The 57,002-nt window shown below is 54.1% G+C and overlaps 5 protein-coding genes across 5 annotated transcripts; 3 read left to right on the top strand and 2 right to left on the bottom strand.

Moving 5' to 3' along the window:
* The first annotated feature begins 3,360 nt into the window (after positions 1 to 3,360).
* LOC142076222 (olfactory receptor 14C36-like) lies at positions 3,361 to 13,123 on the top strand. The gene is made up of 2 exons (XM_075138601.1): positions 3,361 to 4,103; positions 13,072 to 13,123. The coding sequence occupies exons 1-2, from the start codon at positions 3,361 to 3,363 to the stop codon at positions 13,121 to 13,123; spliced, it is 795 nt and encodes a 264-aa protein (XP_074994702.1).
* Positions 13,124 to 21,800: 8,677 nt separating this feature from the next.
* Positions 21,801 to 22,847, top strand: LOC142076235 (olfactory receptor 14C36-like). The gene has a single exon (XM_075138613.1). The coding sequence runs from the start codon at positions 21,801 to 21,803 to the stop codon at positions 22,845 to 22,847; it is 1,047 nt and encodes a 348-aa protein (XP_074994714.1).
* A 6,387-nt stretch (positions 22,848 to 29,234) lies between these two features.
* LOC142076238 (olfactory receptor 14A16-like) lies at positions 29,235 to 30,578 on the bottom strand. Its single transcript, XM_075138616.1, has 2 exons — positions 30,570 to 30,578; positions 29,235 to 30,191 (listed from the first exon to the last, which is right to left on the bottom strand). The coding sequence occupies exons 1-2, from the start codon at positions 30,576 to 30,578 to the stop codon at positions 29,235 to 29,237; spliced, it is 966 nt and encodes a 321-aa protein (XP_074994717.1).
* An 11,912-nt stretch (positions 30,579 to 42,490) lies between these two features.
* LOC142076234 (olfactory receptor 14C36-like) lies at positions 42,491 to 43,656 on the top strand. The gene has a single exon (XM_075138612.1). The coding sequence runs from the start codon at positions 42,502 to 42,504 to the stop codon at positions 43,654 to 43,656; it is 1,155 nt and encodes a 384-aa protein (XP_074994713.1). The 5' UTR covers positions 42,491 to 42,501.
* A 6,389-nt stretch (positions 43,657 to 50,045) lies between these two features.
* On the bottom strand, positions 50,046 to 51,002 carry LOC142076231 (olfactory receptor 14J1-like). The gene has a single exon (XM_075138608.1). The coding sequence runs from the start codon at positions 51,000 to 51,002 to the stop codon at positions 50,046 to 50,048; it is 957 nt and encodes a 318-aa protein (XP_074994709.1).
* Between the last annotated feature and the right edge of the window lie 6,000 nt (positions 51,003 to 57,002).

The raw sequence follows: 57,002 nt of genomic DNA, 5'->3' as shown, positions 1-57,002 counted from the left end.
ACGGACCTTGCCACGCTGCAGGGGTGGCAATCAGTTTCTGGCCCAAAGGCACTGGATCTGTCGCAATGCTGCCTGGGTGTCTGTCACACCCTCGCTCTGCATGGAGATGGCTTTCCTGTGTAGGACCATCGCTGTCCCTGCCAACTGCATGTCGCTGTGTGTGAGAGCCTTGGCACCTCACCTACCATTACAGGCCTGTAACTGGCCTTACATGGAATAACTGCCCTGAAGTGGATTGGGCAATGCGAGAATGTTCAGGACACCACCGCCATTAGAGTCAATGGAGATCTAGTCAACCTGGCGGATGGGAAAGACAGAGAGGAACTGAGCTCTCCCTGTGGTACATGACTCCATCAGATGAATCCCTGCGTAGGCTGCCCAGAACATAAAGAAGAGAGACAGGCTCCATCATCCTAAATGTGGGCATCTGATGCCATTTCCACTGGCCAGAGAGATTCACCTCCAGCCTCCAAGAAGATGCCCCCAGATGCTGCCCTGTCTCTCAGCATTGCTCCACTAGAGCTTGCAGCTAGCTCCAGGTATCTTGGACCACCTCTGGCACTCCAAATGTCCCCAGGTCTTTGCATGTGACCACGTCAGCCCTGGCCTCCATCTCCATTAATTAGCAGGGAGCTGAGAGAAGGAGCTGACATGCAGGTGTCTGCTGTGTGCACACCTGAGCTGAGGCCAGAGGAATCCCACCTCCTGTGGGCTTGTGCTGTGCGTGGGGGGCAGCTGAGCCCACTTCTAGCCCCAGGGCCACAACCATGGAATGGGGGCTGAATCCCTTCCCTCGGCAGTGCTAAATGAGATCCTTGCCTGTCCCTGTCCGGGTGTCCTGTCTACAGATGGGCCAATGAAAAGGTGATTCCTGGAGCTGACTCTTCTTCAGATGGGAGAAATGCCCCTGCTGGAAAGAAGTGTCTCTCCACAGCTGAGGGAGGGACCATGAGTGATGGCTTCAGGCTGTTCCCAGCAGGTTCCCTGGAGGCGCAGGGACACGTGGAGGGAGCCCCGAGGGGGCAGAGCAAGTGGTGCCTTGGGCTGGTCCTCTGCTGCTGAGCTGGGCTGGGCTCCTGGGATGGAGGGAGCTCCTGGCAAGCGGGCAGCGCTGCAGAGAGACAGCTCTGCCCAGGAGCAGGGCTGGGGGCACTGCCTGCAGGCACCGAGGGGAGAGGAGCGAGGCAGAGAGAGGTTAGAGGCAGTCTGGGCTGGGAGGATGCTGAGAATGAACGGGAGGAGAAACCTTCACAGCCCTTGACACGGTAAGTCTCCGGGTGCAGGGCAAAGAAGCTGCAGTGCCTGGAGAGGTCTCCAAAAGCTGGCACATGCCACAGCCTGTGGGACATTTCAGGAGGTGTCTCCCACCTTCTCTGGTGTGGAGGAGGAGGACGTGCTGCAGAGCAGGGCTTCCCTGCTGCACCGTCAGAGGGAGAGGGCATGAGGGCTGCCTTCTGCTGGGGGGGACTGCAGGGGTGTGCAGGCAGGGGTGCCCAGGGCTGTCCTTGCGAGCAGGGTCCCTGCACCCCAGGGGCTGTGTGCTGGGGCAGGGACTCTGCCGCCTGCCAGGGTCAGCACTCAGCCTGCCCGGGGAGCTCCCCACGGCGCTGTGGGGAGAAGCTGTGGGTGGAAGGAGCGAGCCCCAGCAGGGCAGGGTCCTTCTGCTGTCGAGAGGCTGCTGCCGGGGTCAGAGCTGCTCACATCTTCAGATCACTACAGGACTTTCCCAGAAGACTTTTAAAGAAGAATAGAAAGGCCGGGGCTACCGGAAAATCAAGTGTCCTGTTCTTTCTATCTTCTACTCTGGGGTTTCTGGGTGGGCAATGGGACATAGAAATTAATGTCTCATGTCAAGAAGAGGCACTGAATTTCCAAATCTGTTACTCTTGGAGGTGAATAAAATAGGGAGTATGAGAAATCAACACACCGTGGCTTACAGACAGCATCAGTACAACTTCTCCAGGCTCATCAGGTTTGGTCTGATGATCCCATCAGAGCCTGCATGGACAGAGAAGACATTGTGCAGTGCCCTGCTGCTGGGAGGGGTCTGCAGGGCAGAGCTGAGCACACAGCGGGTGGGATGGGGTCTGTGAGCACCGACAGGGAGGAGAGGTGGGGACAGGGAACCAGCTCTCGGCAGGGACAGCTCCAGGCAGCAGAGACCTGGGCAGGGGGTGGGAGGAAGCTGCAAACAAGCACAGGGGTAGGCTCCGTTAAGGCAGCTCTCATTCGGTCCTTCACTGTAGATGTCTTCTGGGCGTTGTCTGCTGGGCAATGAGCTGACTCTCCCTTTAGGACATCCCATCTTCAGGACCCCTGACCCTCCGCTTTGCCTGTCCTGCTGGGCTTGCGAGCTGCCCTCCAGAAAGGCACAGCTCTCCTGCAGGATCCCAGGGAGGGCTGAGCTTTCCCTTGGAGGTCAGTACTCTCCGCTCAGAGTCCTTTGCTTCTCTTGTGAGGGACGGTGTCCTTCTCCATCACAACTCCACCTCTGGGGTGGGGAAGAGAAGAGTGTGCAGACCTGCCCTCTGCAACAGTGCTCCCCTGCTTTCATCAGAGCCCAGTGGTTTGGTTTGGTTTCTTTTAATGAGTAATTTGTGTGTGAAGTCATCTTTGAGGCAGCACAAGGGAAAGAGCAGGGCAGCTGGGTAACAGACTGATGGACACTGCAGCTCACCTGACTGCACTAAGCCACAGAGAGCTGAGCCCTTTTGCCTCTCCTGTCTCAAGACTCTTCACATTTTCAGTCATAGAAATGAGCATTTCTACCCCTAAAAAGAACACTCACCAGATGTGATAGTGGAAAATAAAAAACAGAGAGAAAAATTCTTATAAGGACACGCTAAGCCTCTCTTCTGCAGCCCATGCTCTTGAGAGTCATGAGTGCAGATACTGATCTTTTCCATTAAGGGCGGATGACATCTGACATCCCTTGGAAACATCGGAGCTGTCACAAACCAGCTGCCAGGTACCCACTGCAGCAGAGAAAAGCTGGCTCCTTGGCCATGGACAGAGGTCCTGCTCCTCACAGCACACTCAGTCAGCACAAACCAGAGAAGGAAATGCGTTTCAATTTTGGGGCGGGGGGTGAATTTCAATGAAAAAAGGAGTGGCTTTGCTCGGAGAAGTCTGTCATACTTTTTCCTTGTCTTTTCCAGTTTTGAACAGTACCCCTATGCCAAGAAACAGCAAATGTCCAACGGCAGCTCCATCACCCAGTTCCTCCTCCTGGCCTTCGCAGACACGCGGGAGCTGCAGCTCTTGCACTTCTGGCTCTTCCTGGGCATCTACCTGGCTGCCCTCCTGGGCAACGGCCTCATCATCACCGCCATAGCCTGCGACCACCGCCTGCACACCCCCATGTACTTCTTCCTCCTCAACCTCTCCCTCCTCGACCTGGGCTCCATCTCCACCACTCTCCCCAAAGCCATGGCCAATTCCCTCTGGGACACCAGGGACATCTCCTACGCAGGATGTGCTGCACAGCTCTTTCTGTTTGTCTTTTTCATCTCAGCAGAGTATTTTCTCCTCACTGTCATGGCCTACGACCGCTACGTTGCCATCTGCCAACCCCTGCACTACGGGACCCTCCTGGGCAGCAGAGCTTGTGTCCACATGGCAGCAGCTGCCTGGGCCAGTGGGTTTCTCACTTCTCTCCTGCACGCGGCCAATACATTTTCACTACCCCTCTGCCACGGCAATGCTGTGGACCAGTTCTTCTGTGAAATCCCCCAGATCCTCAAGCTCTCCTGCTTAGATGCCTACCTCAGGGAGGTTGGGCTCATCACATTTAGTGCTTTCGTATTTTTGGGATGTTTTGTTTTCATTGTGGTGTCCTATGTGCAGATTTTCAGGGCCGTGCTGAGGATCGCCTCTGAGCAGGGACGGCACAAAGCCTTTTCCACGTGCCTCCCTCACCTGGCCGTGGTCTCCCTCTTTATCAGCACTGGCATGTTTGCCTACCTGAAGCCCCCCTCCGTGTCCTCCCCATCCCTGGATCTGGTGGTGGCAGTGCTGTACTCGGTGGTGCCTCCAGCAGTGAACCCCCTCATCTACAGCATGAGGAACCAGGAGCTCAAGGATGCCCTATGGAAACTGGCCCAGTGGACGCTGTTTCACCGACAATAACCTGCCTCCCCTTCTCTGCACATTCCCCAGAGTTTATCTGAGGCCATGGCTCTGCTTTTTTCTCTTGTGAGAATCCTGCTTATATATAATTTTCTGGGGTTATACTCCTTGTCTTGCGGCTTGATCCTGTGACTCTTGCCCAACACTGTGTCAGATGTGGCATGCCCGATAGCAGCTCTTCAATAAAAGGGGATCTCCCAGGTGCAGCACCTGAAGGCTGGGCTCTTCCTCGAGAGTTGCTTCCAAATAAATATCCAAGGAATTGATATTTTTAAAAGTCTGTTCTCCTTTTTATTCTCAGTGTTTTGGGGTTAAGCTCACGGTACTATTGGGTTCCACTGGACCAAACGGTCTGGATTTAAGAGCTCTCCTCTTGGTGTCCAATGGCAGGGGAGATGGTCCATGACCTCCCATTATCTTCTCACATTTCTTCATGGATGACAAGATTAATGGCACATACCAGAGTTTCTGGAAATAAATTTGGAGGGGTCAGGAGAGGATGCCCTGGGGTTGCAATGAATGGAGACTCAGAAGGTGAAACACCCTCCAAGGTGAAGTCCCCCAAAAGGAAAGCACCAGATCTACGTATCCATGAACAAGGACTCTGCAGTGCCATGGGAGTGAGTGGGGAGCCAGCAGGCAGAGGGAGGGGAGACTGGAGAGATGCAGGAGGTGCCGGAGGAGGCCCAGGGCCAGGACTGTCGTGCTGTCGTGGGGAGTGGGGCTGGTGGGAGAGAGGAGGGGGCAAATTCAGTGAGGGCTGGGCATCACCTGCAATATGAATTCAGGAGAGGCAGCGATTGAGTAGCCTCCATTTCCTCGTGGCCTTGGGGCCAGCAGCATCCCTGGGGCTAATGGGGAGGCTGAGCTCCCTGTGTGCCCCCCAGCAGCTGCTGTGCCCCTCAGAGGGGCTGGGGCCATGGGGTGAGTGCCCAGAGCTCTGCAGCACCCTGTGGTGGGCACTGCCGTGGGACCAGCCCAGGCTGGGCTGCTCTGCTGGGCTGGGCTGGGGAGAGGGCAGGGGTGGTGGGGAGAGGTGGGGAGGGGCTGGGCTGGGCTGGGAAGTGCCCGGGAGAGGAAAGCAGCAGTGTAGAGCTCAGCTGTGTGAGTGTGCAGGGTGGGGGCCCACAGCAGGGTGCTCACAGTGCAGAGTCAGGCGTCATGGAGAAGGAAGCAAGGCGCCAAAGGTGCCTGGACACCCGGGCGACACTCCCCTGGGAAAACCATCCCAGAGAAGTCCCACACACCGGCCATTTCCATCTCTGGTTGGACACCCCAGCCCTGAGGAGGGACCTTTGCTGCAGTCCCTTAAAGCAGCTTTGTGGCCCTTGGCTGGACTTGCTTTAGTAGGTCAACAACTGTCTTGCACTCGGCAGCCCAGCACAGGACACAGCACTGCAGATGGGGCCTCACCAGTGCTGAGGAGAGGGGAAGGGTCACCTCCCTCCACCTGCCAGCAATGCTTCTCCTAATGCAGCCCAGGAGGCTGTTGGCCTTGGCCGCGGGGGTGCACTGCTGGCTCCTGCTCAGCTGCTTGTCCTCTGGGACCCCAAGGTCCTTCTCTGCAGAGCTGCTGTCTAGCTGGTTGGCCCCCAGCACGATGTCCACAGTGTGGCTGGATCAAAGGCTGTCCTCCCCCAGGGACATTCTCAGCAGCACCTTGTCCATCGTGGAGATCAGTCCCATCTCTGGCACAGGCCCCACGGTGCTGCAGAGTCACTTGGGACAGCAAACCCCTCTCCTGACGGGGCTGCACAGCCCTTGCCTCTTTCTCTCTGGCCTTGGGCACTGCAGCTTTTGCTCTCGCTGTGGCAACCTCATCCACCATTCTGTTGCCACCTGCCACCCACTCCAGCATGCCTCTGCTGGGAAGCAAAGCCTTTCCACACACGGGGTCCCATCTCTGGGGACCAGGTTTGCATGGGACAAGTCTGCCCTTGGCCCTGGTGCCCCATCGGAGGGGCTGCAGCCCAAATGGGCACCAAAGCCCACAGCCTGGGCCACAGAGAGCAGGAGCCCCGGGTGCCATCACAGAGCTGTGACTTCAGTGGGACAAGAGCTGAGGTGGGGAAGGACAGCTCCCATGGCTTTTGTGGTAATGGAGATAGAACATCTTTAGGAGAGACCGATGGGGAAGATGAGGAGTGGGGGCTGCCTTGTGTGGTGTCAGGGCAGCTCAGATATATGGAGGGTCTCTATGGGACACGTAACAGGTTAGATGGTGGCTTGGTGTGGGTCAGCTTCTGAATGGGCCACCCAGTCTTCTCCTCACCTGGACCTGGTACTGCCAAAGGAGGAAGAGCTGGTCAGGGATGTGAAGACCAGTGTCAGCCTTGGCCATAGTGACCATGAAATTGTGGTCTGCCAGATACCCAGGGACATGGGAAGGAGAGTAGCAGAGAGCAGACCCTGCACATCAGGGAATGAGAATTTGGCCTAGTGAGGGCAGTGGCAGGTGGGGTCCAATATGGCAGTGTCAGGGCCCTGAGAGCATCCATAGGCCTTCATGGCCCTGAGCAGCATCACCTGGGGCCTCCACCTGCATCTCTGCCCATGGGCCCAGGAGACCACTGAAGTCCAGGCCTGAGGTTCAGCCCCAGCTCCATCTAAGCTGTAGGTGTTCGGGTCTCCAGACACAGCCAGAGACACAGCCTTGCCTGGCCATGGACCTTGTTGATTGGGACTTGCAGAGGCACTCCCCAGCTTGAGTCTTTATGGGGTGTCCAATGAAATGACACCATCGCCCTCCAGGTGCCAGACCCCGGCTGATTCACAGAGGCCTAGGGCCTTTCTGCTGCCTTTCCTCCCATCACTTGGTCAGGTTTTGGGAGGAGAGGACGGAAAAGCAGGGGAGGTTTGTGGGTGCCAATGACTGAGATGGGGGAGTAGAGCCCTCACATGTGAAACGATCTAAAGGCTATGCTAGTTCACAAGTGTTCTCTTCAGCTCCTTTCTCGGAGGCCTTAAATCTTCAGCAGGAACCTGTAAATGCTGAGGTCCCTCCACCTCCCTCTCTTCTATTAATTAACTTGATAGAACCCAAGTCAGAGGCTTTGTTTCAATTCTGTTTAGAGCCTAAAGCACTGTCTTGGCAAGGCTCCTCTTTACACACTCCAGGACACTGCTGGCCACCTTTGCCACCATCTAACACTACTGGGTTTTGTTTTGCCTTCTATCCCCAGCACCACCAGGGCCTTTTCTGCAGAGCTGCTCCCCAGCCAGGCAGTCCCCTTCCCCTGCTACTGCAGGCTGTCAGTCTATCCCAGGTGCAGGACCTGGCCTTTGTCCACTGTCTATCTCATGAAGTTCCTGACAGGACAGTTCTCCCACCCGTCAGGTTTCCCCTGAAAGGCGTCCCTAAGGCACAGGAATGGTCCTCCCAAGTTGGTATCATTGAAAAATGTGGTGAGAGTTGCGTCCTCCTCCAGGTCGTGGATGCAGGTGTTAAACTGCACAGGGCTCAGCAGAGTCCCCTGTGCCGCCTCACCAAACCCCAGTACGTCCCCTGGCCCCCAGGTAGAGCATGGCCCCTTCACCCTGCACTCTCAGCCTCATCATCCAACTGGTGTTTTGCTCATCTGTTTGTCCCCCTGTCCAGACTGGAATGGCCTAACTTGGGTACAAGAATATTGAGGGAGACCACGCCAAAAGTCTTGCTGAAATGGAGGTCAATGACATCAACTGTTGTCCCCTCATGCTCAAATGCAGCTCCTTCATCATGAAGGCAACCCGGTTGGCGAGGCATGATTTACCCTTGGTAAGTCCATGGCCATGCTCTTCTCTTTTAGGTGCCCAGAAGTGTCACCCACGAGCACTCATTCAATGGCTCAGCCCCCCACCAAAGTGAGCTTGTGCAGCCTGTGGTTCCCTGGGTTGCACTTTTGGCCACTTTCAAAGATGAGTGCAACTCTTGCTTGTCCTCACTCACAAGAGACCTCTACCAATCCAATGACCTTTCAAAAGGGATATTCCAAAGAAATATCGATCTTGCCCTGTAACTTCATTACCACTGTTCTTCCTGTTATACGGTGTATTCAGTTTCTCTAATCTTTCATATAATTTCACCTGTCCTCATACAATGACCATTTCTGATGTCGCTTTTGCAGATGCAGACTCTCTAGACAAAGTCCCATTCCATCAGTCTCTACTTTTCTCCGGACGTTATTCTTTGTTCATTCAGATAACTCTCACCTACTCAGTTGCTGCTTTGATCTTCAGGGAGTTAAAAGCTTGCCTGTCTTTCAGTAGTCTCATTGGCTCTTTAGCCAATTCTTTAATTATGGTTATATCTAACTTTTTGTATCTATCTCAAACATTTCTCATAAGATTATCCCTTGTAGAAAGACAACCTCATTAGAGACAGCTTGTACTTAGCATATGGTTGAGGAGTGTGTTTTATTGTTTATGAAACTTTATCATGCTTGGCTTTTCTTTGTTTGCAAATAGGAAAAGTTTTTATGTGGCCTGTGTGCAGCCAGTTCTCTGAGGAGAGCAGGTGGGAGATGGTGCCATGGAGCTGTAACACCCAGCTGCAGAGATCAGTGGAGAAGTCTGATGCAAGGAAGAGTGATGTAAGTCCCAGATGGCCAATGAGAGAAATGGTGAGGTTTGGGAGGTGAGGAGCAAAGTTCTCCATACAGAGTCAGACCTCAAGGGACTGCTTCTCCTACCTGTCCAGACCTCCTGAGGAGACACCCTGGATCACTATCACTTGGAGAAGGCTTCCATCACCTCTTCTCTAAACTGAAAAGTAATAAAATAGAAACTTTAAATTAAAAAATAACTTTCATTTGGTGCACTTTGAAATCTTCCTCTTTAACTACACTGTGAAATGACTCCAATTAGCTGTACAAGCTTGGAAGACCTAAAGAAAACTACAGGAAGAGAAAGAGCTCCTTAAGGCTTTCTGTATTTTAATGAGACCCATGGTGTATTTGGTGCTGAGTCCTTGAAGCTCCCATGATGAGAGGGGAAAGAACAAACCTCTCAAGAATTCAAAGTCAGAAGCAAAACTCAAAGTACCTTGAAGTATTAATGGGTCCCACTGAGGACCATTACTGACAAAGCCTCCCCATGGCCTCGTTAGAGCAGATCATTGGAGGCCATGATTGCAGGTAGGCAAAGGCACTGTGCAGGTGGCTGTAATGCTGAGAAAACCCTTGGTTTATTTGAGGAAGCAGAAAGGCCAAGCCCTCACCCCCAGGCCCTGGGAAGGCAGACCCTGTCCCTCACGCGTGGCTCAGGGCTCTTCTTGGGGGCAGTTGGATGTGAGGGTGAGCAATGCCAAGGGTAGGAAAATTCTATGGTACCTCCTGGCCTCCCAAAGAAGGGGCAAGAAGGAGGAAATGAAGTCCAGAGCCTCAAAAGAAAGTTCCTCCTTGTAGGCCTCGGTGGCAGAGGCAACTGCCTTAGCCAAGGGGACAAAGACCTCGCTTTTGATGGGCCTGTCAGCCTTGCCAGAGGCCTAGGCCATCTCTACTGCAGGCTGTCCTACACTGTCCCATGCCTGCACCTCTTGCCCTTCAGGCTGTAGACACCCTTCTTGCTTTCCCACCTAGCTCTCACCCCAGCATTTCTAGACCTTCACTGATGTCTCTCCACCCTCACTGACTTTTCCTTGAAACACAAAGCCATGGGCTGATCCAGACTCCCTCTGGGTGACCACTTACACCACAAGGCTACCCTTTGAGTGAGAGTTCTTTTTCCTCACATCCAGTCTGAACCTTCCAAGCTGCACTTTGTGGAGGTTTCCTTCTCTTCCCACTACCAAGGTTGCCTTCCCTCTGCACTGCCAAGAAAAGCTCCATCATCTCGGAAACCCCCCTTCAAGTAGTTGACGGCCACTACTAGAGAGCCCTGAGCCTCTACTTCACCAGGCTAAAGAACCCCAGGTCTCTCAGCCTCTCCACAGAGGCCCCAAACCACATCCTGGCAGATGTCCTCTGGGGCCATTCCAATTCGTCCCTATTCCTCCAGACCAGGGAGGCCCTGGTTTTCCATTTCTTCTATCTAGGAAAGAATTCTGTTCTATTCTATTCTATTCTATTCTATTCTATTCTATTCTATTCTATTCTATTCTATTCCATTCCATTCCATTCCATTCCATTCCATTCTGTTTTCCTCTCTCCCAGAAGATATGGGAAGGCTGTCATTAGGTCTCCCCAAAGCCTTCTCCTCTCCTGCCTTTGCACCTTGGCAGCAAAGGCAGACAACGGCACCCTGCCCTGCATTAGGCAGAGCACTGCCAGCAGGTGGGTGGAGGTGATCCTTCCTCTCCACTCAGCCCTGCTACAAGTTGTCTTGCTGACTTCCCTCAAGGGTTTCTACATCCCCACCTCACTCCCACTGCAGCCAAAGCTGCCCTCCACATCTTCCACCAGCTTCTTGTGAGAAACAAGTCCAGGAGAGCATCCCCCCATGGCAGATCAGGGATCACCTTCCACCTTCCCTCTGACTGAGGCCTTCTAGCAGAGGTCCACGGCCTTCAAAGTCCCCAGTGACTACCAAGTCCTTTGTGTCCCTTCCTCCAGCTTCTAAAGGAGCCCTCACCCACTTCCTAATCTTCCTCAGGCGGTTCGGTGATCCCGACCATAAGAGCATTGTACATGGAGGAGTTAGTGATCCCCCTAACAGTAAACCTGAAAAGACCCTGGCCTGCATGTGCCGCGCTGTGCTGGGCTCCACGTACAGCTTGGTCTTCAGGCTGTGCTGTGCTGAGCATATCCCTGGGTCACAGGAGAAACTTGACTGCAACAGAGGAATCTGCAGGAAGCTCCCACCTGGTACTGGTGATGAGGCCAACTGCACGTCCTTACCTTTACCAGACACTGCAGCAACAAATTTGCATGTGAACATCACTTCTTAGGGCAGGAGAAATGACAACTAGAGTTTGTTTCCCTGTTTGTCGCAAATGAGAGGTTTTGCGGCCGCTTGAAGAATCACTGGCAAAGATATCAGCAAAAGAGATTTTAACAGAAATGTATAAAAGCGCGACTTAACAGAATTCGATGGCAAGGTTCACTCTATTACTTATTACATGGATTAAGTATAAACAGGGAAAATCTTGTCAGAATTGAGTCGGAATGATTTATAGAAAGACCGAGGAAAAAAGGGTAAGGAGACCCTCCCGTTGAGTCACGAGGTTCAGAGAAGACCCGGCTGGATCCAATCTTAGTCTCAGACTTGGACAACGGTTTGTGTCTAATACAAAAGGGATAAGGAGACCCTCCCGTTGAGTCACGAGGTTCAGAGTAGACCCCCTTGCTTTCTAAACTCCTTCTCAGAGAGGAGTCTAGGTGCGGCTGGATCTACCCCTAGTCTCAGACTTGGTCAACGGTTTATGCCTAAGGGGTTATATGTGTTTAGAGCAATTTGAAGTTCATTTACAGTTTTAAGGTAGATCAGAAGGTTTTGACAGCACTGAATCATTGACTAATTTAACAGTTACAAAGTGAAGTAATCACTACTTCTGCTAAAGTGACTTGATTACAGATTATGCTTATTACTGGTTATCTAAATCAATACACACAAACACACACACAGAGAAAAGCTCTAGATCAATTCACATAGAAGGGCCCAAAACTGAATAAATTTATAAAGGTCTAAACCTAGATAAAGGTACCTGTTAAACATTCCCCTCGAGTCAGTGAAATACTCATGTTAAATGTCTTGGCATTTCTCAACGGATGAAGGGTTGAGCCCCGAGGACTGTCTCGGCCGAGGAGTGTTTCAGCCCAGGTCCCGGTGGTCCTCCGAATATCACAAACTCGAGAGTTTGCAAAACCTGCGAGGCGTCCAACTCGGAGGGAGACTCTGGGCGCAGCCTGCTGCGGTCCTGGAGAGCTCAAAGGGTCTCACTTAGGACCACTGTTTATAGGTTTGCACGGCTTTAGTCATCCGTGAAAGTTCTCAGGATTTCGGCAACAATGGTGCCGTTCCACTTGAGTTAAGACTCAGATAGGGGCATCAGGGAATGACGAATTGTCCCCAGTTTTGACCCCCACCTTGCTTAGGTAACAGGAGTTCTGGTACGGTCAGGGCCGTTCCACCACTTCAGCCATGCAAGAGTTCTGGGAACAGTCAAGAGATGCTTCACCGCCCAACTCATTACACAAAGGCCAAAGTTTATCGGGAGTTCCTGAGGTACAGAGTGACCCAGGGAAAAAAAGGTGTGGGGGGAGGAATGCACCACCACAGACTGGCAACGTAAGGGTGAATTATTTATAGCCCAGTGGGCCCATGACATCTCAGGCCATCAAGAAAGAGACACAACATATAGATGGGCTCGTGATCGAGGGGTGGACTTGACCATGGACACTATTGCACAGGTTATTCATGAATGTGAAACATGCGCTGCAATCAAGCAAGCCAAGCGAGTAAAGCCTCTCTGGTATGGAGGACGATGGCTGAAATATAAATATGGGGAGGCCTGGCAGATTGATTATATCACGCTCCCACAAACCTCCCAAGGCTACAGTAGAGCGATTTATGTTTGATGATGCTTTAGTCCTTAAAAAGAGAAGCACACAATATTTGAACTTTTTGAAAAATCATGCTTGGTAGCAAAATTAACCTGAATTAAATCGGACGTATTAGGACAAAATTCAGCTGTGTCTGGACTGGCGAACCAGTGATGATGCCCTCTCATTTCCTCCTGCTCACCAATAGCTACAACACCGCTGTGTTATCAACACTGGTTTGGTCCTAAATCCACAGCACAGCACCACACGGCTGCTATGGAGAAAATTAACTCCAGCCCAGCCAGAGCCAGGACAACAAGGGAGGCTCTTGTTTTGGGAGGGTGTGAGGGGGAAAATAGTGAAGAACTGTAGAGTGGGGAAAAGGGAAGCAGAAAATGAAAGGTGAGGAAAAGGATGTCATCAGGGCTGTGTGGGGTTCCTGTGATGCAGCCCTGCACCCAGTGTGAATTATCTCCACACTCAGAGGGAACTCGAGTGCTTTCCGTAATGTTGACGACATGAAGGGGAAGGAGTGAAACTTTCATTCAGTCTGGAAGTGACCTTGCAAGATGTCTATAGACCAACATTCTACTCAAAGCAAGATCACACCAGATTGCTTAAGGCTTTATCCCTGTGGGTCTTTGAAACTTAGAATCATAGAATCATACAGGTTGGAAAAGACCTTAAGATCATCGAGTCCAACCGTCAACCCAACACACCATGTCCACTACACCATGTCCCTAAGGGCCTCATCTACACGTCTTTTAAATACCTCCAGGGATGGTGACTCCACCACTTCCCTGGGCAGCCTGTTCCAAGGCCTGACCACTCTTTCAGTAAAGAAATTTCTCCTAATGTCCAATCTAAACCTCCCTTGGTGCAACTTGAGGCCATTTCCTCTTGTCCTATCGCTGTTACTTGGCAGAAGAGACCAACACCCACCTCGCTACAACCTCCTTTCAGGTAGTTGTAGAGCGCGATGAGGTCTCCCCTCAGCCTCCTCTTCTCCAGGCTAAACAACTCCAGTTCCCTCAGCCGCTCCTCATAAGGCTTGTGCTCCAGGCCCTTCACCAGCTTCGTTGCCCTCCTCTGGACACGCTCCAGCACCTCCATGTCCTTCTTGTAGTGAGGGGCCCAAATCTGAACACAGTATTCGAGGTGCGGCCTCACCAGTGCCGAGTACAGGGGCACGATCACCTCCCTACTCCTGCTGGCCGCACTATTCCTAATACAGGCCAGGGTGCCGTTGGCCTTCTTGGCCACCTGAGCACACTGCCGGCTCATGTTCAGCCAGCTGTCAATCAGCACCCCCAGGTCCTTTTCCTTCGGGCAGCTTTCCAGCCACTCTTCCCCAAGCCTGTAGCGTTGCCTGGGGTTGTTGTGGCCCAAGTGCAGGACCCGGCACTTGGCCTTGTTGAACCTCATACAGTTGGCCTCGGCTCATCGATCCAGCCTGTCCAGGTCCCTCTGCAGAGCCTTCCCACCCTCCAGCAGATCAACACTCCCGCCCAACTTGGTGTCGTCTGCAAACTTACTGAGGGAGCACTCGATCCCCTCGTCCAGATCATTGATAAAGATATTGAACAGGACCGGCCCCAGTACTGAGCCCTGGGGAACACCGCTCGTGACCGGCCGCCAACTAGATTTAACTCCGTTGACCACAACTCTCTGGGCTCGGCCGTCCAGCCAGTTTTTTACCCAGCGAAGAGTGCACCTGTCTAGGCCGTGAGCCGCCAGCTTCTCTAGGAGAATGCTGTGGGAGACAGTGTCAAAGGCCTTACTGAAGTCCAAGTAGACCACATCCACTGCCTTTCCCTCATCCACTAGGCGGGTCACCTGGTCATAGAAGGAGATCAGGTTGGTCAAACAGGACCTGCCTTCCATGAACCCGTGCTGGCTGCGCCTGATCCCCTGGTTGTCCCGGACATGGCTCGTGAGCACCCTCAAAACCAACCGCTCCATGATCTTCCCCAGTACCGAGGTCAGGCTGACCGGCCTGTAGTTCCCCGGATGCTCCTTCCGGCCCTTCTTATAGATCGGCGTCACATTGGCGAGCCTTCAGTCGTCCGGGACTTCCCCAGTTAACCAGGACTGCTGGTAAATGATGGAGAGCGGCTCGGCAAGCTCCTCCGCCAGCTCCCAGAGGAGGATTGTCCTGGGAATATGGCAGGAAGAAAGGCCCTTCTTGTACAAACAGGGAGGATAGAGACATTTCCATCCTGTGTGCACGGCTCAGCCTGGCCGAAGGGGAATGCCCACTGCTGAGGGGAATGTGCTCAATAGTGTCCAATGAGCTGACCTTGATCTCTTTTCTTCCTTCACTGCCCACAATTGGATGGACCTCAGGCAAACATCCATGAGCCTGGGGAATGCCAAACCTCCTGGCCTGATGTCCCATCACATCTTGGTTGTTTCAGGAGCATTAGCAGGGCTTTGGAAGGAGCTGGACAGTTTGTGGAGAACTCACAGCCGTTGCAGAACCTCAGAAAACCACAGCTTTATTTTTGACGAACTAGTCAATGAGGACAGAAAGTCATCAGTAAAGCTTGGGACATGATGGGGTGAGAGTGAGGTGGGGAATCAGGGCTGGTGGTTAAAATCTGCAGAGAAAGAGGTACAGGCACAGAACAGTGTAGGACAGCCTGTGGAGGGGATGGCCCCTTTGTGGGGGCTGGGACCCCCCAACGGAACTGAAATCCTTGTCCTTTCGACTATGGTTGCTGTCTCTTCCACTGTAGCCCCTGAGAGGACACCAGTTCCTTACAGCCCCAGCACTTCCTTGCCTCCTCACCCACCCTCCACACAGCCTGGGAGGAGTCCTACTGCAGCCCTGCCCTCGGCATCGCACCCCCCACATCTCCCTGCTCCCTGGAAGAGCCCTGAGCATCGCAGGAGGGAACGGATCCCCATTCCTAGGGCATGGGGGTCAGCGCTTGAGCATCTGCTTGATGAAACACATCAAGGCCTTTCACAGTTGCCTGCACATCTGATCTTCAACCTGTAAGCAGTGCCTCTGCGTTCCTGCTTCACTGGCCCCCAGAGACAGTCGCCTTGTCATCTCATTCCCTTCATGATCTCTTCAGTGATGGCCCTCAGGGGGACTAAATAACACCTGCAGAAACTTGGAGACGTGCTGCTGGCTTTTCCTTCTCCAGAGGCCAGTTCAGTCTTCTTTCAGTATCTGCAGTTCAGGACCTTGGCACCAGAGGGCTCATTAACATGCAAAATGCCCTACCCAGCCAAGTCTCTGCACATAACTTTCCTTCACTCCTCTGTTCTTATGTGGTTAATGTGAGAGGTTTCAGGAGTGTAGTCAAAGTGAAAAGTTTTCAATACTAAATATCAGTAAGAAACCATTTCTTCTTTTTCCCCTTCTTCTTTTTCTGCTTACACATTCCGTGGTACCAGAAAACTCCAACTGATATTGATCCTCAGCATCTCCTAACGGAGGCTGAAGATGTAGGGAAGTCAAGGCCCTGTATGTCAGGCTGGCAGTCTTTGTCCCTACCTCCAACCCCACCATTTCTCCCATCAGTCCCCTGGGACTTACAGCACCTTTGTTCAAACCTGAGCTTTCTCCACTACAGTCAGTAGCTGCGTGTTTCAGCCCATTGGCACCAACGCCCACCCGCTTTGCTTGGAGAACGAGCTGCACGCAGACACAGAAGGACGTTTCTTAATTCCAGCAAACAAAACCAAATGAAGGCATGGTTCAATAAAAAATAAACCACACTCCTCTGCTGTATATTAAGTCCACCTTACCTCCTCTGAAGTCCACTTTCCACAGTGCATGGCCTTAGACCAACAGAAAACACGTTTGTGTCAAGCACAGATCCCAAGAACCCCCAAAGCACTCCCTGCCCCAGACTCTGTTTCTCCATACTCACTCAGAGCGAGTCACACGCTGAAGTCATGAGCTCCCTTAATGCACAGAGGGAAGCAAAGAGGCAAAGTGCATGGAATGCTCTCTTTTGAACAGCCAAATCTGCACTAGTCCCAACATAGCGGGGTTACAGGAGCATCTTCAAGTAGACTCTGCAGCACCTAGGCCCACTCATTTCTCATTCTCCTCCAGTGCTGGACACCTTGGGGGCAATTGTCCAGGCTTCCCTTCCTACTCAAGGGAGAGAAAGGAGTTGTCTCAACTGAGATGCTTTGGCCTACCCTGCCTGTCCACAGCTCCTGCTCCAGAAAGGCTCCTGTCAGCCTTGGGTAACATTTCCCAGTACCATGTGGGGTCTTCAGCTACCCCTGGGAATCTCAGAGGCAGTGGCCACCTCGGTGTGGGCAAGTGCATCAACCCCTGAAGGAAGATGTTAGGCAGAAGTTGAAACATATGCAGAAACGACCTCAGTGTAATAAGTGTTTAAGAAGGCTTCATCTTGACAGCTTTGACACTGGTCTGTAAATTCGCATTATTTTTTCACAGGCCATGGACATGGACCAGCAAGGCTGATGACACTTTCTCTCCCTCGATGTAAATACAGATTTCTACATCCGGTCCCTTTTCACTGGTAACATTTGAGTTTGCTCAAGCAGCTACTGATTTGATTCCTGTCCACTGAAGGCTGTTTTCCTCTGGAGTCCTGCCTTGAGGCGCAAAGGCCTGGGAGACCTTGCTGGTGATAAAAGCACATCAAATATCTCAGATCTATCCATGCCTACTCTTACTAGATTTAGGAGTGATCCCATATTATCTTTGCTTCTTCTTGAACTGTCCCTGAAGTAGTAACAGCTCATTATGGTGACCTTGAATTTACATCCAAGTTTCAACTGAGTTTTCATAGAGACCATTTCTGTGCTTGGAAGATGCTGTCCTTGAAGACCAGCTGCACTGAGCTCTGCTGCCCTTCAATGCTGCTGACCACGAGACCGCACCAGAACACCCCAGAAGAGGCCAAAGTCTGCTCCTCTGATGTCTGGCATCTACAGCCTTCAATTCTCCTTCCTGACTTCCCTCGGGAGCTGGGACCCCACTGTTTCAGTGTCAGGACAACCAAGGCTTACACTGACCTTCAGTTCACTGGCCAGCTCTCACCTGCTTGCAAGTGTCAGATCCAGGTTTGCATTACATTTGCTGGCCCATCTGGCTCCAGCTCGTCCTGGCTGTGCCCCTGGCTGAGGCCATCAGTGCACATTTGGGCTGTAGCACTGCAGGTGCAGCCCCAGGCCAAGCTCTCACTTGTCTTAGGCAAACCTGGGACCAAGTGTCCAAGCCCCTCTGTGTGCAAAGGCTTTGCTTCACAGCAGAGACATGCCGGGGTGGAGAGCAGGTGGAAACAGAAAGCTGAACCTGGGTGCCAAGAGAGTGAGCAAACCCTGCTGTCCCCAAGGGCAGAGAGGACCAGGGCTGGGAAGGGCAGCCCTGGCAAGACATGGGTTTGCTGTCGGTGGGGTCTCTGCTGTCCCCGAGGGCCTTTGGTGGAGGTGAAGCTGATCTCCAGGAATGACAAGGTGCTCCTGACAGGCCCACTGTGACAACTGTTGGTCTGGTCCTTGACTGTGTTCTCCAGGGGGTGAGGGAAGGTTGGTGGAGAGAAAAACCAGAAGTCTGAAGGTGTAGGCACACGCGTGGTGGCCCTGGTGTGATGGGCTTCCCATTCATGGAGTGCCCTACCTCTACTGGAGAGAGAAGGGACGGACCTTGCCACGCTGCAGGGGTGGCAATCAGTTTCTGGCCCAAAGGCACTGGATCTGTCGCAATGCTGTCTGGGTGTCTGTCACACCCTCGCTCTGCATGGGGATGGCTTTCCTGTGTAGGACCATCGCTGTCCCTGCCAACTGCATGTCGCTGTATGTGAGAGCCTTGGCACCTCACCTACCATTACAGGCCTGTAACTGGCCTTACATGGAATAACTGCCCTGAAGTGGATTGGGCAATGCGAGAATGTTCAGGACACCACCGCCATTAGAGCCAATGGAGATCTAGTCAACCTGGCGGATGGGAAAGACAGAGAGGAACTGAGCTCTCCCTGTGGTACATGACTCCATCAGATGAATCCCTGCGTAGGCTGCCCAGAACATAAAGAAGAGAGACAGGCTCCATCATCCTAAATGTGGGCATCTGATGCCATTTCCACTGGCCAGAGAGATTCACCTCCAGCCTCCAAGAAGATGCCCCCAGATGCTGCCCTGTCTCTCAGCATTGCTCCACTAGAGCTTGCAGCTAGCTCCAGGTATCTTGGACCACCTCTGGCACTCCAAATGTCCCCAGGTCTTTGCATGTGACCACGTCAGCCCTGGCCTCCATCTCCATTAATTAGCAGGGAGCTGAGAGAAGGAGCTGACATGCAGGTGTCTGCTGTGTGCACACCTGAGCTGAGGCCAGAGGAATCCCACCTCCTGTGGGCTTGTGCTGTGCGTGGGGGGCAGCTGAGCCCACTTCTAGCCCCAGGGCCACAAGCATGGAATGGGGGCTGAATCCCTTCCCTCGGCACTGCTAAATGAGGTCCTTCCCTGTCCCTGTCCGGGTGTCCTGTCTACAGATGGGCCAATGAAAAGGTGATTCCTGGAGCTGACTCTTCTTCAGATGGGAGAAATGCCCCTGCTGGAATGAAGTGTCTCTCCCAGCTGAGGGAGGGACCATGAGTGATGGCTTCAGGCTGTTCCCAGCAGGTTCCCTGGAGGCGCAGGGACACGTGGAGGGAGCCCCGAGGGGGCAGAGCAAGTGGTGCCTTGGGCTGGTCCTCTGCTGCTGAGCTGGGCTGGGCTCCTGGGATGGAGGGAGCTCCTGGCAAGCGGGCAGCGCTGCAGAGAGACAGCTCTGCCCAGGAGCAGGGCTGGGGGCACTGCCTGCAGGCACCGAGGGGAGAGGAGCGAGGCAGAGAGAGCTTAGAGGCAGTCTGGGCTGGGAGGATGCTGAGAACGAACGGGAGGAGAAACCTTCACAGCCCTTGACACGGTAAGTCTCCGGGTGCAGGGCAAAGAAGCTGCAGTGCCTGGAGAGATCTCCAAAAGCTGGCACATGCCACAGCCTATGGGACATTTCCGGAGGTCTCTCCCACCTTCTCTGGTGTGGAGGAGGAGGACATGGTGCAGAGCAGGGCTTCCCTGCTGCACGGTCAGAGGGACAGGGCATGAGGGCTGCCTTCTGCTGGGGGGGACTGCAGGGGTGTGCAGGCAGGGGTGCCCAGGGCTGTCCTTGCGAGCAGGGTCCCTGCACCCCAGGGGCTGTGTGCTGGGGCAGGGACTCTGCCGCCTGCCAGGCTCAGCACTCAGCCTGCCCGGGGAGCTCCCCACGGCGCTGTGGGGAGAAGCTGTGGGTGGAAGGAGCGAGCCCCAGCAGGGCAGGGTCCTTCTGCTGTCGAGAGGGTGCTGCCGGGGTCAGGGCTATGCACACCTCCAGATCAACACGAGGAAACTTCCAAGGGGATGTTTCAAGGGGAAGGTGATGGCAGGGTTTACTATAAAGATAAGGAGATTTCACGAGTCTGTGGTTTCAGTTTCCTACCCTGAGGGCAGGGGACAGAAGAGGAGCAGTGTGGGAGTGAAAGAGAAATAGAGAAGGACCTGTCAAGTTTGAACAAGCTATTGAGACTTCTGAACTGTATCTCTGAGTGGTCAGTAGGTCTGCTAATAGCCTCTAAAGTGTCTTCAGCTACTCCTCTGCCTATGGACAGCACCAGCATCACCTTTGTTGGACCCATCAGGTTGTTCTGACCTTTTGAACCTCCAAACAGGACCTGTGCCCAGGTAGTGCCCTGCAAACAGGCAGGTTTCTGTAGGTGATTGCACAGAGATTACAATGGGGTTAGTGAGCAGGGAAAAGACATGGGACAGGAAAACACCTCCCAGGAGGAAAACCTCCAGGCAGAAGGGATATGATGAGGGAATGAGAGGAAACCAAAACCAGAAATATTGTGGGAGGGAGGATTCGGAAATCTCCTTATCATCCCCTCCAATGCAAACCCCTTCCTCTGAGCAAGCCCCTTGCCTCCTCTCCCACCCAGCATAGCCCCTGTCCTCAGGGCACTGGGGTCCAAGGCAGGAACCACCTCCTCTGCAGCCAGAGCTCCAGCAGAGCTGTGGGGCAGCTCTCCAGCCACGTGCCCAGTTCCCTCTGCAGAGCACAGGGGCTGAGAGCAGCTGCCCGGCAATGGAGGTGTCTGGGAGGTGGCTGCAGAGCTGGGTGCGGGGAACGCTGTCCTGAGTGCCCGGCTGCCTCTGCCCTGGCCTCGCTCAGCCAGACCCTCACCGTCTTCTTCCTTGTTTCTGCACTGCCCTGTGTTACTGTTCTCTTGTTCTTGCTGTCAGGCTCTCTGGGGATGGGAGTTTCAGCTGCAGGGTCACACGCTGATCTTGTGGGTCCTCCCACGCAGGTGTGTCCATGGGAAGAAGTGTCCCAGCTTTCCTCTCCCCTGTGCGGTTGTGGGCAATGCTGTCAGTGGGGATGGGGAATGAGCTGATTTTCCCTTACAGAGATGCCATCATTAGGACAGGTGGCTATCTCCCCAGAGTGGCCTTCCAAGCTGTCAGCTGCCCGGCAGGATGCAAACCTGCCCCGTAGCAGCTTTGTGTTATCTGAAAGCCCCATGGAGATGGCAAAGACTCTAGGACTGAGGAAATGCTCTTGGGTTGGTGAAATGAGCCACGAGTGTCCTGGGCTAGAAGTGGGGTGCTGAGACCTTGAGAAAGGGTGAGACATTTTGTGGTCTGTAGTGGATCCTTCTGCTCTCAGCAGAGTCTGGTTGCTTTTCAGGGTAACATGGGAGTGTAATCGCCCTCCATCTCGGAAAAGTGCAAGCACAGGGAAACTGGGAACCAGGTGGAGGGACAGACCAGCTCCCCTCACTCCGCACTAAGCCACAGGCAATCCTCTTGCCTTATAGGACTCATTGTGTTCTCCCTGAGTGTAACAAAAATGCTGGAGGTTTCTGACATCCAGAAAACTCCCCAGGGGAGATGGAGGGGGAGCTGTAAAAAAATACAGAACTCTCAAATTGCCTTTACCATGCCGGTTTCTTAGCACTGGGAGTGCAGATGCTGACAGGCCCTTCTGTGTTAGGAGCAGTTTCATTTGACAAAGTCAAACACTTGTCCCATGAATCCATTGCTGCAAAGCAGGGCTGATTTATCAAGAGCCCATGGGCAGAGGCCCTGATCTTCATGACACGCTTGGCCAGCACCAACAAGGGTTCCAGCCACAGACCTGAAGGAAGGTCTCCTAGAAAAAGAAAAGGGTCTCTGTGTGTGAGAGGGCGAGGGTCTATGGGAATGGCTTTGATATTACTCAGAGTAGTCTCCCGTAACTTGTCACTACCTTTTTCTCCTACGACAGTGCCCAATGCCCAGAGGAAGAAAATGTCCAACGGCAGCTCCATCACCCAGTTCCTCCTCCTGGCCTTCGCAGACACACGGGAGCTGCAGCTCTTGCACTTCTGGCTCTTCCTGGGCATCTACCTGGCTGCCCTCCTGGGCAACGGCCTCATCATCACCGCCATAGCCTGCGACCACCGCCTGCACACCCCCATGTACTTCTTCCTCCTCAACCTCTCCCTCCTCGACCTGGGCTCCATCTCCACCACTGTTCCCAAAGCCATGGCCAATTCCCTCTGGGACACCAGGGACATCTCCTACGCAGGATGTGCTGCACAGCTCTTTTTCTTTCTCTTTTTTATCTCAGCAGAATTGTACCTTCTCACTGTCATGGCCTACGACCGCTACGTTGCCATCTGCAACCCCCTGCACTACGGGACCCTGCTGGGCAGCAGAGCTTGTGTCCACATGGCAGCAGCTGCCTGGGACAGTGGGTTTCTCTATGCTCTCCTGCACACGGCCAATACATTGTCACTACCCCTCTGCCACGGCAATGCTGTGGACCAGTTCTTCTGTGAAATCCCCCAGATCCTCAAGCTCTCCTGCTCACACTCCTACCTCAGGGAGGTTGGGCTTCTCGTGGTTAGTGCCTGTTTAGGATTTGGGTGTTTTGTTTTCATTGTGGTGTCCTACGTGGAGATCTTCAGGGCCGTGCTGAGGATCCCCTCTGAGCAGGGACGGCACAAAGCCTTTTCCACGTGCCTCCCTCACCTGGCCGTGGTCTCCCTCTTTGTCAGCACTGGCATGTCTGCCTACCTGAAGCCCCCCTCCATCTCGTCCCCATCCCTGGATCTAGTGGTGGCAGTGCTGTACTCAGTGGTGCCTCCAGCAGTGAACCCCCTCGTCTACAGCATGAGAAAACAGAAGCTCAAGGATGGTATTAGGAAAGTGAGGTCAGGGATGTTTCTCAACAGTGATAAACTTCCTATCTCTCTCCACAAATGACTCCTATGGTTTCCCATTGCAGACCTGTACTTTCTTTATCATAATGGTTAATATTATTTCCCTTGTTATTTCTGGTTATTATGTTCCTACATAAATTTCTGTATTCATCTCACTTCTCCAGAGGAATGAACCTGCTCTTTCTCACATTGAAACTCTATAAAAGTGTCTCTACCACTGGGTCAGAGTTGACTCTCTCATAGCATCTCTGTTATGAAATGGCATCTCCCCAGTGCAGTTCCTCAAGATTGGGCTGTCCTTCCTGAGCTGATGTCAACAACAGGACCAAGGAATTTCACTCCAAGAGGACCTGTTGCTCCTTGGATTTCAGAAAGAAAAGCTCATGGTCATGTTGGTAGCTGTTAGAGACCAAGGGTTGCGTTTCTGACCTACCCGTTGGTGTGTGGTTACAGTGGAGATGGTGAATTGTCACTGTGGTACATACCCAGGGCTGTCCCACATGGGACAGGGCAGAGGACATCCTCCAGGAGAGGAGCGTGGAGTTGCCTGGGGAGCCTGGGGGATCTCCAGAGACAGCATGTGCCTGGGGTGGGCACTGACTGGAGCCCCACAAAACAAGAGATTGCGCAAGGTGGCATCACTCAAACAGAAAGTGCTAAATCCATGTATCTGCAAGGAACTCAAGTTGGACACACCCGACCATCCACAGATCAGCTCCAACAGGGAACAGCACCTTTGCAGCCACCACACCAACAGCAGCACACACACAGCTGGAAAGACAACTGGCTCCATCCCCTTCCCCCTCTCAGGCTGATCTGGTGTGAAGGTCATGAGTGGTCCATGCATCCCCTGCAGCATTCACCCATGGGCACTCCGCCCCCACCCCAGTCTCCCTCCCGTGTGGGCCTGGGCTTTGGGTCTGCCCAGATCCCCTGTCCAGACTTGGGGATGTTACCCACTTTTCAGCCCCGACCCTGGCTCTCTCCAGAGCCTGTCACCCTCCTCCTTGCCAGCCCCACTTGGACTTGGCCGGCAAAGCATCTGCAGAAGTTCACCCCCCAACACATACACAATAGCATCGTCACACAGCAAATAGCCAGGAGCAGAGTTTAATAAGAAGGCAGGACAGACCATGGTGATCAGGCACAGGGTTTGGACAGACCAGCAGTGACCAGCCCCCTGGCAATGTGCAGCTGTCCTCTTGCATCCCCCTCCTCTCCCTGTCCATGGGCTTCATCCTCCCAGTCCACCTGGATCCTTCCCTCTCTCTGCCACAGTCCCCTCCCCAATTAACAACCGTCACCATTTACTTTTTCTCACATCTCTTCAACCACCCGTGGGATCCAGCTGGGGCACACAGAGCTGCCTGTACATCTGGTCCCTTCTCGCACGGTTCTCCACCTCCTGCAATTTCTTATGCCATATCCCATAGGTTCCCGTGTCGTATAGCGGTGGCTTTACCCCAGGGTAGGCTCACCAGGGGCTACTCATCTGCCTGGAGCCTTCACATCTGGTGCTTTTGATGACCTCATGATGCCTGGCTGCTCCTGGCTAATCATATTTGCTGTAATGAGGTGACCTCACAAGCAACAGCCCAACCTCGTTGGCTTTACCCACCTCTACCCCTCTCCACTCCCTGAGTTGGCATCTGTGTTGCTTTGGAGTTTAAGATGTGCTTGATGACATCACAGTACCTGCCTGCCTGCTGCAATAGAAATGGTGTCACAATCCATCTCCCAGCCATCTGATCTTCACCTTCCTCTACCCCTCCCCTCTCCCTAGCTCTCGGCACCGCTGGGTGGGTTTTCTGATGCTCCAGGTGGCATCATGAGGCCTACCCAAGCACCTGGACAATTGGGTGGTTGCAGAAGTGACCTCCAAATCCACCTCCCAGCTATGATGCTTCTCCCTGCATCTTCTTTTCCTGCAACACAAGTAACCTCCCAGCCAACCTCCCAGCCGATTCCCCTTTGCTGGCCTCTCGTCGCCACTCCCCAGTGCTGTCATTTCTGCTGTACAGGCAGAAACGGGCTCCCCTCAGGGACTGCAGAGCCCGGGTGAGACATCTCGAGTGGTGGGAGGGCAGCCGTGGATGGCAACGGCTCCTCAGAAAAGCAGGCAGGAGGATGAGGAGGTGGAGGTGAGCTCTGTGCAAAGGGGAGGCTGGCATGCACAGAGCCTTGCTTTGGAGGACCCAGAAGGGCTTCTCTTAAAGGGTTGTCAGCACAAGGAAGGCAGCTAAGGGAAACGTGGTCCTAGCGGGCAGGGGACATAGCGACAAAGAGTATAAATACAGCAATTCCTCAGAACAGAGTTTCTCCATTCTGAATGTTGGTAGGAAATGTATTTTGTTGAGTAACTGTGCCCACCTACACATTTTTCTATACACTTACTTACACAGAGATTTTTATATATGCTCGCATAGGAAGACAAGTAACACAGATTTGATGAGATTAGTGCAATTTGGCCACTAACAAGGAAAGCTCAGTCATCTCAGAAACAGCCTATGATTTGCCCCATCACCTTTCCAGGGACTGAAACGATGCTGAGCAGCCTGTGACAGAATGCCCAGCACAGGCTGAGCAGCCTGTGACCCAATCCTTCTTCTTGCTCTTCTTGAAGGTGGGTTTGATTTCTGCCTTTTCTGAAGGAACATCCCTGACCACTCTGGCCTTTCCAAGATGCTTGAGAGAGGTCCCACGATGACACTGGCAAGCTCCACCAGCACCTCTCTGCCCCTTCCCACACCAAAAGCCTTCTCAGCATCCCACACTTCCCGAGGAGTGCCTGGGACACAGCACACCTGCCCAGATCCTCTGTTCGGAAGAGAACCAGAAGAGATTTCTTCTGGCCAGGCCCATGACCTCAATGACTTCTCTGTGCAATTCACAGGGTGGCACCTCTGATGCACTCACAGGATGCCCACGGTAACAGGAAGAGGAGGACTGGGTCTAAAAAGCAGGTTATGAAAGCAAAGCATGTGAGTGCCATGGTGTCACTGTGTGAGAGCTCCAGAAATCATAGAAGGAGTGCTCCAGTACGTTGGGGCCCACAGAACTGTATCTAGGACAACCATGAAGTGACTCCTGCAGAGGACAGAAATACCCTAGCAAAGGTTCAGCTGCCTTCTAAAGAAAGACCTTCCAGTTTGTAAGCCTTGCAGAGAGAAGCAGGTGGCACACAGCCCGGTACCAGTAGTAGGATGTGGCCACCAGCAGGAAACACTCAGTGCATGTCAAAGGTGCAGGAAATAGCACTAACGCCGCTGTGATCAGAGATGGTGCTGTCCCCAGTCACAAAGCTGGCTAGCAGCTGGGACAGGGTGGTGGAGCTGTAGCAGGAATCCAGGGGGGACAAATTCCCCAGGAAGAAGTCCATAGGGTTGATCGGATACTGGTTTGCCACCAGGAGCACAATGACAAGCGTGTTCACAACCCCAGTCATGGGGCAGGACATGAGAGAGACGAGGAAGAGATTTGTTGAAGGGTTGGGGACATTCCCCGTTTGCAGTAGGGGAAACTCCACCGGTGATGTCTGATTTTCCCATTGACGTTTCTCCATGGAAGGCTAAGGTCCTTCTTGTCCCCTCTGATCTCGATTTAGCACACCAATGAGGAAGAACATTTGTTTCTTTGTTACTTGCTTAAAGAAATCGTGAAGGAAGTTCAGAGCAGGGAAAGAGGGAGGTGTGTGTGCCTGTGAGTGTATTCATGTTTCCTAAATGGTCTCTGTGCTTTGTGAAAGGGTGAGATGCCTTATTCGGGAGGGCAATGCCACTCATGGAGCAGCACCCTTCTGACTGCAGAGGTGAGGGGCTCCTCACACCTGACGCTTCCATGGTGTGTGATGAGAGGGACAGGCCAGAAAGGCAGGGGAGGGGGATGCAGCAGACAGGGGCAGTTGCAATGAGCCTGTCCAAAGGCAGGGAGATGAATGTAGCTGGGACGGTGGGGGGTGTTCCCGGAGAGGCACAAGGAAACGTCAGGGCTCGGGGAGGTGTCCACGCCTGAGCTGGCCTCACGCACTCCTCACACACACAGGGCTGTTCAGAGACAGGAGTCCTTCCCTTGCACACGCACAGGCAGAGCACTGCAGCACTCACAGTGTCCCCCCGGCCTCCTGCTGCCATTCCCAGCGGCTGGCAGGCACCTCAGCCCTGCGCTGTGCCGCCCTGCTCCGCACTGCTCTGAGATGCCCCACAGCACGAGGCGTGGACACAGGGACCTGTTCAAGGAAGCACATCCCGGGGCTGCATTCAGGTGGTTTCCCAGGGGACGTCACTCCCAACGTGAAGTCCCCTCAAGACGCTGTCTGTCCCACAGACCTCCATGGCACCCCCAGGGGTAGATGATGGCATTTGGGCTCACTCGGATTCGTATTACAACACGCACACGATGTGCATGCTTACATCTCGTCTGTACAGTGCAAAGGTGGACTTCTGACCTCGTCATTCGGTGTCCTCCATGGAGGGACAACCAACCTCTCTGAGCTGGGGTGAGAGGCCAGTGCTGGAAGTGGAGGTTGTTACTGGCTGGTCGGTAACAATTGCCCTGGGGCAGCTTCCGCGGGGTGCCCAGCGCACACGGGCACAGCCCCTGCTCTGCTGGTCCTTTATGTCTCTGCCAGGAGCCTGGCTGTGCAAGGACACTGTGGTGTCCCCCCGCCCTGCACCCTCACACACTTTCCAGGTTCAACTGGTGGTTCCCTCCCTGGGACTCTTTCCAGCCCAGCCCAGCTCTCCCCCAGCTCTCCCCACCTCCCCGCTCTCACTCCAGCCCAGCCCAGTGGAGAAGCCCGCTCTGGGCAGGCCCTGCAGAAGGAAATGGAGGAAAGGGCGGGCAGTGACAGTGTCTCTCTGGCGGGCATGCTCAGGATGTCCTGACGCCCGGCAGCCCGCAGCCCCCGGGCCAGGCCCGCTCCCAGCACAGCACAGAGTCCTGGCCCTGGGGCTCCCCAGGCAGCTCCTGCTGCCCCAGTGACAGGACAGCCTGCCCCAAGCTGGCACCTGCAGCAAAGGCTTTCTCTTTCTGTGCCTCCCTGCTCTTCTCCCGGGACATCCCGTCTCCCCACAGAGCCTTTCCCCAGGGGAACACGTCTGCGCTGGCCTGGCCGGCCATTCCTGCACCCTCTCCCCAGGCTCCCCACAGCCCCCGAGCTGGGGGTGCTGCTCTGCAGAGCACGTGGGCTCTGGTGCCCAGGGCCACGGGGGGACTCTGTTGGGCTCTGCTGGTCAAGCTGGGAGCAGACCCAGCTGATGGTGGTCACAGCTGCTGACCGCCTCCCACACAAGCTCTTATGTGGCCATGGAGGGTGCCCAGAGGTACCCTGCCTTATTCCAATGCTCTGAGATGTGTTTGGGTGCCGCACTGGATCCAGTCTATGAAAGTCCACTGAGGGTAAAACGAATCACTCGCCAGACTCCTTTTCCTGTGCCTGCTGTGGCCCCTGGGGTGGCAGGGCTCTTGTTTGCTGGTTCACACCCAAATTTAGGATATTATCTCTGGGTGGCACCACGATGGACAGGCTCATATTCAGTGGCCTCCAGTCACTGCTGACTCCCTGGCACACGCTGTCCCTGCAGATCCCCGTGCTCTCCTGGCAGCTCCCAAGTCCCTCCATAAAAACATTCACCTGCCATCAGCCCTGTCACATGCTGTAGAGCCCCAGGAAGGTTAATTGGAGACCATTCGTCATCTGCATGGGTGCTGGCCACGAACAAGCCAAACCTGAACCAGCCCTAAGTCCCTAGAAGGCCATAATGGGACCTTCACCTGATCACACTGAGCCCATGGAGATACAAGCAAAGCAAGGAGTCTCTTCAGAGTCTATTCCTTGGGCAGGTTCTTGAGAGAAACCTTGGAAGAAGACCTGAGCCTTCAGGCACTGTACCAAGGAGATCCCTTTCATGGCTGAACTGCTGTTCTGGAGGCCAGCTCTGTCACAGAAGTGCCCATTGCCTGTCCCTGCCTGCGGTCACAGGACTGCCACACCACAGGGCTGTGACCAAGCTGCCAGAGCACTCAGGCCTTGCACCAACACAAGGGCTCAGGAGGAGAGTGTGGAAATGGAAAAAGAGCAGCTCCAGAAAGACCAGGCACTGGTGCTCCCTGGCAGTGCTGCTGTGCCGGGACTCTTTTCCCCTCCACCTCTGCACACAGGAACTGCCCTGCAGCTCCAGAGAAGGTCTCACGGGAAGGATCTCAGAGAAACAAGTGGCCACAGGGTCCTTAATTTTGTTTAAATGCACAGAGAGCACGGTTCTTCATCTACAAAGTCTGTAACAGCTAGACAGTGAAGTAGAAGTGGGATGAATAATAACAGTTCGTTGTGCACAACATCATTATCACAAGAAAAACAAAAAACCCCACGCCACCCCCCCCAAAATCTTCTGAAGGCAGGCTGGGGCTGTAATGAGTTACATTATCAATGCTATGCAGAGGAAAACAGGCAGTTTGTGGCTTCTGAAAAACATCCAGTCATGATTTTCCTCAGTGCGTCCTTGAGCTCCTGGTTCCTCATGCTGTAGATGAGGGGGTTCACTGCTGGAGGCACCACCGAGTACAGAAATGACACCATCAGGTCCAGGGATGGTGAGGAGATGGAGGGGGGCTTCAGGTAGGCAAACATGGCAGTGCTGACAAAGAGGGAGACCACAGCCAGGTGAGGGAGGCACGTGGAAAAGGCTTTGTGCCATCCCTGCTCAGAGGGGATCCTCAGCACAGACCTGAAGATCTGCACGTAGGACACCACAATGAAAACAAAACACCCAAATAGTAAACATGCACTAACCACAAGAAGCCCAACCTCCCTGAGGTAGGAGTGTGAGCAGGAGAGCTTGAGGATCTGGGGGATTTCACAGAAGAACTGGTCCACAGCATTGCCGTGGCAGAGGGGTAGTGACAATGTATTGGCCGTGTGCAGGAGAGCATTGAGAAACCCACTGGCCCAGGCAGCTGCTGCCATGTGGACACAAGCTCTGCTGCCCAGGAGGGTCCCGTAGTGCAGGGGGTTGCAGATGGCAACGTAGCAGTCGTAGGCCATGACAGTGAGAAGAAAATACTCTGCTGTGATGAAAAAGGCTAACAGAAAGAGCTGTGCAGCACATCCTGCGTAGGAGATGTCCCTGGTGTCCCAGAGGGAATTGGCCATGGCTTTGGGGAGAGTGGTGGAGATGGAGCCCAGGTCGAGGAGGGAGAGGTTGAGGAGGAAGAAGTACATGGGGGTGTGCAGGCGGTGGTCGCAGGCTATGGCGGTGATGATGAGGCCGTTGCCCAGGAGGGCAGCCAGGCAGATGCCCAGGAAGAGCGAGAAGTGCAAGAGCTGCAGCTCCCGCGTGTCTGTGAAGGCCAGGAGGAGGAAGTGGGTGATGGAGCTGCCGTTGGACATCTGCTCCCTCTGGGTATGGTTATCTGTTGAGGAGGACAAGGCAGTACCGAGTTAGGGCAGACTTCTCTGAGCAAAACCTATCGCATGTCTCATTGCAACCCCACACTCAGACTCTTTTCAGGAAGACCTCTCTGCAGCTCCCGCACTTGAGCTCCGGGTTTTGCTGGCTGAGGGGGCCACTGGGAGCAGGGACTCTGTAATGGGCTCCCGAGCAGTCCTTCTTGCTGTGCAGCGAGAGGGATCTAGGAACACAGGCTGATCTCCAATTCAATGCACTCAGATCTAGCAAAGAGCTTTTTGGCATTGTTGGTTGGAATTTGCCCAACTGCAGAACAGAGCTGAGGGCATTTGGGTTTGTTTCTTTTCTTCCAGTTGCACCTGCCACATTTAGGAGTGGTTGTGGATGGTTGAAATCCCTGCCATTTCTAATGCACTCCAGGTGAAATCTTGTGGGTCCTGAGAGGCAAAGGGAGGGTCCCTCAGTGCAGGGAGAGGAGAGCTGCTCTGCCCATCAGCCCTGTGCTCAGCTGCCCTGTGCTGGCAGCTGGGAGCTGGAGGATGGTCCCACTCAGGTGGTCCCCTTAAAAGAAACGAGACCCTGCTGAGAGCAGAGGAATGTAGGTTCAAGGAGGAGATGAGAGGCCCCTTGCCTTCTCTCAGGGTACCTGAGGAGGATCTCATCTCCCCCCTCCCAGGCTGGGACACCGAGGGATCATTGCAGCTGCCCACCCACAGCTGCCCAGCACCATTTCCACGGCCTTAGCACTGGGTGTCTTCTCCATGAGGTGTCTTCTCCATGAGGTGTCTTCTCCATGGGGATCCTAGGTAGCACAGAGGTACTACAGGAGAGCTGTGCCCTTCTGGAGGGCACCCTGCAGCCCAGCAGGATGCCCCAGGGAGATAGCTCAATGTCCCAAAGCTGCCTGGAGGAGACTTGGGCTCTTTGCTCCCATGGACACGTCTGCGTAGCAGGATCCAAAGGGTGGGTGTCTGAACAGGAGCTGAACCTGCCACCCCCGATGCCCACCCCCCACACTGACTCAGCCAATCCAACGGGGAGAACAAGGGCAGCACAGGCAGGAGGGGATGGCAGTGGAATGCCACAATGCTCCTGCCAAGGGAGGAGGGACACGCAAAGACAGATGGAAATCAGGGGTTTGTCCTTTTCTGGACTCTGGCTGCTGCAGGGGCAACGCATGCCCGAGACACACGGGCCTGGGGGCAGAGGCTCTGCTTAGGGTGGGAAAGGAGACCAGGGAGAGGTGTCTGCACCGCAGGGACGGCAGGGAGGTGCCCACATCCCCCTCCCCAGTGTTTCTGGCAGCAGCTCCCTCTCACCCCTGCCCATCTCTCTGCTGCTTGGAGCTGTTCCTGCCAGGAGCCTTCTCCCTGTCCCCAGCTGTGCTGGTTTGGGCTGTTGGACAGTCCTGGGCAGCCCTGGCTGCACATCCACCTTCACAGCCCTGCAGGCGTCCCCGGGAGAAGGGAGCTGTCTTGCCCCGTCCCTCTGAGGGGGCAGCAGGGAAGCTGCGTGCTCTGGAGCACGTCCTCCTCCTCCACCCCAGAAAAGCCAGCAGAGCCATCCTGACAGCTCCTATCAGCCGTGGCGTGTGCCAGGTCTAGGAGACACTTCCAGGAACTCATCTGCATTGCCCTGCAGCCAGAGACTTACCGTGTCATGGGCTGTGGTGTGCTCCCAACTGCATTGAAAGTCTGACTGCTCTTGTCTGCCCTCGGTGCCTGCAGCAGTGCCCCCAGCCCTGCTCCTGGGCAGAGCTGTCTCTCTGCAGCGCTGCCCGCTTGCCAGGAGCTCCCTCCATCCCAGGAGCCCAGCCCAGCTCAGCAGCAGAGGACCAGCCCAAGGCACCACTTGCTCTGCCCCCTCGGGGCTCCCTCAGGGATGTCCCTGGGGAACTGACTGTGGAACAAGCTGAAGTCATCACTGATGTTTCCTCCTCCACTGGGCAGGGACGCTTCTTTCCAGCAGGGGCATTTTCCCTATCAGAGACAGAGTTAGGTCGAAGAATCCCCTCTTCTTGTCCCACTCTGAGACAGGACACCCAGCCATGGATAGGGAGGAATCTCCTGTACCTCCTCTGCCCATGCAAACCACAGGTGACATCTGAGGTGCCAGAGGTGGTCCAAGACACGTGCAGGTCGCTGTAAGCTCGGATGGAGCAATTCAGAGGGACAGGACAGCGCCTGGGGTCATCATTTTGGAAGCGGGTGGGGCATTCCTTTGGCCAGCTGAAGTGACAGCAGATGCTGACATTTAGGACAATGAAACCTGGTCGTTATGTCCAGGGCAGCCTATAGAGGTATTCCTCTGCACAGATGAGGTCATTGCCATTGAAGAGCTAAGTCTCGCTCTCTTCTCCATCAGCTGTGTTTACCACATCTCCATTGACAGTTATGGCAGGTTTCTCCTCGACACCCCCACAATGCCTAACCTACTTCAGGGCAGCTGCTCAATTTAAAGGTTACCTACATCCTATGGTGCTACCTGAGATGCCAGGGCTCTCCAGCACAAGCGCGTGCAGCCAGCAGGGACAGCACAAGACCTGCAGGAACACCGTCCCCATTCAGAGCATGTAACCGACCCCAGCAGAACCAGACACGTTCAGTGCTTTCGTTCACGGAACTGCAGTGAAGCGAGTCCTGTCCCATCTCTACCCAGTAAAGGCAGTGCTTCTCTCAATCCTTTAGTCATCCCTTTGATGAGGCAACCAAGGAACAGACCAGTGATTTTCACAGTGTTCCTGTCCAGCCAAGGACACCTTTCAACAGCACCTTGTCCTTCCTGGAGATCAGCTTCACCTCCAGCACAGGCCCTCCGGGGCTGCAGAGACACCACAGGCAGCAAAGCCCTCTCCTGCCAGGGCTGCACAGTCCAGCCCTGCTTCTCTCTGCTCCTGAGGACAGCAGGGTTTGCTCTCCCTAGGGACACCTCATTTCCTCTTTACGTTGCCACCTGCCAGCCACCCCAGCATGCTCTGAAGCAAAGCTTCTGCTTGCGTGGGAGCTTGGGCGCTTGGTACCAGCTTTCTTGGTTACACATCTGAGCTCGGCCCTGGTGCCGCGGCTGAGGTCCAGCACATCTCTGCTCTGACAGAAAGAACCTATAAGCAGGGAGAGGAAGGGGACGAAGTCTTATTTAACCAGCCTGAGGAAGTGTTGGGTCCAATGACCTCACGTCTTACTGGGGACTTTAACGACCCTGTGCATTGAGTTTACATGGGAAGGTTTTGGCAGTGGTGAGGGTGGCTGCAGGGGGGCTTAGGTGAGAAGCGCTCAAGAGCTGACTCCATGTCGGATAAATCCAATTTCAGCTGGCTCCAAAATGGACCAGCCACTGCCCAAAGCTGAGCCAATAAGCAATTCTGGTGGCACCTCTGTGATACCACTGAAGAAAGGATAAAAACCAGAGTGCAGCAGCTGTAAGAGAGCGGAGGGAGGCACTCTTTGTCCTCTTTGTGGCCTTTGTGTCTTGAAGCAGGACTCTGGAGGAGAAAAACCAGCAGTGGCTGTGGATCAAGTCAGGGGTTACTGGAGCAAGCTCAGATGTTAACAGTCCACAGAACTGGTGGGGCTGCATCCAAGGGTGCTGAGAGAGCCAGCTGATGTCACAGCCAGGTCACTCTGTGTTGTCTTTGCAAGTTCATGGAGATCAGGGAAACTTCCCAACAACCTGGAAAAAGTATGCTGTGTGCATCTTTCCACAAGGCGCAGAAGACGAGCTGGGGATCCAGAGGCTGCTCAGCCTCACTTTGGTGAGGAGTGTGTCAGAGAGCATGTCTTTTGGATTCCATTTCTGTGAGTCCAAAAGAGAAAGTGACTGGATGAACCCGGGGCAGATCATGCCTGACCATCCTCATTGCTTTCTGAGACGGAAGGACTGCATTTCCTGGTACGGGAGGAGTGGTGGGTTTCATTTACCTGGAGTTCTTGAGGGCTTTCAACACCATTCCCCACCATATCCTTGTCTCCACGTTAGGACATTGCTGTTGGGATGGGTGGATGAGTAGATCAGTAAAAAACCAGGTGATGGCCATGCCCACTCAAATGTCCATTCAGTTCATTCAGTCCTCGACTTGGGCTCCAGGGGTTGTGATGGTCAACCAGGACAGGCAAGATGCTTGTGTTGGACTGTTGGGCGCTGAAACCAGATCAGGTTGGATCGCCACTGCGCTTGTCCCGTTCCTTAGGAGGTTCATCCCCCATTCTTTTGGGTGGCTTCTGCTGCAGTACAACTATGACATCATACAGCTACGGTATCATACCACTATGGCATACTACAACAGAAATGATGGGTTATTTTCACCCCTAGATTTTGTCTCCTTGCAGTGCTGGGGGCATGAGGAGACAGAGGACAGTGTCTCCCTGTGTCCCCTCCTCAGTTCCCTCACCTTATTTGGAGGTGTTGCACTCCTTAATTCATAATCTTCATGAGTCAAATTCACCTCTTCTCCACAGATGGCTACAGTACGGCTATATATCTTTGGTGATGCTTTCTAGACAGTCTTTAGCCCTCAAAAAGAGAAGCACACAATATCTGAACACTTTCCAAAAATCACGCTTGCTAGCAAAATTAACCTGAATTAAACCTGACCTATTAGGACAAAACTCAGCTGTGTATGGACTGACAGACCTGTGATGACCCCCTCTCATTTCATCCTTTTTTGCCACCCCTTGTTCAGGCTTTGGGAAGACAGGAAATTGAATAAAGGTGAAGTTCTTGGGTGCCGGTGGTTGAATTCTCGCCCTCGGACTCAGCTGAATCCCTTTTCCTTGGGCAACACTGAAAGGCCCAGGCTAAGATGTTTCAGTACGTGGGCAGATGCCTGGTCCTCTATCAAGACAGCAACGCGAGCAATTGCGCAATGCTACAGGTAATGAAAGGGGGCACTTATTTCATGGATTTGCTGCCCAAGGTAGAAAACACCCCAGCAACCATCTCAGAAACACCAAAGGAGGGTACAACATAAGAAAAGCATGGCCAATGGGGAAAGGATTAACTGGTGTGGTAGGTAAACCCCAGCCAGCACCTCAGCCCCTGCCCCGTCCTTGCTCACTGCCCCCAACAGCAAGATCGGGGAGAGAATGAGAAGGGCAAAAGGGAAAAAACTCATTGGTTGAGAGAAAGACATTTTCACAAGTAAAGCAAAGCTGCCCAGGCAGGCAAAGCAAATGAGGAATGAATTCACTCCTTCCCACTACTTGCAGGCAGATGTTCAGCCATTCCCAGGAAAGCAGGGCTTTATCATGCGTAACGGTTACTTGGGAAGACAAATGCCATAAACTCAAATATTCCCCCTTCCTCTTCCTTTCCCTGAGTTTTTTATTGCTGAGCATGACATCATATGGTACAGAATGACCCTTTGCTCAGCTGGGGTCAGCTCTCCTGCTTGTAGCCCCTCCCAATTTCTTCTGCTCCCCCCAGCCTACTCGCTGGTGGAGCGGTGTGAGAAACAGAGAAAGCCTTGACGCTGTGTAAGCTCTGCTCAGCAATAGCTACAACACGGCTGTGTTATCAACACTGGTTTGGTCCTAAATCCACAGCACAGCACCACACGGCTGCTATGGAGAAAATTAACTCCAGCCCAGCCAGAGCCAGGACAACAGGGGAGGCTCCTGTTTTGGGAGGGTGTGAGGAGGATAATAGTGAAGAACTGTAGAGTGGGGAAAAGGGAAGCAGGGAATGAAAGGTGAGGAAAAGGATGTCATCAGGGCTGTGTGGGGTTCCTGTGATGCAGCCCTGCACCCAATGTGAATTATTTCCACATCAGAGGGAACCCGAGTGATTTCCCTAATGTTGATGACATGAAGGGGAAGGAACGAAAGTTTCATTCAGCCTGGAAGTGATCTTGTAAGATGCCTACATTTTTACTCAAAGCAAGGTCACACCAGATTTCTCAGGGCTTTATCCCTGTGGGTCTTTGAAACTTCCAGGGATGGAGGCAGCGCACACTCTCTGGAAAAAGTCTTCCCATGTCTGACTGTCCTCATGTGTCAAAAGTTTCTTCCTGTATCAAGCCTGACCCTCTCTTCTTCCCCAGGAACAAGGAGGCCCATTGCCTCTTGCCCTTGCGTCTTGCACTACAGTGTCTTCTTGGGAAGCGCACCGTAGGCAGTGCAAGGCTGTTACCCCCTCCCCCGAAAGCCCTCCATTCTCCAGTTGGAACAAGCGCAGCTCCCTCAGCCCCTCCTAACAGGGCAAGTGCTCTAGCCCTGACCATCTTGCTGGCCTTCCACTGAACTGGCTCCACTTGGCCAATGTCTCTCTGGCATTGTGGGGCACCAAAACCTGGTCAAGTGTTCTGGATGTGGTCTAACTTGTGCTGAGCAGAGGAAGAGAATCACTGCCTCTGGCTGTGCACTACCACTGACCTGCACTCAGCACCGCAAACCCTCGCATCTCACTGCCCCCAGAAAAGCCCTGAGACACCCATGAGGGAAGAATCCCCATTGCTAGGGTACTGGGCACAGAAAGGTGTTTCTTAATTGCCAACAAGCAGAACCAAAGTCAAGCACAGCTCATTAAAAACCCAAAAGACATTCCTCAGCTGTATATCAAGTCCATGTTACCTCCACCAAAGTCCACTTCCCACTGTGGATGACCATACACCAGTGGAAAACACATTATTGTCTCCAGCACACATCCCAAGACACCTCAAAGCACTCCCTGCCCCTGACTCTGCCCATATTTGCTCTTTGCACCCCGTCAGTCACACACTGGAGTCACAAACTCCCTCGAGCCACAGGGAGAAGCAAAGAGACAAAGCGAATGAAAAGCTTTGTCCTGAGCATGGAAATCGGCATAAATCTGAACCTGTAATGCTTACAGGAGCATCTTCAAGTAGACTCTGCAGCATCTAGACCCACTCAGTTTTCATTGCCTGCAGGTAAATTACATATGACTTCACTGCAGGTGAAGAGAGGGATGAGCGTGATCTCTAATGTTGGACACCTCGAGTGCAACTGCTGAGAGGTCCCTTTCTAGTCAAGAGAGAGAAATGAGGTGTCTCGACCGAGGTGCCTTGGCCTTCTCTGCCTGGCCACCAGCTCCTGCTTCAGAAATGATCCTGTAGGACCTGGGTCACATTTCCCTGTCCCACGGAAGGGCTTCAGCTACCCCCATGTACCTTGGAGGCAGTGGCCACCTCTGTGCTGGCAGCTACATCAATCCCTGAAAGAAGATGTTAGGCAAAAGTTGAAACATGTCCAGAGAAGAGGTCTGTGTAATGACTGTTGAGAAGTCTTCATTTTCAGAACTTTGAGGTTGGTCTATAAATTCTCCTGATTTTTGTCATAGGCCATGGCCATGGCCATGGCCAAGCAAGACGACGACCCTTTCTCTCCCTCTATGGAAATACAGATTTCTACAGCCATTTCCAAAAATACATTTCCTCCCAAGGCTTTGAATGAAGAAATTATTCTGCAGAGCTGCAAGACATCCAGGGAGTCCCGAAGCTGTGTCACTTGGAGGGGCTCGTCCGCCCCAGAAATGCAATCCAGAACAACCTCTGGGACATGTTATTCATCCAAAGCAAAGCTAACCAGCCTTTCCCTCCCCAGTTCATCCTCTGGGACTCTTTGAAACAGGCATGCAACTTTTGCTTTTGCCAGTCGTCAGGGAGTCCCCCCAGTCTTCATGACCTGTCAAAGATGATGGAGACTGGCCTCGCTCTGACATCATCTTGCTCTCTCAGCACCCTTGGATGCAGCCCCTCCATTCTCATGGTAACATCTGAGGTTATTTCAGGGTCACGACGGCCAAGGCTTACATCGACCTTCACATCCCTGACCAGCTCTGTACTGCTTGTGAGTCTCAAATCCGCGTTTGGATTGCCCTTGTTGGCCCATCTGGCAGCTGTGCTAAGAAGTGGTTCCCCAGACATAAACCGCCAGGACTGTTTGCATCCTGCTGTGTTCCCCTTCCAGAAAATGCCAAGGCCATTACAATTCCCCATGAGACCCAGGCTTCTGCAGCCAGAGACTTCCTTGGGGTGCTTAGAAAAGACTAAGCCAACTTCCCCACCCTGACAGTGGGTTCCTCATCTCCCACCATGATGTCACCTTTACTGGCCCCTCCTCTGACATTCACCCAACTTGTCACTTCCCCATTGATGAGCTCCATACATGCAGTGAATTTCTTCACTTTGAGGGAACCCCACTCCTGAGCCTTCCAGCCTGGCTCTCCTGAAAAGCCTCTACCCAGCCATTGCAGCACCCCAAGCTGTGTCACTTGTCCCACCATGCCATGGCACTTCCTCCATGCATGTCAAAAAGCAGAGGCTACAGCTAGTCCTGGCTGTGCCCCTGGCTGAGGGCATCAGTGCACATTTGGGCTGTAGCACTGCAGGTGCAGCCCCAGGCCAAGCTCTCACTTGTCTTAGGCAAACCTGGGACCAAGTGTCCCAGCCCCCGTGTGTGCAAAGGCTTTGCTTCACAGCAGAGACATGCCGGGGTGGAGAGCAGGTGGAAACAGAAAGCTGAACCTGGGTGCCAAGAGAGTGAGCAAACCCTGCTGTCCCCAAGGGCAGAGAGGACCAGGGCTGGGAAGGGCAGCTCTGGCAAGACATGGGTTTGCTGTCGGTGGGGTCTCTGCTGTCCCCGAGGGCCTTTGGTGGAGGTGAAGCTGATCTCCAGGAATGACAAGGTGCTACCGACAGGCCTACTGTGACAACTGTTGGTCTGGTCCTTGACTGTGTTCTCCAGGGGAGGAGTGAAGGTTGGTAGAGAGAAAAACCAGAAGTCTGAAGGCGTAGGCACACGCGTGGTGACCCTGGTGTGATGGACTTCCCATTCATGGAGTGCCCTACCTCTACTGGAGAGAGAAGGGACGGACCTTGCCACGCTGCAGGGGTGGCAATCAGTTTCTGGCCCAAAGGCACTGGATCTGTCGCAATGCTGCCTGGGTGTCTGTCACACCCTCGCTCTGCATGGGGATGGCTTTCCTGTGTAGGACCATCGCTGTCCCTGCCAACTGCATGTCGCTGTGTGTGAGAGCCTTGGCACCTCACCTACCATGACAGGCCTGTAACTGGCCTTACATGGAATAACTGCCCTGAAGTGGATTGGGCAATGGGAGAATGTTCAGGACACCACCGCCATTAGAGTCAATGGAGATCTAGTCAACCTGGCGGATGGGAAAGACAGAGAGGAACTGAGCTCTCCCTGTGGTACATGGCTCCACCAGATGAATCCCTGCGTAGGCTGCCCAGAACATAAAGAAGAGAGACAGGCTCCATCATCCTAAATGTGGCATCTGATGCCATTTCCACTGGCCAGAGAGATTCACCTCCAGCCTCCAAGAAGATGCCCCCAGATGCTGCCCTGTCTCTCAGCATTGCTCCACTAGAGCTTGCAGCTAGCTCCAGGTATCTTGGACCACCTCTGGCACTCCAAATGTCCCCAGGTCTTTGCATGTGACCACGTCAGCCCTGGCCTCCATCTCCATTAATTAGCAGGGAGCTGAGAGAAGGAGCTGACATGCAGGTGTCTGCTGTGTGCACACCTGAGCTGAGGCCAGAGGAATCCCACCTCCTGTGGGCTTGTGCTGTGCGTGGGGGGCAGCTGAGCCCACTCCTAGCCCCAGGGCCACAACCATGGAATGGGGGCTGAATCCCTTCCCTGGGCAGTGCTAAATGAGATCCTTCCCTGTCCCTGTCCGGGTGTCCTGTCTACAGATGGGCCAATGAAAAGGTGATTCCTGGAGCTGACTCTTCTTCAGATGGGAGAAATGCCCCTGCTGGAAAGAAGTGTCTCTCCACAGCTGAGGGAGGGACCATCAGTGATGGCTTCAGGCTGTTCCCAGCAGGTTCCCTGGAGGCGCAGGGACACGTGGAGGGAGCCCCGAGGGGGCAGAGCAAGTGGTGCCTTGGGCTGGTCCTCTGCTGCTGAGCTGGGCTGGGCTCCTGGGATGGAGGGAGCTCCTGGCAAGCGGGCAGCGCTGCAGAGAGACAGCTCTGCCCAGGAGCAGGGCTGGGGGCACTGCCTGCAGGCACCGAGGGGAGAGGAGCGAGGCAGAGAGAGGTTAGAGGCAGTCTGGGCTGGGAGGATGCTGAGAATGAACGGGAGGAGAAACCTTCACAGCCCTTGACACGGTAAGTCTCCGGGTGCAGGGCAAAGAAGCTGCAGTGCCTGGAGAGATCTCCAAAAGCTGGCACATGCCACAGCCTATGGGACATTTCCGGAGGTCTCTCCCACCTTCTCTGGTGTGGAGGAGGAGGACATGGTGCAGAGCAGGGCTTCCCTGCTGCACGGTCAGAGGGAGAGGGCATGAGGGCTGCCTTCTGCTGGGGGGGACGGCAGGGGTGTGCAGGCAGGGGTGCCCAGGGCTGTCCTTGCGAGCAGGGTCCCTGCACCCCAGGGGCTGTGTGCTGGGGCAGGGACTCTGCCGCCTGCCAGGCTCAGCACTCAGCCTGCCCGGGGAGCTCCCCACGGCGCTGTGGGGAGAAGCTGTGGGTGGAAGGAGCGAGCCCCAGCAGGGCAGGGTCCTTCTGCTGTCGAGAGGGTGCTGCCGGGGTCAGGGCTATGCACACCTCCAGATCAACAGGAGGAAACTTCCAAGGGGATGTTTCAAGGGGAAGGTGATGGCAGGGTTTACTATAAAGATAAGGAGATTTCACGAGTCTGTGGTTTCAGTTTCCTACCCTGAGGGCAGGGGACAGAAGAGGAGCAGTGTGGGAGTGAAAGAGAAATAGAGAAGGACCTGTCAAGTTTGAACAAGCTATTGAGACTTCTGAACTGTATCTCTGAGTGGTCAGTAGGTCTGCTAATAGCCTCTAAAGTGTCTTCAGCTACTCCTCTGCCTATGGACAGCACCAGCATCACCTTTGTTGGACCCATCAGGTTGTTCTGACCTTTTGAACCTCCAAACAGGACCTGTGCCCAGGTAGTGCCCTGCAAACAGGCAGGTTTCTGTAGGTGATTGCACAGAGATTACAATGGGGTTAGTGAGCAGGGAAAAGACATGGGACAGGAAAACACCTCCCAGGAGGAAAACCTCCAGGCAGAAGGGATATGATGAGGGAATGAGAGGAAACCAAAACCAGAAATATTGTGGGAGGGAGGATTCGGAAATCTCCTTATCATCCCCTCCAATGCAAACCCCTTCCTCTGAGCAAGCCCCTTGCCTCCTCTCCCACCCAGCATAGCCCCTGTCCTCAGGGCACTGGGGTCCAAGGCAGGAACCACCTCCTCTGCAGCCAGAGCTCCAGCAGAGCTGTGGGGCAGCTCTCCAGCCACGTGCCCAGTTCCCTCTGCAGAGCACAGGGGCTGAGAGCAGCTGCCCGGCAATGGAGGTGTCTGGGAGGTGGCTGCAGAGCTGGGTGCGGGGAACGCTGTCCTGAGTGCCCGGCTGCCTCTGCCCTGGCCTCGCTCAGCCAGACCCTCACCGTCTTCTTCCTTGTTTCTGCACTGCCCTGTGTTACTGTTCTCTTGTTCTTGCTGTCAGGCTCTCTGGGGATGGGAGTTTCAGCTGCAGGGTCACACGCTGATCTTGTGGGTCCTCCCACGCAGGTGTGTCCATGGGAAGAAGTGTCCCAGCTTTCCTCTCCCCTGTGCGGTTGTGGGCAATGCTGTCAGTGGGGATGGGGAATGAGCTGATTTTCCCTTACAGAGATGCCATCATTAGGACAGGTGGCTATCTCCCCAGAGTGGCCTTCCAAGCTGTCAGCTGCCCGGCAGGATGCAAACCTGCCCCGTAGCAGCTTTGTGTTATCTGAAAGCCCCATGGAGATGGCAAAGACTCTAGGACTGAGGAAATGCTCTTGGGTTGGTGAAATGAGCCACGAGTGTCCTGGGCTAGAAGTGGGGTGCTGAGACCTTGAGAAAGGGTGAGACATTTTGTGGTCTGTAGTGGATCCTTCTGCTCTCAGCAGAGTCTGGTTGCTTTTCAGGGTAACATGGGAGTGTAATCGCCCTCCATCTCGGAAAAGTGCAAGCACAGGGAAACTGGGAACCAGGTGGAGGGACAGACCAGCTCCCCTCACTCCGCACTAAGCCACAGGCAATCCTCTTGCCTTATAGGACTCATTGTGTTCTCCCTGAGTGTAACAAAAATGCTGGAGGTTTCTGACATCCAGAAAACTCCCCAGGGGAGATGGAGGGGGAGCTGTAAAAAAATACAGAACTCTCAAATTGCCTTTACCATGCCGGTTTCTTAGCACTGGGAGTGCAGATGCTGACAGGCCCTTCTGTGTTAGGAGCAGTTTCATTTGACAAAGTCAAACACTTGTCCCATGAATCCATTGCTGCAAAGCAGGGCTGATTTATCAAGAGCCCATGGGCAGAGGCCCTGATCTTCATGACACGCTTGGCCAGCACCAACAAGGGTTCCAGCCACAGACCTGAAGGAAGGTCTCCTAGAAAAAGAAAAGGGTCTCTGTGTGTGAGAGGGCGAGGGTCTATGGGAATGGCTTTGATATTACTCAGAGTAGTCTCCCGTAACTTGTCACTACCTTTTTCTCCTACGACAGTGCCCAATGCCCAGAGGAAGAAAATGTCCAACGGCAGCTCCATCACCCAGTTCCTCCTCCTGGCCTTCACAGACACACGGGAGCTGCAGCTCTTGCACTTCTGGCTCTTCCTGGGCATCTACCTGGCTGCCCTCCTGGGCAACGGCCTCATCATCACCGCCATAGCCTGCGACCACCGCCTGCACACCCCCATGTACTTCTTCCTCCTCAACCTCTCCCTCCTTGACCTGGGCTCCATCTCCACCACTGTTCCCAAAGCCATGGCCAATTCCCTCTGGGACACCAGGGACATCTCCTACGCAGGATGTGCTGCACAGCTCTTTTTCTTTCTCTTTTTTATCTCAGCAGAATTGTACCTTCTCACTGTCATGGCCTACGACCGCTACGTTGCCATCTGCAACCCCCTGCACTACGGGACCCTGCTGGGCAGCAGAGCTTGTGTCCACATGGCAGCAGCTGCCTGGGACAGTGGGTTTCTCTATGCTCTCCTGCACACGGCCAATACATTGTCACTACCCCTCTGCCACGGCAATGCTGTGGACCAGTTCTTCTGTGAAATCCCCCAGATCCTCAAGCTCTCCTGCTCACACTCCTACCTCAGGGAGGTTGGGCTTCTCGTGGTTAGTGCCTGTTTAGGATTTGGGTGTTTTGTTTTCATTGTGGTGTCCTACGTGGAGATCTTCAGGGCCGTGCTGAGGATCCCCTCTGAGCAGGGACGGCACAAAGCCTTTTCCACGTGCCTCCCTCACCTGGCCGTGGTCTCCCTCTTTGTCAGCACTGGCATGTCTGCCTACCTGAAGCCCCCCTCCATCTCGTCCCCATCCCTGGATCTAGTGGTGGCAGTGCTGTACTCAGTGGTGCCTCCAGCAGTGAACCCCCTCGTCTACAGCATGAGAAAACAGAAGCTCAAGGATGGTATTAGGAAAGTGAGGTCAGGGATGTTTCTCAACAGTGATAAACTTCCTATCTCTCTCCACAAATGACTCCTATGGTTTCCCATTGCAGACCTGTACTTTCTTTATCATAATGGTTAATATTATTTCCCTTGTTATTTCAGGTTATTATGTTCCTACATAAATTTCTGTATTCATCTCACTTCTCCAGAGGAATGAACCTGCTCTTTCTCACATTGAAACTCTATAAAAGTGTCTCTACCACTGGGTCAGAGTTGACTCTCTCATAGCATCTCTGTTATGAAATGGCATCTCCCCAGTGCAGTTCCTCAAGATTGGGCTGTCCTTCCTGAGCTGATGTCAACAACAGGACCAAGGAATTTCACTCCAAGAGGACCTGTTGCTCCTTGGATTTCAGAAAGAAAAGCTCATGGTCATGTTGGTAGCTGTTAGAGACCAAGGGTTGCGTTTCTGACCTACCCGTTGGTGTGTGGTTACAGTGGAGATGGTGAATTGTCACTGTGGTACATACCCAGGGCTGTCCCACATGGGACAGGGCAGAGGACATCCTCCAGGAGAGGAGCGTGGAGTTGCCTGGGGAGCCTGGGGGATCTCCAGAGACAGCATGTGCCTGGGGTGGGCACTGACTGGAGCCCCACAAAACAAGAGATTGCGCAAGGTGGCATCACTCAGACAGAAAGTGCTAAATCCATGTATCTGCAAGGAACTCAAGTTGGACACACCCGACCATCCACAGATCAGCTCCAACAGGGAACAGCACCTTTGCAGCCACCACACCAACAGCAGCACACACACAGCTGGAAAGACAACTGGCTCCATCCCCTTCCCCCTCTCAGGCTGATCTGGTGTGAAGGTCATGAGTGGTCCATGCATCCCCTGCAGCATTCACCCATGGGCACTCCGCCCCCACCCCAGTCTCCCTCCCGTGTGGGCCTGGGCTTTGGGTCTGCCCAGATCCCCTGTCCAGACTTGGGGATGTTACCCACTTTTCAGCCCCGACCCTGGCTCTCTCCAGAGCCTGTCACCCTCCTCCTTGCCAGCCCCACTTGGACTTGGCCGGCAAAGCATCTGCAGAAGTTCACCCCCCAACACATACACAATAGCATCGTCACACAGCAAATAGCCAGGAGCAGAGTTTAATAAGAAGGCAGGACAGACCATGGTGATCAGGCACAGGGTTTGGACAGACCAGCAGTGACCAGTCCCCTGGCAATGTGCAGCTGTCCTCTTGCATCCCCCTCCTCTCCCTGTCCATGGGCTTCATCCTCCCAGTCCACCTGGATCCTTCCCTCTCTCTGCCACAGTCCCCTCCCCAATTAACAACCGTCACCATTTACTTTTTCTCACATCTCTTCAACCACCCGTGGGATCCAGCTGGGGCACACAGAGCTGCCTGTACATCTGGTCCCTTCTCGCACGGTTCTCCACCTCCCGCAATTTCTTATGCCATATCCCATAGGTTCCCGTGTCGTATAGCGGTGGCTTCACCCCAGGGTAGGGCTCACCAGGGGCTACTCATCTGCCTGGAGCCTTCACATCTGGTGCTTTTGATGACCTCATGATGCCTGGCTGCTCCTGGCTAATCATATTTGCTGTAATGAGGTGACCTCACAAGCAACAGCCCAACCTCGTTGGCTTTACCCACCTCTACCCCTCTCCACTCCCTGAGTTGGCATCTGTGTTGCTTTGGAGTTTAAGATGTGCTTGATGACATCATAGTACCTGCCTGCCTGCTGCAATAGAAATGGTGTCACAATCCATCTCCCAGCCATCTGATCTTCACCTTCCTCTACCCCTCCCCTCTCCCTAGCTCTCGGCACCGCTGGGTGGGTTTTCTGATGCTCCAGGTGGCATCATGAGGCCTACCCAAGCACCTGGACAATTGGGTGGTTGCAGAAGTGACCTCCAAATCCACCTCCCAGCTATGATGCTTCTCCCTGCATCTTCTTTTCCTGCAACACAAGTAACCTCCCAGCCAACCTCCCAGCCGATTCCCCTTTGCTGGCCTCTCATCTCCACTCCCCAGCGCTGTCATTTCTGCTGTACAGGCAGAAACGGGCTCCCCTCAGGGACTGCAGAGCCCGGGTGAGACATCTCGAGTGGTGGGAGGGCAGCCGCGGATGGCAACGGCTCCTCAGAAAAGCAGGCAGGAGGATGAGGAGGTGGAGGTGAGCTCTGTGCAAAGGGGAGGCTGGCATGCACAGAGCTTTGCTTGGGAGGACCCAGAAGGGCTTCTCTTAAAGGGTTGTCAGCACAAGGAAGGCAGCTAAGGGAAACGTGGTCCTAGCGGGCAGGGGACATAGCGACAAAGAGTATAAATACAGCAATTCCTCAGAACAGAGTTTCTCCATTCTGAATGTTGGTAGGAAATGTATTTTGTTGAGTAACTGTGCCCACCTACACATTTTTCTATACACTTACTTACACAGAGATTTTTATATATGCTTGCATAGGAAGACAAGTAACACAGATTTGATGAGATTAGTGCAATTTGGCCACTAACAAGGAAAGCTCAGTCATCTCAGAAACAGCCTATGATTTGCCCCATCACCTTTCCAGGGACTGAAACGATGCTGAGCAGCCTGTGACAGAATGCCCAGCACAGGCTGAGCAGCCTGTGACCCAATCCTTCTTCTTGCTCTTCTTGAAGGTGGGTTTGATTTCTGCCTTTTCTGAAGGAACATCCCTGACCACTCTGGCCTTTCCAAGATGCTTGAGAGAGGTCCCACGATGACACTGGCAAGCTCCACCAGCACCTCTCTGCCCCTTCCCACACCAAAAGCCTTCTCAGCATCCCACACTTCCCGAGGAGTGCCTGGGACACAGCACACCTGCCCAGGTCCTCTGGGCCTGTTCGGAAGAGAACCAGAAGAGATTTCTTCTGGCCAGGCCCATGACCTCAATGACTTCTTTGTGCAATTCACAGGGTGGCACCTCTGATGCACTCACAGGATGCCCACGGTAACAGGAAGAGGAGGACTGGGTCTAAAAAGCAGGTTATGAAAGCAAAGCATGTGAGTGCCATGGTGTCACTGTGTGAGAGCTCCAGAAATCATAGAAGGAGTGCTCCAGTACGTTGGGGCCCACAGAACTGTATCTAGGACAACCATGAAGTGACTCCTGCAGAGGACAGAAATACCCTAGCAAAGGTTCAGCTGCCTTCTAAAGAAAGACCTTCCAGTTTGTAAGCCTTGCAGAGAGAAGCGGGTGGCACACAGCCCGGTACCAGTAGTAGGATGTGGCCACCAGCAGGAAACACTCAGTGCATGTCAAAGGTGCGAGAAATGGCACTAACGCCGCTGTGATCAGAGATGGTGCTGTCCCCAGTCACAAAGCTGGCTAGCAGCTGGGACAGGGTGGTGGAGCTGTAGCAGGAATCCAGGGGGGACAAATTCCCCAGGAAGAAGTCCATAGGGTTGATCGGATACTGGTTTGCCACCAGGAGCACAATGACGAGCGTGTTCACAACCCCAGTCATGGGGCAGGACATGAGAGAGACGAGGAAGAGATTTGTTGAAGGGTTGGGGACATTCCCCGTTTGCAGTAGGGGAAACTCCACCGGTGATGTCTGATTTTCCCATTGACGTTTCTCCATGGAAGGCTAAGGTCCTTCTTGTCCCCTCTGATCTCGATTTAGGACACCTATGAGGAAGAACATTTGTTTCTTTGTTACTTGCTTAAAGAAATCGTGAAGGAAGTTCAGAGCAGGGAAAGAGGGAGGTGTGTGTGCCTGTGAGTGTATTCATGTTTCCTAAATGGTCTCTGTGCTTTGTGAAAGGGTGAAATGCCTTATTCGGGAGGGCAATGCCACTCATGGAGCAGCACCCTTCTGACTGCAGAGGTGAGGGGCTCCTCACACCTGACGCTTCCATGGTGTGTGATGAGAGGGACAGGCCAGAAAGGCAGGGGAGGGGGATGCAGCAGACAGGGGCAGTTGCAATGAGCCTGTCCAAAGGCAGGGAGATGAATGTAGCTGGGACGGTGGGGGGTGTTCCCGGAGAGGCACAAGGAAACGTCAGGGCTCGGTGAGGTGTCCACGCCTGAGCTGGCCTCACGCACTCCTCACACACACAGGGCTGTTCAGAGACAGGAGCCCTTCCCTTGCACACGCACCGGCAGAGCACTGCAGCACTCACAGTGTCCCCCCGGCCTCCTGCTGCCATTCCCAGCGGCTGGCAGGCACCTCAGCCCTGCGCTGTGCCGCCCTGCTCCGCACTCCTCTGAGATGCCCCACAGCACGAGGCGTGGACACAGGGACCCGTTCAAGGAAGCACATCCCGGGGCTGCATTCGGGTGGTTTCCCAGGGGACGTCACTCTCAACGTGAAGTCCCCTCAAGACACTGTCTGTCCCACAGACCTCCATGGCACCCCCAGGGGTAGATGATAGCATTTGGGCTCACTCGGATTCGTATTACAACACGCACACGATGTGCATGCTTACATCTCGTCTGTACAGTGCAAAGGTGGACTTCTGACCTCGTCATTCGGTGCCCCTCCATGGAGGGACAACCAACCTCTCTGAGCTGGGGTGAGAGGCCAGTGCTGGAAGTGGAGGTTGTTACTGGCTGGTCGGTGACAATTGCCCTGGGGCAGCTTCCGCAGGGTGCCCAGCGCACACGGGCACAGCCCCTGCTCTGCTGGTCCTTTATGTCTCTGCCAGGAGCCTGGCTGTGCAAGGACACTGTGGTGTCCCCCCGCCCTGCACCCTCACACACTTTCCAGGTTCAGCTGGTGGTTCCCTCCCTGGGACTCTTTCCAGCCCAGCCCAGCTCTCCCCCAGCTCTCCCCACCTCCCCGCTCTCACTCCAGCCCAGCCCAGCGGAGAAGCCCGCTCTGGGCAGGCCCTGCAGAAGGAAATGGAGGAAAGGGCGGGCAGTGACAGTGTCTCTCTGGCGGGCATGCTCAGGATGTCCTGACGCCCGGCAGCCCGCAGCCCCCGGGCCAGGCCCGCTCCCAGCACAGCACAGAGTCCTGGCCCTGGGGCTCCCCAGGCAGCTCCTGCTGCCCCAGTGACAGGACAGCCTGCCCCAAGCTGGCACCTGCAGCAAACGCTTTCTCTTTCTGTGCCTCCCTGCTCTTCTCCCGGGACATCCCGTCTCCCCACAGAGCCTTTCCCCAGGTGAACACGTCTGCGCTGGCCTGGCCGGCCATTCCTGCACCCTCTCCCCAGGCTCCCCACAGCCCCCGAGCTGGGGGTGCTGCTCTGCAGAGCACGTGGGCTCTGGTGCCCAGGGCCATGGGGGGACTCTGTTGGGCTCTGCTGGTCAAGCTGGGAGCAGACCCAGCTGATGGTGGTCACAGCTGCTGACCGCCTCCCACACAAGCTCTTATGTGGCCATGGAGGGTGCCCAGAGGTACCCTGCCTTATTCCAATGCTCTGAGATGTGTTTGGGTGCCGCACTGGATCCAGCCTATGAAAGTGCACTGAGGGTAAAACGAATCACTCGCCAGACTCCTTTTCCTGTGCCTGCTGTGGCCCCTGGGGTAGCAGAGCTCTCGTTTGCTGGTTCACAAAAAATTTAGGATATTATCTCTGAGAGGCACCACGATGGACAGGCTCGTGTTCAGTGGCCTCCAGTCACTGCTGACTCCCTGGCACATGCTGTCCCTGCAGATCCCTGTGCTCTCCTGGCAGCTCCCAAGTCCCTCCAGAAAAACATTCACCTGCCATCAGCCCTGTCACATGCTGTAGAGCCCCAGGAAGGTTAATTGGAGACCATTCGTCATCTGCATGGGCGCTGGCCACCAACAAGCCAAACCTGAACCAGCCCTAAGTCCCTAGAAGGCCATACTGGGACCCTCACCTCATCACACTGAGCCCATGGAGATACAAGCAAAGCAAGGAGTCTCTTCAGAGTCTATTCCTTGGGCAGGTTCTTGAGAGAAACCTTGGAAGAAGACCTGAGCCTTCAGGCACTGTACCAAGGAGATCCCTTTCATGGCTGAACTGCTGTTCTGGAGGCCAGCTCTGTCACAGAAGTGCCCATTGCCTGTCCCTGCCTGCGGTCACAGGACTGCCACACCACAGGGCTGTGACCAAGCTGCCAGAGCACTCAGGCCTTGCACCAACACAAGGGCTCAGGAGGAGAGTGTGGAAATGGAAAAAGAGCAGCTCCAGAAAGACCAAGCAGCAGTGCTACCTGGTGCTCCCTGGCTGTTTTTCCTCTCTACCTCTTCGCCTAGGTTCTTAACTTGCAGATTAACAAATATCTCAGAGGAAGGATCTCAGACAAAAAAGTTACTACAGGGTCCTTAATTTTGTTTAAATGCACAGAGAGCACGATACTTCATTTACATAGTTTGTAAAAGGTAGACAGTGAATTAGAAGTGGGATGAATAATAACATTTCATTGTGCACAACATTATCACAACAAAAACAAAGAAACCCCAGCCCCACACCCCACCACCAAAAACTTTTGAAGGCAGGCTGGGGCTGTAATGAGTTACATTATCAATGCTATGCAGAGGAAAACAGGCAGTTTGTGGCTTCTGAAAAACATCCAGTCATGATTTTCCTCAGTGCGTCCTTGAGCTCCTGGTTCCTCATGCTGTAGATGAGGGGGTTCACTGCTGGAGGCACCACCGAGTACAGCACTGCCACCACCAGATCCAGGGATGTGGAGGAGATGGAGGGGGGCTTCAGGTAGGCAAACCCTGCAGTGCTGACAAAGAGGGAGACCACGGCCAGGTGAGGGAGGCACATGGAAAAGGCTTTGTGCCGTCCCTGCTCAGAGGGGATCCTCAGCACGGCCCTGAAGATCTCCACGTAGGACACCACAATGAAAACAAAACACCCGAACACTAAACAGCCACTAACCACGAGAAGCCCAAACTCCCTGAGGTAGGAGTGTGAGCAGGAGAGCTTGAGGATCTGGGGGATTTCACAGAAGAACTGGTCCACAGCATTGCCGTGGCAGAGGGGTAGTGACAATGTATTGGCCGTGTGCAGGAGAGCATTGAGAAACCCACTGGTCCAGGCAGCTGCTGCCATGTGGACACAAGCTCTGCTGCCCAGCAGGGTCCCGTAGTGCAGGGGTTGGCAGATGGCAACGTAGCGGTCGTAGGCCATGACAGTGAGAAGACACACTTCTGCTGAGATAAAAAAGACAAAGAAAAAGAGCTGTGCAGCACATCCTGTGTAGGAGATGTCCCTGGTGTCCCAGAGGGAATTGGCCATGGCTTTGGGAAGAGTGGTGGAGATGGAGCCCAGGTCGAGGAGGGAGAGGTTGAGGAGGAAGAAGTACATGGGGGTGTGCAGGCGGTGGTCGCAGGCTATGGCGGTGATGATGAGGCCGTTGCCCAGGAGGGCAGCCAGGTAGATGCCCAGGAAGAGCCAGAAGTGCAAGAGCTGCAGCTCCCGCGTGTCTGCGAAGGCCAGGAGGAGGAACTGGGTGATGGAGCTGCCGTTGGACATTTGCTGTTTCTTGGCATAGGGGTACTGTTCAAAACTGGAATAGACAAGGAAAAAGTATGACAGACTTCTGCAAGCAAAGCCACTCCATTTTTCATAGAAATCCACCCCCCGCCCCAAAATTGAAATGCATTTCCTTCTCTGGTTTGTGCTGGCTGAGTGTGCTGTGAGGAGCAGGACCTCTGTCCATGGCCAAGGAGCCAGCTTTTCTCTGCTGCAGTGGGTACCTGGCAGCTGGTTTGTGACAGCTCCGATGTTCCCAAGGGATGTCAGATGTCATCCGCCCTTAATGGAAAAGATCAGTATCTGCACTCATGACTCTCAAGAGCGTGGGCTGCAGAAGAGAGGCTTAGCGTTTCCTTATAAGAATTTTGTCTCTGTTTTTTATTTTCCACCATCACGTCTGGTGAGTGTTCTTTTTAGGGGTAGAAATGCTCATTTCTATGACTGAAAATGTGAAGAGTCTTGAGACAGGACAGGCAAAAGGGCTCAGCTCTCTGTGGCTTAGTGCAGTCAGGTGAGCTGCAGTGTCCATCAGTCTGTTACCCAGCTGCCCTCCTCTTTCCCTTGTGCTGCCTCAAAGATGACTTCACACACAAATTACTCATTAAAAGAAACCAAACCAAACCACTGGGCTCTGATGAAAGCAGGGGAGCACTGTTGCAGAGGGCAGGTCTGCACACTCTTCTCTTTCCCACCCCAGAGGTGGAGTTGTGATGGAGAAGGACACCGTCCCTCACAAGAGAAGCAAAGGACTCTGAGCGGAGAGTACTGACCTCCAAGGGAAAGCTCAGCCCTCCCTAGGATCCTGCAGGAGAGCTGTGCCTTTCTGGAGGGCAGCTCGCAAGCCCAGCAGGACAGGCAAAGCGGAGGGTCAGGGGTCCTGAAGATGGGATGTCCTAAAGGGAGAGTCAGCTCATTGCCCAGCAGACAATGCCCAGAAGACATCCACAGTGAAGGACCGAATGAGAGCTGCCTTAATGGAGCCTACCCCAGTGCTTGTTTGCAGCTTCCTCCCACCCCCTGCCCAGGTCTCTGCTGCCTGGAGCTGTCCCTGCCGAGAGCTGGTTCCCTGTCCCCACCTCTCCTCCCTGTCGGTGCTCACAGACCCCATCCCACCCGCTGTGTGCTCAGCTCTGCCCTGCAGACCCCTCCCAGCAGCAGGGCACTGCGCAATGTCTTCTCTGTCCATGCAGGCTCTGATGGGATCATCAGACCAACCCTGATGAGCCTGGAGAAGTTGTACTGATGCTGTCTGTAAGCCACGGTGTGTTGATTTCTCATACTCCCTATTTTATTCACCTCCAAGAGTAACAGATTTGGAAATTCAGTGCCTCCTCTTGATATGAGACATTAATTTCTATGTCCCATTGCCCACCCAGGCAACCCAGAGTAGAAGATAGAAAGAACAGGACACTTGCTTTTCAGGTAGCCCCTGCCTTGCTGTGCTTCTTCAAAAGTCTTCTGGGAAAGTCCTGTAGTGATCTGAAGATGTGAGCAGGGCTGACGCAGGCAGCACCCTCTGGACAGCAGAAGGACCCTGCCCTGCTGGGGCTCGCTCCTTCCACCCACAGCTTCTCCCCACAGCGCCGTGGGGAGCTCCCCGGGCAGGCTGAGTGCTGAGCCTGGCAGGCGGCAGAGTCCCTGCCCCAGCACACAGCCCCTGGGGTGCAGGGACCCTGCTCGCAAGGACAGCCCTGGGCACCCCTGCCTGCACACCCCTGCAGTCCCCCCCAGCAGAAGGCAGCCCTCATGCCCTGTCCCTCTGACCGTGCAGCAGGGAAGCCCTGCTCTGGAGCACCTCCTCCTCCTCTACATTACAGAAACTGAGTGAGTCCTCCTGACAGAACCAATAAAATGTCAGATGTACCAGTTTTCGGAGATCCCTCCAGAAACTGAAGCTGCATTGCCCCGCACCCAGAGACTTACCACGTAGAGGGCTGTGAAGATTCTCCCCCAGTGAGCTCTCAGCATCCTCCCACTCCCATCTGCCTTTAAGCTCTCTCAGCCTTGCAGGTCTCCCCTCGGTGCCTGCAGGCAGTGCCCCCAGCCCTGCTCCTGGGCAGAGCTGTCTCTCTGCAGCGCTGCCCGCTTGCCAGGAGCTCCCTCCATCCCAGGAGCCCAGCCCAGCTCAGCAGCAGAGGACCAGCCCAAGGCACCACTTGCTCTGCCCCCTCGGGGCTCCCTCCACGTGTCCCTGCGCCTCCAGGGAACCTGCTGGGAACAGCCTGAAGCCATCACTCATGATCCCTCCCTCAGCTGCGGAGAGACACTTCTTTCCAGCAGGGGCATTTCTCCCATCTGAAGAAGAGTCAGCTCCAGGAATCACCTTTTCATTGGCCCATCTGTAGACAGGACACCCGGACAGGGGCTGGGAAGGACCTCATTTAGCAGTGCCGAGGGAAGGGATTCAGCCCCCATTCCATGCTTGTGGCCCTGGGGCTAGCAGTGGGCTCAGCTGCCCCCCACGCACAGCACAAGCCCACAGGAGGTGGGATTCCTCTGGCCTCAGCTCAGGTGTGCACACAGCAGACACCTGCATGTCAGCTCCTTCTCTCAGCTCCCTGCTAATTAATGGAGATGGAGGCCAGGGCTGACGTGGTCACATGCAAAGACCTGGGGACATTTGGAGTGCCAGAGGTGGTCCAAGATACCTGGAGCTAGCTGCAAGCTCTAGTGGAGCAATGCTGAGAGACAGGGCAGCATCTGGGGGCACCTTCTTGGAGGCTGGAGGTGAATCTCTTTGGCCAGTGGAAATGGCATCAGATGCCCACATTTAGGATGATGGAGCCTGTCTCTCTTCTTTATGTTCTGGGCAGCCTACGCAGGGATTCATCTGATGGAGTCATGTACCACAGGGAGAGCTCAGTTCCTCTCTGTCTTTCCCATCCGCCAGGTTGACTAGATCTCCATTGACTCTAATGGCGGTGGTGTCCTGAACATTCTCGCATTGCCCAATCCACTTCAGGGCAGTTATTCCATGTAAGGCCAGTTACAGGCCTGTCATGGTAGGTGAGGTGCCAAGGCTCTCACATACAGCGACATGCAGTTGGCAGGGACAGCGATGGTCCTACACAGGAAAGCCATCCCCATGCAGAGCGAGGGTGTGACAGACACCCAGGCAGCATTGCGACAGATCCAGGGCCTTTGGGCCAGAAACTGATTGCCACCCCTGCAGCGTGGCAAGGTCCGTCCCTTCTCTCTCCAGTAGAGGTAGGGCACTCCATGAAGAGGAAGCCCATCACACCAGGGTCACCACGCGTGTTCCTACACCTTCAGACTTCTGGTTTTTCTCTCCACCAACCTTCACTCACCCCCTGGAGAACACAGTCAAGGACCAGACCAACAGTTGTCACAGTGGGCCTCTCAGGAGCACCTTGTCATTCCTGTCAGCTTCACCTCCACCAAGGGTCCTCGGGGACAGCAGAGACCCCACTGACAGCAAACCCATGTCTTGCCAGGGCTGCCCTTCCCAGCCCTGGTCCTCTCTGCCCTTGGGGACAGCAGGGTTTGCTCACTCTCTTGGCACCCGGGTTCAGCTTTACGTTTCCACCTGCTCTCCACCCCAGCATGTCTCTGCTGTGAAGCAAAGCCTTTGCACGCACGGGGACTTGGACACTTGGTCCCAGGTTTGCCCAAGACAAGTGAGAGCTTGGCCTGGGGCTGCACCTGCAGTGCTACAGCCCAAATGTGCACTGATGGCCTCAGCCAGGGGCACAGCCAGGACGAGCTGGAGCCTCTGCTTTTTGACATGCATGGAGGAAGTGCCATGGCATGGTGGGACAAGTGACACAGCTTGGGGTGCTGCAACGGATGGGTACCGGCTTTTCAGGAGAGACAGGCTGGAAGGATCAGGAGTGGGGTTCCCTCAAAGTGAAGAAGTTGTTTGAATGTGTGGAGCTTGAATGGCTTTGGCATTTTCTGGAAGGGGAACACAGCAGGATGCAAACAGTCCAGGCGGTTTATGTCTGGGGAACCACTTCTCAGCACAGCTGCCAGATGGGTCAACAAGGGTAATCCAAACGCGGATTTGAGACTCACAAGCAGTACAGAGCTTGTCAGGGACGTGAAGGTCGATGTAAGCCTTGGCTGTTGTGACCCTGAAATAGTGGGGTCCCAGCTCCCGAGGGGTTTGCGGAAGGAGAGTTAAAGACTGCACATGGTGGACATCGAGGAGAAGACTTTGGCCTGTTCTGGGGACTTTTCGTGGGGATCCAACGGTCAGCAGCACCGCAGGGCAGCAGAGCTCGGTGCAGCTGGTCTTCAAGGACAGCATCCTCCAAGCTCGGCGATGGTCCATATCAAAACTCCGTTGAAACTTGAATGGGATTTCAAGGGCACCACCATGAGCTGTGACTACTTCAGGGATAGGTCAAGAAGAATATGTGTGGCCACTGCTCCACTGAGTAAAGCAGGTGTGGATGGAGCTGAGATACTTGATGTCCTCTGTGCCTCAGTCTTCACCAGCAAGGTCTCCCAGGCCTCTGTGCCTCGAGGCAGGACTCTGGAGGGGAACAGTCAGGGCTGGATAGGAATCAAGTCCTGGCTTGCTTGAGCAACCTCAAATGTTACCAGTCCATGAGAATGGAGGGGCTGCATCCAAGGGTGCTGAGAGAGCAAGATGATGTCAGAGCGAGGCCAGTCTCCATCATCTTTGACAGGTCATGGAGACTGGGGGGACTCCCTGACGACTGGCAAAAGCAAAAGTTGCATGCCTGTTTCAAAGAGTCCCAGAGGATGAACTGGGGAGGGAAAGGCTGGTTAGCTTCGCTTTGGATGAATAACATGTCCCAGAGGTTGTTCTGGATTGCATTTCTGGGGCGGACGAGCCCCTCCAGGTGACACAGCTTCGGGACTCCCTGGATGTCTTGCAGCTCTGCAGAATAATTTCTTCATTCAAAGCGTTGGGAAGAAATGTATTTTGGAAATGGCTGTAGAAATCTACATTTCCATAGAGGGAGAGAAAGGGTCGTCGTCTTGCTTGTCCATGGCCATGTCCATGGCCTATGACAAAAATCAGGAGAATTTATAGACCAACCTCAAAGTTCTGAAAATGAAGACTTCTCAACAATCATTACACAGACCTCTTCTCTGTACATGTTTCAACTTTTGCCTAACATCTTCTTTCAGGGATTGATGCAGCTGCCAGCACAGAGGTGGCCACTGCCTCCAAGATACATGGGGGTAGCTGAAGCCCTTCCGTGGGACAGGGAAATGTGACCCAGGACCTACAGGAGCCTTTCTGAAGCAGGAGCTGGTGGCCAGGCAGAGAAGGCCAAGGCACCTCGGTTGAGACACCTCATTTCTCTCTCTGGACTAGAAAGGGACCTCTCAGCAATTGCACTCGAGGTGTCCAACATTAGAGATCACTCTCATCCCTCTCTTCACCTGCAGTGAAGTCATATGTAATTTACCTGCAGGCAATGAAAACTGAGTGGGTCTAGATGCTGCAGAGTCTACTTGAAGATGCTCCTGTAACCATTACAGGTTCAGATTTATGCCGATTTCCATGTTCAGAAGAAAGCTTTTCATTCGCTTTGCCTCTTTGCTTCTCCCTGTGGCTCGAGGGAGTTTGTGACTCCAGTGTGTGACTGACGGGGTGCAAAGAGCAAATATGGGCAGAGTCAGGGGCAGGGAGTGCTTTGAGGTGTCTTGGGATGTGTGCTGGAGACAATAATGTGTTTTCCTTGGTGTATGGTCATCCACAGTGGGAAGTGGACTTCAGTGGAGGTAACATGGACTTGATACACAGCTGAGGAATGTCTTTTGGGTTTTTAATGAACTGTGCTTGACTTTGGTTCTGCTTGTTGGCAATTAAGAAACACCTTTCTGTGCCTGTGTGCAGGTCGTTCTCCAAGTAAAGCGGGTGGGAATTGGTGCCAATGGGCTGAAACACGCAGCTACAGACTGTAGTGGAGAAAGGTCTGATTTGAACAAGGCTGCTCTAAATCTCAGGTGGGTGATGGGAGAAATGGGGGGGGTTGGGGTAGGGACAAACACTTC

The sequence above is a fragment of the Calonectris borealis genome, unplaced genomic scaffold, assembly GCF_964195595.1.
Source record: "Calonectris borealis unplaced genomic scaffold, bCalBor7.hap1.2 HAP1_SCAFFOLD_35, whole genome shotgun sequence".
Classification (NCBI taxonomy): Eukaryota; Metazoa; Chordata; class Aves; order Procellariiformes; family Procellariidae; genus Calonectris; species Calonectris borealis.
The sequence above is the reverse complement of the archived record's forward strand: the minus strand, read 5'-3'. Positions and strand labels throughout refer to the sequence as shown.

Bases quoted from the DNA above. Each gene is read 5' to 3' on its own strand.
- LOC142076222 (XM_075138601.1), top strand. From the start codon at position 3,361: ATGTACTTCTTCCTCCTCAACCTCTCCCTCCTCGACCTGGGCTCCATC. The intron at 4,104-13,071 runs GTGGACGCTGTT...CTCCACACTCAG, and splicing joins GCCCTATGGAAACTGGCCCA to AGGGAACTCGAGTGCTTTCC.
- LOC142076235 (XM_075138613.1), top strand. From the start codon at position 21,801: ATGGCTTTGATATTACTCAGAGTAGTCTCCCGTAACTTGTCACTACCT.
- LOC142076234 (XM_075138612.1), top strand. From the start codon at position 42,502: ATGACACGCTTGGCCAGCACCAACAAGGGTTCCAGCCACAGACCTGAA.
- LOC142076231 (XM_075138608.1), bottom strand. From the start codon at position 51,002: ATGTCCAACGGCAGCTCCATCACCCAGTTCCTCCTCCTGGCCTTCGCA.